This window comes from Corvus moneduloides, chromosome 5 (assembly GCF_009650955.1).
Source record: "Corvus moneduloides isolate bCorMon1 chromosome 5, bCorMon1.pri, whole genome shotgun sequence".
NCBI classification, from domain to species: Eukaryota; Metazoa; Chordata; class Aves; order Passeriformes; family Corvidae; genus Corvus; species Corvus moneduloides.
In genome coordinates, this window is record NC_045480.1 from 44,860,139 (window position 1) to 44,930,894 (window position 70,756).

General features: G+C 46.7%; 2 protein-coding genes across 3 annotated transcripts; one reads left to right on the forward strand and one right to left on the reverse strand.

The window, feature by feature from the left end:
• Window positions 1-26,672: 26,672 nt before the first annotated feature.
• Window positions 26,673-28,955, forward strand: LOC116444736 (basic salivary proline-rich protein 1-like). The gene is made up of 4 exons (XM_032110409.1): window positions 26,673-26,865; window positions 26,969-27,192; window positions 27,800-28,398; window positions 28,829-28,955. The coding sequence occupies exons 1-4, from the start codon at window positions 26,673-26,675 to the stop codon at window positions 28,953-28,955; spliced, it is 1,143 nt and encodes a 380-aa protein (XP_031966300.1).
• Window positions 28,956-32,063: 3,108 nt separating this feature from the next.
• PITX2 (paired like homeodomain 2) lies at window positions 32,064-46,368 on the reverse strand. Of its 2 annotated transcripts, XM_032110025.1 has the most exons (5): window positions 46,264-46,368; window positions 43,933-43,988; window positions 36,103-36,366; window positions 35,198-35,403; window positions 32,064-33,371 (listed from the first exon to the last, which is right to left on the reverse strand). In XM_032110025.1, the coding sequence occupies exons 2-5, from the start codon at window positions 43,976-43,978 to the stop codon at window positions 32,808-32,810; spliced, it is 1,080 nt and encodes a 359-aa protein (XP_031965916.1). In that variant the 5' UTR covers window positions 43,979-43,988; window positions 46,264-46,368; the 3' UTR covers window positions 32,064-32,807. The 2 variants fall into 2 exon arrangements, with proteins under 2 accessions (XP_031965916.1, XP_031965917.1); XM_032110026.1 differs by lacking the exon at window positions 36,103-36,366.
• Window positions 46,369-70,756: the final 24,388 nt, after the last annotated feature.

The window sequence follows — 70,756 nt, forward strand, 5'->3', positions numbered from 1 at the left end:
CACCTTCTCACTGGTCTCCTGAGCAGAGGCCATAACCAGCTAGAACCAGTGTCTGCCCAGATGTCCTGGGAGCAGGATCACAGAGCACCTCAGAGTAGGTAGCCCTGTGAGATTTCATGCACAGCTGTCAGGAAACTCTGCAGCTGGATCAGAGGACAGAAGCATGGAAAAGCACTTCTCTTACCTTCATCCTGCAATGCTATTCAGAGGGAAGAGGAGATGACTCTAAGGTACAGAAATTTCGTACAGACTATGTGCCCGACTCTGGGCCTCGATACAGCACAGAGGACTCCAGAACAACTTATGTAGTCCCAGATGGAAACACTTTACCCCACTTCCACACTTCATTCAAAGCTGGTACTGTTTTGGCCCTCTCTCTAGACGCCTAAATAGCCGTGACAAGACCAGACAAATCCAGTGACAAAGTCAGTTGTCCTGTTGTACTGCTTTTGGCTGGGATAGTGTTAATTTTTTTCACAGTCGCTGGTGTGGGCTATGTTTTTTATTTGTGCTGGAAACTGTGTTGATAAAACAGGGATGTTTTCATTACTGCTGAGCAGTGCTTACACAGTGTCAGGGCCTTTTCTGCCTCTCACACCACCCCACGAGCAAGCAAACTGAGTGTGCACAAACTGGGAGGGGACACAGCTGAGACAGCTGATCCCAACTCACCCAAGGGATATTCCATACCATACTGCATCATGCTCAGTATATGGAGCTGGGTGAAGGAGAAGAAGGAAGGGAGGGAGGGATGTTCAGAGTGATGGCCATTTGTGTTTGCAAGTAACCATTACATGTGATGGAGCCCTGCTTTCATAGAGATGGCTGAACACCATACCAGCTCATCAGAAGTGGTGAAGGAATTCCTTGTTTTGCTTTACTTGCATCCACAGCTTTTACTTTAATTATTAAACTATCTCAACCCATGAGTTTTCTTGGTTTTACATGCTCAGTTCTCTCCCCTATCCCACCAAGAGAGAGTGAGTGAGTAGCTGTGTGAGGCTGAGATGCCAGCTGGGGTTAAAACATAAGAACTGTCAAAGGAAAATGTCTGCAAACAAAACATGGCAGGATTTTGCCTAACAGGGGTTACAACTTGCTACAGACACCAGCTGCTCTTCAAGGTGAGGAGGTGACAAAGAGCCAGGCAATTTCTTCCGGTTTTTCTTGTTGCTCAGATTCACACACAGAGGACAGTGAAAGTGAAGCAGCTGCCCACACCCAAAACTACCAGCAGCACATGGTAGTCTTGTCTTTGGGCAGCTGCCAACTCAGTACAACATATGACAACTCACCTTCACTATTTTACACTTTTGATGAACTGAAGGAGTAGAAGCCAAACAAAAACTCTCTTGGTTTCAAGGTCACAAACAGGTTTGGTAGCATCACACAGTAATGCTATCAGCACATTGTATCACTGAGACCATCAACAGCACAAATTTCTGTGCACTGTCAGTATGTTTTGATTGAAGGTTTTCAACTTCAGCTGGCCATGTTGTGCAACACTGCAAAACCAATATGAAGATGTTCAGGCACACAGCTCAGTCGTTTTCCCTTTCCAAGATGATTTAATGAAATTTTGGCAAAAAAGAACTGATTTTATTATTCATACATTTCTAACACAAGTCACTGTAGAAAGAGAAGTATGACTACTATGGGAATGGTACAAGATTAAGAAGTTACTTTAAGATATTTTTATCCCTTGTTACATGTAGCCCCTACTACCATCAAGTGGGACCAGGCCGGCCAACGTTGTCAGCTACAGTAGTAGGCTTTCATCAAGGAAAACATAGGAAATAATGAAGATTTTCTATGATGCTGGAAAGCTACAGTGAAAGCAGCCTTCATCCAAATCACACAGACAATACCACTGTTTCAGACAAGACACATATTGGTAGCATTGTGTATCCCTGTAGTAGAAAGAATAAAAAAGCTTAGTCAGAGACAGAGAACAGAAACATACCACTGAAGCACAGAGAGAAAGAGAAGCCAAGGACAAGCCTGAACTACTGAGCTCATGATCCTGGGTGAATGAGGGAGACAGGAGATTTAAAGAGTGAACCAAGCAATTGCCACCTGTCATTTGATTCTCATTCTGTTCAGGAAGTTGTGATCAAGTGCAGCTTTTGTGCCTGAGCCACACTGGATCAGAGAGAGTTTTGACTAGTGCTTGGATACTTTTGATGTTACAGAAAGGTTAGCTGGATTTCTACACTGATCTTAAGTGGGTAGAGGAGCATGGAAGTAAGTCCAAAAGCCCCAGAAGGCAGCTGCTTTTATGATAGGGTAAAGGTTCTGTCAATTTTAAATAATGTTCTCTAGATTATGCGGTGCTCTTTCTACCTTTATATGGCTCATGGAGAATGTACTGTATGGCATGTGCCTCTTTCAGTCTGTTTGTCCGAGAAGGATAACAAATCTGCTACATGCTAAATCTTTCAGTCAGGAACTAGTGCATTTATAAATGGTCTGCGATAAGCTTAAGAATGCCAATTTGAAACTGAATCCAAAGAAATGTGAACTGTTTTAAAAAGAGATAATTTTCCCTTGGTCATTCGATCAGCAAGGAAGGAATTTCTACTGATAAAGCCGAGTGAGGCAGTGCAGAGCCAGCTGGCCCCTTAGATCCACACAGCTTTTTGAGGCTCTGCAGTTCCTATTGTACCACACCAAAAGCTATTGCACGCAGTGAGGCAGAGAAATGTCTTGAGTAATCGAAGTGCAATGTGGTGGAGTTAGAGGGGCCACTTACAACTTTTGCAGTGTTGCCTTACACCAGCTCTGCAAATCTATCTCATATCAGCTACAGCGGTGCGTCCTACAGAGCCTGAGCCCATGGGTCCCAGGAGGCTGTCAGCCTGATAGGCACATGAAAATGCTTTATCTTGATAACTCAGGTAAAGAAACAACTGAAGACATTGTCTTACTGCACAGAGCAAAAAAATGAATAGCACCAATGGGAGCACCAAGGCGTCTACAATTCCCCAACTGAGCCAGTTTCTAAACCAGCAGTTAGGATCACTATGAGTATGCAGGCATAAAAAAAAGATCCCCACCTTACACATAAGGTATGTCTGTTGAAATAGAACGTGACTGGGAAGTATCCCTGCAGTCCTCTCACAGTAACCAGTGCCATTTCTTGGCATTTTGTGTGATGGCATCTTCCAGCAGCTTTTGGGACTCAAGGTGAGAGGGAAAAAACTAGCCTGTGCTGGGCACAGGAAAGCCTAGATGAGCAGGGTCTGAAGGATAGGACCTTATCCTCTTGTTAGCAACAATGATACCATACTGCCAGATTAAAACTTTGTCTTGTGTTATATGTATCCAGTTATGAAAATTAGTCAAACGAGGTTGAGTTTGCTTTCCCAAGTGTTTGCACAGAATCCAGTTGACCCAGAGGTATTCCATTAGAAGTCAGTTGTCCTGGAGGTATTTCAACTTCACATCCACACCTATGGCAGTTGAATGTATGCCTGTATGTGGAAAACTGATACAGAAAGATACAGGTATATGAGACTAAGGAAATATTCTCTAACTCACAGGGACTACAGTGATTCACAAGGCTGCCCAGATACCTGAATTTTTCCAAGATGTGCTTCAGAAAAAAAACCCTACAAATATATTTATAAAGCATCTGAAACGTATATGGTTCAGGTAAGTCTGAGAATTTCTGGCTTCCCCATGTACATTCTGAAGAGTCATGAGGGAAGAGAAAATCCTGAAAATATGACCACAATATAGTATCTAAGAAATACCATTAGTAAGTAGCACTCGCTAGTTGTTTCAGTAATCCGTCACTTGCAGAAAACCTTTCCATATCAACCCTCTCTTCCTCACAAATTGATGTCCAGAGACTGATACCAAGCTGACATCTGCTTGCTGATGGCTTAGTGATGCTGAAACAACATGTATGGATGGTCTCAAGAACCAGGTAGTCAGGGAAAGGAAGACATTCAGGCATGAGAGAGGACTGGAGCCTAACTCTTCAAAAGGAAGGCTGGAGGTACATGGTCATTATTTTAGCAAAAAGCAAAAGTTAATTTGAAACAGATGTTGCAGTTATAAATGTTACATCCACCACACAATCTTCACCCAGCTTAAACCCTGAATGTTCATTTTCCTTTGGAGATGGATGAGATGGCCAGCTGAGTTCTAAATATCCTCCCCAATATTTTCTTTAACTGCTTGCAGTGAACAAGGGACTGGTCACTGATATGATTTCTTCCAAGGAGTGCAAGGCCAGATGTGGCTGATGAGGTTCTGCTGTTCCATAGTTCCCATTCTGTTTTTCCTACTGTCAAATGCATTTGTACGCCACAGGTCAGCAAAGAAGCCTCTCCAACCAGGAACTGCAAACCCCTGAGCTACAGAGCTTATATCTGTAGCAGCTCTGCAACTTAGGGCTGGTTTTTATGTTTTTCTCAGAGGAATCCTGAAACCAAAAAACTGCAGGATGCACTCCAGAGGGTAGCTAACATAGCTATTAGCCAGAGCAAAAGTTGCGGAATTTCATGCCAAAAAAGGCGTTAAGCTGTGGGTCAAGTTCTCATAAGCCAAAGGTGTTACTGTGGCAGCCTAAGAGAAAGATTTTCCAGGTGTCTGGTGGGCAGCCAAAAACTGATTGGATTCATTTATTTTAGCAAATAGTCACTTTCAGCAAACTGATATTATAGCCCACCCAGGTTCCTTAAGCAAATTCAGCTGGAGAAAACACTACGGACCTGAAGTTACATAAACCCTGATGAAAAGTCATCATCCCTGCTTTTTCTTGGGCTGGAGCACTTGCAAAGAAAGCAAACAGATCAAGGCTCAGTTCTGCCTCCTCCAAAGAAATGCACGTGAACTCTTCCACATGACTCTACTGGGCCTGGTCTTTCAAGTTTTCCCATGGTACTTAAATAATAGCCAGAATCAAAAGTAGTTAGTAACTTCCTAGTTTGTTTCTTCACATGAGCACGTGAGAACACTGGATTGCCAGACTTTTTTAGTAGTATTTTATTACAGAGTATTTTTATCATTACTTTAAGTAAAGATGGATATCCTCAACAGAGGCTGCTAATAAGCTTAGATCTGTATCAATATGCCCTAAGTAATTAGAAATGCAGAGGAGCACCATTCCATAGTACAGTGGTTTGAGTAATAGCCTGAAAGGGCAGACTTGGTTTAAAATTCTCTCCAGCAGAAATAATAATTCATGAAGTCTTCCACTTTCCACACAAGATCTCCAGCTACTGCATGTAAGGGGCATTCCTCTCCTCCAGTGCTCTTGTAAATGCAACCCTTCTTTTACTCTACCACCTCAAGGACTCCAAACCAAAATGCTCAGTCCTGTGAAAGGCAATGTTTCTGTGTCAGGCAAGACAAGTTTTCTGCTGAGGAAATGAAAAGCTGAAGTCAAAACTTCATTCAAGCTGCACAGACACACCCTCCTTCTCCTTGTTCAGGAGAAAAACAAAAAAATGTGCTCCTCCAGTGAATGCCCCAAAATAACTTGGCTGTTCAGCTCCCTGGCCCAACTGCAACAGAGGAAAGACAAGCTCCAGCTATGAAAGACAACCAGTGCAAACTAGGAGGTGAACCAGAGCCAACTGCCCCCTCAGGTATCACCTTAACCACAAAGCAGCACACAGTTGAGCAATTTGAGAAGGGCTGACGCAAGCTGGGGCTGGTTTTAATGAATATTGAGTCAGTCACCAAGTATTACAAAAAAGAACAGCCAGCAGAGCCAACAACACATAGTTAACATTGAAGTGCCACAACCAAAGGCAAGGTCAGCCATGGCTAAAATCAGATTGTAGGAAGGGGAAATCAGGTACCACACCAAAGGCCACATCTTAGCTGGCACTAGCATGGCCCAGTCAGAAAGTCAGGGCTAGGCCTAAGAATGGCATTCATGCAAGCAAGGTGCTACACTAACACGCCAAGACGGCGCCTTCTGCTCTGCACCTCGGACAGACCCCTCCTCATATCCCCTACTCATGGCTGCAGATGCACAGCTAGGAGAAAACTGAGCAGAGCAAGAAAGGTTTCGGCATCTTTGCATTTTGAATGAATGGAGAACAATTCATTTGGCCAAAACTGCTCATTCTGCTCTAATGGATGGGTGGGTTTACTCAGGAAAAAGACATTTTTGGGGTACCTTCTGGCCTGCCCAGGTGAACTGGAAACAGTGCGCAGGACAGGGAAACAGAGAGGAAGTTAAATTACCAAAGCAAGCTGACACCCATGTCCTAGTGACACACACAGCTTGTGTTTTGTTTATTTAAACACACTTGGCTTAGGGATTAACAGTTCTGCAGAAAATATTTAAGAGTTCTTTGCAAAATATTGAAGGTATTTTTATTCTTTAGTTAGAACTCCTTGCATAGGAGATTAATGCAACCTGCCCAAGACAAATCAGGTGGGGAAAATTAGGGAGAGAAAAAAAGAAAGCTTCAGAAAACGTATCAGTGAAGAATCATTAAGTTTTTACTATGGGAAATACGTTATTCCAAAAACATATGTTAAAGCAAAACATAAATTTCCTACTATAATTAAGAGTTATTGCTCAAATACTTCTTAAAATTTAATACAAAAATTTCGATCTATTTTCTGTGTTCTCTAGAAAAACAATGAGTATTGATGGTCTGGGAAACATGGTTTGTCCTTGTATTGGGTTGTAATAGCTATAGTGATTTTATGGTTAAACAAATCTTGAGCAATGGAAGTAAATAGGATAATAATGAAGATGCATCATGGAGATGAACTTATTTTCCTCTTAAAGAAAGAAAAAAAAATCTACTTTATGGGAGATAGAGGACGTGTAGTGATTTTCCCCAGTTTTACTTCTTCACAGTGTATTAAGAGCAGCCTCTAGTGACAGTTGGTAGCCATTACATTTAATTATACTGGCTTTAACGCAGCGTGAAGGAACAGAAACACCTCCTTGACTATTTAAAATTAATTATTATATAATAATATATAAATAATATTTATATATTAAATATATTGTGTGATCTATAAATATATAATTGTTTATAACTATTTATAATTATAATTAATATATTTATATATTTATAATACATCGTCAAAAAATAAACAAACCAGCCCCAACATGGTCTTAGAGACCAGCCATTAGGCACACAGGGGCTTCTAAGTAACATGGCATAAAACTACTTAACCTAGAATAAATGGCAATCATTAAGGCTAAAATTTATAGGTATAAAAAAATAACAACCAACCCACATATTAAGCTTCTGTGTTACTTCGTAAAGTTACATTTAACCATAGAATGGCCTGGGTTGGAAGAGGCCTTAAAGATCATCTAGTTCAACCCCTTTGCTGCAGCCAGAGACACCTTCCACTAGACCAGGTTGCTCAAAGGCCCATCCAACGTGGCCTTGAACACCTGCAGAGATGGGGCACCCACAGCTTCTCTGGGCAGCCTGTGTCAGTGCCTCACCACCCTCACAATAGAGAATTTCTTCCTAATATCCAATCTAAAACCTACCCTCCTTCTGAATAAAGCCATCCCCCCTTGTCCTATCCCTACATGCCTTCATATAACGTTCCTCTCCAGCTCCCTGGCAGGCTCCCCTTAGGTACTGGAAGGTGCTATAAGGTCTCCCCAGAGCCTTCTCTTCTCCAGGCTGTATGACTCTTTCAGTCTTACTTCACAGGTGAGGTTCTCCAGCCCTCTGAGCATCTTTGTGACCCCACTCCAGTTTTAGTCCAACAGTTCCATGCCCTTCTTATACTGGGGACCCCAGAGCTGAACCCAGTACTCCTGGTGGGGTCCTGTGAGAGCAGAGTAGAAGGGTAGAATCCCTTCTCTCACCCCGCTGGCCACACTGCTTTGGATGCAATCCAGGACACCGTTTGGCTTTCTGGGCTGCAAACACACATTCTTGGGTCATGTTTAGCTTCTCATCCACCAACATCCCCAAGTCCTTCTCCTCAGGGCTGCTCTCAATCCATTCTCTGTTCAGCCTGTATTTGTGCTTGGGATTGCCCTGACCCAGGGCAGGACCCTGGCATTTGTCCTTGCTGAACTTCATGACACTTCATGACCCAAGACCACCTGTCAAGGTCCCACTGCATGACATCCTTTCCCCTCCAGTATGTTGACCACACCTCACAGCTTAGTGTTACTGGCAGACTGCCTGAGAGCGCATACAATCCCACTGTCCATGCTGCCAACGAAGATGTTAAACAGTGCTGGTCCTAATCCCAACCTCTGAGGAACGCCACTCACCATTAGAAATTGCTGAGAATGCAAGTTACGTTTCAAAAAGCAGTGGGCACTGCCATGATGAACCAAAAGGCCAAACATTCAGAACACAAAACAGTCACAACGAGCTTGCACACACATCTGTATACAGAAGGTGTGCTGCATTCCGGCATGATGGCTATTTTACCTCAAGCAGTTGTTTGCAACTAGAAAAAAACCCTTCCTAGTAAAACCAGGCATGTGTCATTTGCAATCATAAATGCCCATAAACTCCCTAGCATCATTCTGAGCTAGGTATTTTTTAGCTTTTTTCACCAATAGCAACTGAGACATTAGGAAGATATTTCATCTTCTTGCAAACTTGACCTTTTTGGACACGCACACACACACACTTGTGCTTTGAGGGATTGTGGAAACAAGCGCCTGCCTGTGATCATGTGGGGTGCTTGTGCTCAGCAAACTGCTGAGGGGTCATGGCAGGACCCAAACAAGCTCTGGCTGCTTGAGGTACGGCAGGGAATGGCAAAACCAGTTCCTCCCAGAGGCAGTGTCCCCCCACAGTCCTGCCAGTAGCCCACAACAATGCCCTTAGCATTTCCAAAACAGGCTTGTGTTTGTTTTTTTAATCCACTGCTTTGGGAAGTCATATGTTCTTTTATTCCTCAATGAAAAGAGGTTAGGAAATATTTGTTTAAGAAGCCTGAGCACCTGCCTTTAAGTAATTTCTTCATTTACAGAAGGAGGACTCATCTACCACTGCTTGTGGCGGCTGCTCTCCTGCAGACATGGCTCTGCCCAAACCTCTGAAGAATTGTTCTGGCCAGTCAAGCTTTGCTTATAGAAAATGAACCCAGGCTCACAGTCATGACAGTGTCTGTAACACTTTTGCAGCTTTACAAAGGGAGGCTGAAGAGGCAGGGGGAGTTCAGGAATGTTGTCCCAGGCGGGACAGCAGCAAGGCATCAGGCTGTCCTCTCAGCACGTCAGAGCAGCACCTGGCACAGCCAGTGCAGCCCCTCTCCTCAGCCAGCCGGGCGGGCGGGCAGGCTGGAAGGAGAAGCTGCCAGAGGGATGGGCTCCCTCGCATGGCTGGCTTCCCATGGGCTGTGGAGAACAAAAGGCGCACCCAGTGGGAGGCACTGCTCACCCTGGTGGGCGCGAGGGTTTGGAACATCACGTCTGGTATTCAGGCACATCTGCTGCCTCCCTTCACACCTACCTCCTCCGATGGGGTGGCCTTGCTCTTATGCAGTCTGAGGGGACTGAGGCCTCTTGTAGACACTCATCTCATACCAGTCGAGCTGCTGGTTCACTGTTTTGAAGCATAAAGCCTCTCTTGAGAATGCAGGTAGAGGCTTGGCCCTACCACTGGGCTCTGGGCCACAGCTGAGTGGGGTTCTGTGGCCTGGCATCCCCTGCAGCTGCACCCCTCCAGCACCTGGGGTGGCTCTGGCTTCACCTCCTGTCCCTGGCTCTCCCAAGGTCACCATCCTGAGGGAGATACATCTCTCTTAGGGGTCCATGAGCTTGCCAAGCGTTTATGTCTCCACGTAGCAGGCAGGGCCATGGGAGGGAGAAGGAAAGGCCCTGCCACCATCCTGCGTGATCTGCAGCGCACAGTCCCCCTGCAGGAGGCTGGGCAACACCCAAACCTCGGGCAGGTCGAGCCCCCCACACCGCTGGTGCACCCGGGAGGCCAGGGGCGGGTGGCCAGCTGCTCTCCTTACAGCCACTCATCGGATGCTAATCCAATCATCCCGCTAATGAAATCAGGCTGTGCCGCTAATGAAATCACCCTGCAGCAGGCAGCCGGGCTTCACAGCGCAGCCGGGCTTCACAGCGCAGCCGCTCTCAGCATCGTGCCGGATGTGCTGGTGGGCACCCTCTGCCGAGAGCCCCCCAGAGCTACTCCGGCAGCACGGGCTCCAAGCCTCTGCCACAGCGGGCCCCGTCCTGCCAGCAGGCAGAAGGGAGCAGAGAGCAGGATGGCTCAGAACAAGATACCAGTTCTTGGTTTTCAAAGTTCCCGGTTTTCCAGTTCCCTGCCAGCATGGGAGCTGCTGTCCACATGTCCTGGGAGGGGACACGGCCTCGGCCGAGCCCTCCTCTGGCGATGGCCTCCCCAGACCATGTGGCACGGATGTTCAGGGAGGGAGCTGGTGTCTGCAGCACTCGTGGTGACTGCACAGCCAGCTTTGGGATAATGCTGCTAATTAATATCTCCCACAAATTAGCAGAGAAGCATCCCACCGCCCTGGACCTGGCCTCTCTGGGACTTATTCCCAAGTCTTTCTTGAGTATTTATCAAAATGAGAAAGGGCGCTCTTTTCCTTATGAAGTGATTTACATCTGATACTATCATGCCAACAGGCTAGAAGGGGATAAAAAGAATGCTAACACCATTTTTTAAATGTCTTTTTTTCTCAGGAGACTTTTGAAGATGCCACAAAATATGTCATATCAATGTTTCTTTTTTACTTTAAAAGCCGCAGGATGGAGGGGAGCAAATTGAAGCATTCAGCTCATGTTTGGAGCGAGGTCTACCTTAAATTGGATGGTTTTTTTTTTTTTTCTTCTAGCAACTTGGAGCTGAAAGAAATGAAGGAGATGGTGATAACAGTATTGTTTGTATGAAACTTACTCCTAACAAAGACTTTAGCATTCTGCAAGCTAGTGTGCTCCTCAAAAGGTCTGCTAGTTAATTGGTACGTTGTTTAAGGGAAGATTTTAATGGTGTAGGAGGCATAAGCCTTTGTAAATAATATTATCTTAAATGCAGAAGGCCTTATCGTGCGCTCCTTGCTCAGGCAAGTCTCCTCTTGAGATCATCTGGAGTTTTGTGTAAGGAGCACAGAATCAAGTCCATAATGACCCAGCTGCTTAATCGAGTGGTACAGAGGGACACAGTCAAGCAGTTTTCAGGCACATCTGCTAGACATCAGTACTGCCGTGATCTCACTAGAGGGAGCAATTTATTTTGAAATATTAGTCAATATTAGCTCAGCACTTAGCTGGGCCACTAGTGGGTCAAAATTAAGAAGACTTTTCTCAAGCAAATACACATTTTAAGATACAAAGACAAACAAGGGGAATAGAGAAATGAAAAGACAGTGATAGCTAAAAATCCCAGCTTCTGAAACAATGAGTTGTAAAGAGAAAAAGGATTTTATGCAACATATGGAGATGACTTTTATAATGTTTTTCCTGCTGAAACATCTACAGTGGAGGTTCTGTTCCTGTTTCCAGTAGAAATTCCTGTTTTCAGGAATTACAGATCATTTTGGTTGGCTCTTGATGTGAGATTTTAAAACATGGATAAGCTATTCCCTTTTCTTATCATAGGCTGTAAAAGGAAATAAATTCCCAGATGCATCGAGATTCTGAGAAGCATTGCTAGCGCTCAGGCTCTGTCAACATTTCAATCTGAAACTATTATTTAATGTTGAGTTATAAACACCTTTCTGTAAACATTTATTTAGTGCCTGACAAGACCTGCTCTCTAAAGGGGTGGGGGATGGTGTTTTTCAAAAAAACCAGGGGTTTAAAACATTTTTAATGATATCTTTAAAGGCTGTGTTCTAAATCTGTCATGGTTCAATACTGTCCTTATTCAAATTCTATATTGGGGTAAGTTTGTTCTGGACTCATACAGTGCCTGGCACAGTAAGGTTCTCAGAGACCCAAGGCACTGCAGCGAAAGCAAATAATACGGATTTAATACTGACTGTGTTTATGCAGTCTGACCCTGAGTACTGCTTAGCTCCTGGGTACTGGTGTCTGGCTCAGCTACGTCTTGACTCCGTGTTGGGGTGAAATGTGGGAATGCGATCCCTCTGCTTTGCCCCCTGCCCAGTCTGGAGGGAGGAAAGGCAGTCTGTGAACTAGCAGGGAGCCAGAGCGACCTCCCTGAGGTGCGGTAATATGGAGCACCGCTGTCCCACAGGCAAGACACAGCCACTGGGATATAATCCCTCCTCACAAAGCCCAAATGATCAGCTTGTGCTGATCTGTGTGAGCAGAAGCTGGGTCTTTGTTTCATGCACTCAGCAGTCTCTGTATGTAAGATCACTGAGTCTGTTTGCTTTGGTGGGTTTTGGATACAGCCTTTAAAAGCCCTAAACTTGCCATCTGGTCCACTAAAGAGGAGCCTTCTTTCTGTGGAGCACCAACTGCGTGATACAATTTGCAGGATGAGAGCTGAAAAGTTCTGTGTGTTAGTAAGTGAAATAACATCACTGCCACCTCCCAGATGTATTTGACCGAAATTATTGTTATGAGCAGAAATTACAAGCATCACAGTTAGTTGGAGATGGTGTTGGCTCTGTGCCTTATTGCAACAAAAATCAGTTGTTATTTTCCAGATCTGACACACACAAAGGAAGGCTTACGCCCATACCCTCACTGCATTTCGGGAGACTGGATGGAGGTATGTGCTCCACGCTCCCCCAGGCTCCGGCCGCGTGCTGGTACAGAGAGCACAGTGTTATGCTTAAGGAAGCCGTGCTGGTGATACAGCAGGATCCGCCTGGATCTAGGTGCCATTTATCAGGGTGAGAAACTGACCCCAAGGAAGGGGAGAGGAAAAGGAGGGCTGTGCAATTTTCATCTCTATCACAACCTGCACAAAAAGCCTCGCTTTTACTGCTGCTGACATTTTACTGTTGTGAAAATCAAATCTCAATTTTCAGTGGAAAATTTTAAAAGGATGGTAAGTACAAGTGAGTGCAGATTTAAGGCTACCTTCAAAAGTGATTGAATAGTGGAAGAAAATAACTTTCTATAGTTTTAATCTCTGCCAATCCACAAGGTTGGAGATTTTTTGTTGCAGACTGAAATTTTCTGGTAATACTTTATATTAAAAAATCCAGTCCTGGTTTGTTCTACTTGCTTTAGTCTACAGGTGAATAGAGATTTAGTAGATGTGCTGTCAGGCAAGGAGGAAGCAAAATCTGACAGACCAACAGAACGGGCCTAATAACCAGTTCATACAGAAAGTCTTTTGTTAACATTGATGTAACTCCTTTGCTAAGAGACCAGGCAAAAATCTGCTTGGTTCTTTCAACAAAGCACTGAAGCACAAATCAAACCTTAACTATGTGAATATCACTGAGCTTTTGTATGTATACCTAGTGTTAGAAATTTCAAAATATTTGCATATTCATTTAATTGCTGAGGGATCTCCCACTGCATCAAGAAAAATTCCAGAAAAATTCTGAATGCTTAAAGAAGATTTTAAAATATTAAACAAACATTGCTTTCACATGCCTGCCTTCCAGCTTACAATAATTTCTGGTGGCATCTGCCAATGTGTGTGTATATATATATATATATATATAGATGTTTCTGTTCTCTTAGAATTATTGCAGTGCCTATCTTTATTGCACTGGGTCAGATAGTATTGATGTAATTGAATGGTAAGTAGCACATAGGAGACCATGTAATATCTAAAAATTCCTTTAGCATCTTGGCTCAACTGAGGCAGCAGCAATAGCCTGCATTCTGGAATGTTTGATTTCTATTATTGAAAATCCTGAGTGGCCTAAAACCCAATCTAAACAAGCAAGTATGTAATGTGCACTAAAGTGTACATAATCTTTTAATATTTGATAAATCCGTAATATTTAGTTGTCCATTTCACAAGAAACTTCTTTATGGACCCAGGCTCCTTTGGACTAGCAGCAGTGTTAACAGGACCAAGTTAGCTCTTAACACAACCAATATATGATTTTTTTTTTGTTGTTTACCATTAAAATGTATTGCCAGAGTAATAGAGATTGAGATTCTTAGAATTACAGGCATTTTAGGAAAACTTCAGAGGGCTCTGTATTGCTATTATTTTAAAATGTTTGGTACTACATGTAAAGCCAAACATGTTATATGTAAAAAAATAAATAGAGATGCTGCATTTTTTTGCAATCCTCAACTTAGGCACAAATTTCTTCCTTTCCCACATTTGATTGGAGGAAGGGGGGTTAAGCCTCTGCATCCAACAAACTACACCTAGTTCACATGAGTAGATTGCAGTACAAAATCCACAAAGGCATCCAGTAATCAATTCTTTGGAGGAAAGTGGGTTCATCTATTTTTGCTACAAGGAAAAGTTTTTCTTTGCAAAAAGCCCTTTGCCCTTTGCCATGTGAATTAGCAGTACACTGCTGTTAGTCTAAGTGGATTAAAAAAGGGTAGAGACTCCTGGTCCATGAAAGCCTGCTCTATAGCTAGATTTTGTACAAGTGTAACTGTGTCAGCTGTGTGTGAGAGACCTGGTGAGGGGGAAGCACAAGGGGGGTCTTTTAACTTCATCTACAGCTCCTGGTATCAATGCACTTACAGTGGCAGGAAGGTGCTTGCAATTCATTCCTTTTCCTGGTGAAGAATAACAACATCGGCATGGGGTCTTTATGTTGGTATAATGGCAGTCACGATATGGGGCAGAGGGGAATGGCTGTGTTTGTGCTCTTATGCCCGAGTGGTGGAAGAGACACAGCTTCTGTGTGCAGACACAGCCGAAGTAATGCGCTTCCCAAGGAAGACAACGGCGCCGTTCTGCGGCTGTAAAGCTCTGGGCTTAAGAATTTTGCTTGTGAGCATATCGAGGAGCTTGGCATGCTGACTAGATAAATGTTTAAAAATAAGTCTAGTGCCCAAGCTGACAAGCTTGTGCCTTTTTGAATATAATAATCTGAAGAAGAAAATGGGTTTATCTGGAAGTTTGTTTCATTTGACTGAGGCTCTCATCAGGGATGTAACGCGTACTTGCCATTTTTGTTACTCACCTGAATATTTTTGGTATCTCGAAACAAGGAAGATAAAGAGGGTTGTATTCTATTAATCAACCTTCTCTTTGTTCTCAAGCTACCTCTGTTCCCTCTATCCCTATTCCAATCATACCTCCCTTGCCAAATCTTTAGAAAAAAGGTAATCACTGCTATATTCTTTCAGGGACTCCAGCACTTACTGGTACAACATGTAATTCTTGTGTCTAATTTGCGTTTTTGTCATCTGACAGGGAGCTAGTAAAAAAAAAATCACATTAAAATGGAATTTTATAAATAACAGATGTGAGCACTTTTTTTTGTGAAAAATGTTTGGGTTTTTAAATGTTCAAAGTTTTTAAGGAAAAAAACCAATCTAATTCTGTCTGCCTTTTGTGATTTTCCTTCTTTTTCTTTTGTTCCTGTCTCTATTTTCCTGAGCTTAGAGGGCAAATAAAATTTTCCTGGGCAAGACAAAGAGGAAGAGTATTGTCTTTGGTTTTATTGTGGTGAAGTAAGCACAGAGAGGGTAAAGTCAAAAATTATCCACAAAATTGGGATACCAGAGAGGTTACATTGTATTCTTCGGGTACTCACCATTACATGGTACAAATTTCACTGGCATTATTCACCAGTAACATGTCTAGAAATTATTTTCACTGGACGAAATAGGGTTTGAAGGAGGATTTTGCAGAAAATTGTGTTGTTTGGTGTTACCTTAGGGCAAACACTTTTGATAGCCTCCTCTTCTGCATGCCCTTCTCACCTGTGTAGCAAGCCCTGTTTTCTTCTCGTGAGGTAAGAAGAGAAAGACAGGTGGCCCAGTTTGCCACACAGAGAGAAGAGAAAATGGGGTGGGCTGGAACTGGGTTCCTGTGTGCAGAATTGTGGGGATGGAAGCATGTTATTCCCAGACCAACTGATAGTGACAGTCCTGCGTCCTCTCCAACCACAGCTGCTGCCACCTCAGCCCTGAGCCCTTCCTGGGTGGAAACAGCAGCCACCTGGCTTTGCGTGGCTGTGGCAGAGGTGATACAGGCAGTGGGGCCCACTCAGGCTGAGCTCTTTTCCCAGCATGTTCTTCACCATGATGATGGAAATTCTTCTCTAACCAAAATCACTGTTGTTGCCTTCCTTATCCGCACCAATTGCCTGCTTACAAACTCCAGAATGGATACAACCCATCACAGTTCTTCCTAATGCCACAGTGCCCTTGTCTGTGCTGTTTCTCATGGTCTCTGGCTGTGAGTGTTCTGATTCAAACAATGTTTAGTTCCCCACCATCTCTACAGAGAAAGTGCTCAGCCCTCCCTAAATTTCAGCCTGGCCTGGATAATTTAATTCTTTTGTCAAGTTCTGCTTTAAAAAAAGTGGTGATTCCAGCTGTCACTTGACCACAAATTCTCTTTAAGATCTTCCTTAAGTGGAGCCTGGGCTGGATAGCTGGGGTTCAGGACAGCCTGCGGGTCTGTTTGACAGATGCCTGGGTGGTTCCAAGAAGTGAAGCAAGCAGCAGTCCCTGTCTTGCCATCAGTGCAGGGAGCTGGCTGGGATGTACTGCAGCAGCTTAGCTTTGTAACACATCTGGGCCTGTTTCCTACAGCAGCCAGAGTTTGATGCAAGCTGGTGGGGTACCACACATGTAAGCTTCAGATAATTTAGCTGCCCAGCTCTAAGAAGTTTTTCTAGAGTACATCCAAACTAGAATTTCAGAAATTTGGCTGATAATATTTAGGAAAGGAAAGGGCATGTTCCTCACACCAGAGTAACCTTTTCAGCAAATTAACATCCCTGCTCCTAAGCATACACAAGCTATTGCTTTGCAGCAGGATGAGAGTGTTTTTCTCCCTTTGGAAAATGAGCCAAATGATATATTAGTTTCATTATCCCTGGAAACACTGGATGAGCCATTTGTGTTGAATCTTTAACCAAAAGATATAAATCAGCAACCAAAGATAGACAACCATCATGGATTTATTTAGTATGAAGGAAAGTATGGAAAATTTTAAGTGCCTAAAATAGTCATTTACATGAGGCAACTTTACCTTCTAATGGATGCCATGCAGTGCCATATTTCCCAATAACAGCATTTACTAGTACAGGCATCAGGGTTTCACCTTTTGCTAAAGCACTTCCTCAAGGAACATATTTCACAAGTAGTGTGTTAAAAATTATCTCACTTTTCTTAACACATTAACAGTGAATTTAAATATGCTTCGTAAGGGGATCTTCCCCAGCTGCTCAGATTCCATTATCCAAACAACCTCCTGTGTGCTGTCTTCCTCTCCCCTACACAGGCAAATTAAGCTGTCCCTATCCTATTCCCATCTTTCCCTTGCAGCTACAGCTGCAAGAAACCAACTGAGTTGCAGGTAAAAATATCACTGGTTCCTCTGGTGGATTGAAGGTGTCTAAGAGAATAAAGTCCAGTCTGGGTCTTCAAGATGGACCAGCAACATCCTCTCCCTCACGGGTCTTCAAAGCAGCTACAACCAGCAGTATCCTAGGAGCGCAGTTTCCATGCAGTACTTCTTTTTGGTGGCAACATCTAGTCTACTGAACATGATCCCATAGGATTTGCAGCTCACTGGGGAGACAGAAACTTCTCCCAGAATCTTCACAAGCAGATCCCTGGAAGGGTCAAGGATCTGGATCTATGCCAAAAGAAGTAGAATCTTTCTGTGAATGCAAAGTTATTGTTGCCTTTCGCATATAGATGCATTGAGGTGGGGAGCTTAAGCAACATACCCAGAGTTACAAAGCAACCAAGTGGTAGAGCAGAAACAGACATCTGGCATCCTGACTCCTATTTGTCTCTGGTTTCTATTCTCTCTTTCACTGGTGCTTTCAAATCTGTAGTTACCATTGCTGTAATACACTTAGAAATGAATACAAATAAGTATTTTTTTCTAGTGGGCAATAAAGATGAGTTGATTTTGCACAGTTGTAAAATTCTGTTACGTATAAAGGATACTTTATTTTATAATAGCTATTAGAATGTTTGTTTGTGGGATTTTCTTGGGCTGGAAACTTCAGACGGAGCATTGCTTTGAGCTAATCATTTAGCAAAGGACAAAGATGCCTTAGATTGCTGACTCGTCCTATAGTTAATGGTTCTCTCAGGCTTTTCTCTGTCAAATGTGGCAACTATGACATCAAATGTTATCTCTGTAAACACATGCCAACTCAAAATAGCACATGGGGGGGGAAGGACAAAGAGTTCCTTATCCTATATTTTAGGCAAGATTATGGTCACCAGCATGTTCCTCTCAGCACAGAAAAAAATATACTTCAGTTCACCTACACTTCACAAAATTTAATTTTCAAAAATAAATGACTGATGCAACAAACCATTTCACTTTCAAATTAGCCACATTGGGGAATTATATTCTAAGTGCATAAAGTATGGAATTCTTACTTCTGGAATGTCAGAATTTGAGTTATATCACCTGCAGTGGGACACTATAGGTATGAGGATAGCTACAGCTATTGTAGACCTTTCTCTAAAGATTTCCCAGGGCAGTAGACTGGCACTTCAGACAACCAGACTGTTTTGTTGATCTGCCACTGATCTGCCATGTGACCTTGAGCAAGTCTTTTCACTTTCCTCTAGCTCTGTTTCTCCTCCTACAATTTGCCTTATCTATTTAAATGGCAGCCTTTCTGAGCAGGGAATTTCTCACCTTGTGCTAGCTAGCAGTGCTTAGCTGAATGTGAACCCGTCTTCCTTGGGATTATTGTATTGCAAAGCCAGCAAGTAACTACCAATTAAAAGCACTAACATAAAATACTAATAAGCTATTTTTCCAGAGGGAATGTTAGTACAGTCAGAGAAACAGTGATTCCTCCTTCTCACTGGTCCACTACTTCAGTTCTGCTGCTCTTCATATCTAGAAGCTGAAGCAGCGACACAGCATCACCAATGCTGCCACTTTATGGTCAAAGTTTTTGGAGGTAAGCCTCAAAACCATGGAGATGTGGGGTGTAGCAGCGTGAAGCGGAGCTGGCCAAGCTGTGGCTGCTGAGCTGCACTTGGCTTAGGAGCCAGTCAAATCCACTCCCATGCTGGGTTTTATCAAGGAGGATGAGAGGTGCTCCTAATCCTGGCCGTGAGTGAAAGTGAGCTTGCAGAGCTGCCAAGGCTCTGGCTGCAGTGCTGGACCTCAGCCACCCGTGCTGACAGCCCTGGGTTGGCAGTGTGTATTGTCCCAGGGGCTGGGTACCTCTGGTGATGGCTAGCTCCAGGGCTCACAGGCAACACAGCCATGCTGAGCCACACAGACCAAAGTCTGCAAAGCTCTCTCCCTTTAACCTGCACACACAGCGTGGAGCAGCAGGGGACAAATAACCCAGGTGGTTCACAGCCCACCAAGACCTCTGTGCCTGAGGAGGTAATTTAGAGGCAGCTGAATGACATTACTGCTTCACCTGGGCAATGGTGCAACTCTCCAGAATTAATAAGCAAGAGCCTCGCATAGCTTAATTTATGTGTGTGACACCTGTTCACATTGAAAATAGTATAAAATAAAAACCACCCTAAACTGACTTTTCTTCATTTCTCATGGCTTACTGTCCATAGACATCTCCAAGCAAGCAATCTGTACAGCCTGTGGAGTTGCATCCCACCAGACTTTTGGTTAGGGATTTTGACTGATAGACCAGTAGTGCAGGAAAGCTCTGTCTTCCCCCAGAACCAATGGCATTAAACCCTGTTTAAAGTGGAGGGGTTTTCTGGGGTTGAACCATAATTTTTGGATGGAAGATATTTTTTGGTGGTGATATAATATGTGCTACAGCCCATGTTGATTTTGGTGAAGCAGCTTATTATCCTAACTAGGAGTCGTTTGTAAATTTGTCCAGAAATACCTAATATATTTTACGAGCTAGGTGCAAGTTGTCAGCCTGCAGCACATCCACAGTAGAGCCATTTCCTTGGCATTCTTCCCATAAATTAGACAAATGCCCAGACTATCTAAGGCAGCAGTTCACTTCATAGAACAGGATTTCTTAACACAGGTCCCAGGAGAAATGGTCCTGCCTAACTCATCTGCACAATTTGGGAAGCTGAGGCTTTCTCCCAAAAGGTTTGTATGACACATGCTCATCATCCTGACAGCTTCCTTTTCCCAGCCAACCAGTCACTTTCCCCTTCCATCTGCAAGCTGGGAAAAACAAGCATAGGGAAGTGCAGCCTGTGCCTTTCTCTCGCGCACACACACATGGCAAATCCCAGAGCTTTCTGCCTGGAATCCCCCTGAGTCAGTAAACAGCTGGATTTGTATCCCAGTCAGGAGGCAGCTCTCAGAGGAACATCTGGCTCCAGTCTCTATCTTGTCTGCTGTTCCTTCACACATCTACTTCCTTAAAAAGAGCTTACTGGGGTGAGCAGGAAGGAAAACTGGCTCCAGGTCCTTTTGGCTACTTAAAGAGGACCACCCTGTTGCACTGTCAAACAAAAGTTATATATTTCCTACAAAAAATACAATACTTAAGTAAGGGAGACAATTAGATGTAGTTGCCTATTGCAATGCTGCTCCAACATCTTTGGGATGACTCGGAAGTTTATGTGTGCAAGAATGCTGACTGCTGCTTACCTTCCCCTCAGTTTGTTCTTCCAGGCTGTTAGAGAAAGGGCTCTGCACAGAAAGGAGTGAGCAAAACTTTTGGGTGTTTGGGGGAATGGCATTAAATATTAAGCAGGGATGTCAGTCTGCTCAGAATTCCAGATGACATCCTTGTTTTGCAAACTGCCCCAAAAGAGGTTAGTGGCAGTATTTTTAGAGGCTCATATTGCTTAGTGTGAATTGCTTAGCAGTTGAGCGTCTTCTCCGACAATTTCCAAATAGGCACAAGCCTAATGAGAAAGGAGAAGAACAAAGAACACTGCTGTGGGGCAATAGATTTGAGGGAAAAAATTGTGATTTTGTGGTCAGTCAAATATGGAATGTGCTGATGGTTCCTTAAGATTTTCTAATGGAAAAATCATAAGCTGCAAATAGTTAAATCAGAGTCTCTATTTCTCAGCAAACATCTTAAATTACACATTAAAAATCTCTTAAACACTTTAGCTTAAGGGAGGCCCTGTCTAGCTCTAGATCCTTTGCCTTTTGGGAATTTTGCAGCAGACCACCCACTGGGAAAATGAAGTTGGCATCTCTACCACTGTGGCACTTTTTCTGGAGACGAGCCCTGAAAACACTGTGCTCTTTTCCCTGGGAGGACCAAATGAAAAGGTCTGACTTGGTCAACCTGATTTGACAAAGCAGAGATGTATAAATCATTCATGGCATAGTAGCTAAACTATTAGGTACTCTATTTACGTGTATTTGGACAAACGTCCTGCTTCACCCCACTACTTACATGTAATGTAATCAGCTCACACTTGTCTACAATTTCACAGAGAGACATGCTATATGCTGTAGATGCCTTATCTCAGCTAATGAGCTAGTTGTACTAATTATTATAAATCTGTCCCAGCCTATTAAAGTCTTTCCTTAATGATATTGCAGTGAGGTGGCTGCTTCATTCTGAGTCAGTTTTTCCTGTTGCCATGCTTGTCTTTTTGATTGAAACCTTTTGTGGTTCCTTAGTGAAGGTAGCCAATTTCCAGTTTATAGGCAAACAAGCCACTTTGTCTCCAGACAGTTTTATGAAGATTAGGTTTTTCACCAGAATAAAAGATATGGAGTCGGAACAACAATCTTATCAATTAAAAACCAGTAACAAGAACAACAAAAATAAAAAGTAAAAAATAATAAAAAAATGCTAACAACACAAAAATTAAAGTGTGCATTATGCATAGGAACTACCCATTTCTAGATAAAAATTAGGGATTTAATTTGTTGTCCATATGCTGAAATGCTCTTCCTTACCAAGTTAATGGAGCTTTTCACAAACACCAATGCACTTTTATCTTTACACCATATGGGAGACAATTGTTGCTCTAGTTAGGCAATTGTTCCTCAAAGGGCAGGTGAAAAAGAATGTCTGCATGGCATATGAACTACACGGGACCTTTCGGGTGCACACACCAAGGACCCGATGAAAACACACTGTAATTCCCTCGAAGCTTGCTTGCATGCCTGATTTCCTTCCTCTGGTTGAATCCATAGGATTATTCAACACGTTTTTGACTGCTTAAAGCATTACACCAATCTAGATGACCAGGATTTGCACTTGGATCTGAAGGTCTTGAAGCATCCCAGATCCTTCAGTTTAAACACCATCTTAGTGGCTTGACCTTGTCCATGGGCCTGAAACATGAACTAGTGCTGGTGTCCTGCATTTCACCGAGTTCAGCATATGTACAGCCTATTTGTAACCTAGTTGGCTAGGCTCAGCTTCACAACCTGCCAGATTTTGGGATGGGCCCATAACGCCATGGCCAAGGGCCCTCTGTGTAGAAGGGTCCAGGAGACACGGTGAGTCTGTCTGACCCTCTTTGCTAAAGGCAAAAGGTCATTCTGAACTTACATGCGTAGTATCCAGCAATTGTCTCACCCTCTTGGTGCTGGGGGCCCAAACCCAACTCAGCCCCCAGCTCCCTCAGGGTTTTACTGTTTGCTCACAGAGGGAGTTGGTAAGAAGAGTTCACTTCCAGAGGAAGGAGGCATCCCATCCATAAACACATCACAGGGGAATTTGGGAGAGTGGGAAGAAGCTGAAAGTGGGGTTACTACTGTGCCTCCAGTCAACAGCAACTGTTGCAGGCTCTTGGCTACAGTCTAAAACATCAAGAGCCCCTTGGGGTACTGTGTCTCCAGCACCAGTCACTACACCAGATTGCATGGCAGCAGTTTAATCCCAGAGGCCGCGGAGCCAGCATTGCGTGTCTAATGTCATGCCTTTCAGAGTTCAGCAGTGTTGGACTATAGCGTTATGTGGAGACGAGTGTCGGGTGCTGTCTTGAGTTTCTTGCCAAGATATCAAGAACTGCTTTTTGCAATTTTATACTTTTCGCTCATTTGGCTAAAGCCCATGTTTCTAACCTCAAATCACTCATCTCCTAATGGACAGAGGGAGGCTTTTCTTTGTACCTCTGGGAGACCTCAGTGCACTGAGAAGAATTCCTCGAGCAGGTACCTTCTCAAGCACCCTGCAGTTCCCTCCAGTGGAAAAAATGGCAGGACAGGACTGGAGCATTACTCCTTGAGGGCTGTTCTAGGCTGTGCTTTTTCCTCTGTAACAGCCTGACATTCCTAATCCTCAGGATGGCATTCTGCCCACAACACTCCACACGCTCGGCTGGTATATACATGTAAACTAAATTTTGCAGTGAAATTAATCAGAGGCCATGAAGAATAACAAAGAATAAATTATGAGTATCTTCATTACCTTTATAGAATCTACATTATGACTACCAACTTAGCTGTCCCATTTTCCCTCTGCAGGCTTATTTCAATTAGATTTCTTTTAAGAAAGTGAAAATGTGCAACTAAAATAAAGCAGTAAAACAAATTTGCTTGGGTTACATCACCAAAGAATTAGGTTCAAAATTATCACTCTTGTAACATACCACCCCTGAGCTGATCTAGAGAGCATTCAGATTTTTTCTTAATATGCCAGCACATTGGTTTCAGTGGCGTTGTATTTGATGGAGGTTTCTTCTTGTGACAGTCACTGCACAGGACATCTCACAGGAACCAGAAATAAGATGTCTTTTCTTCTTCTCAAGCTGTTTCATCTTTTCTTCTTATTCTTTCTTCGGCTTCATTTCTCCAGCCAGAAGAGAGAAATAAGGGAACAACTCCATGATTTTTAATGTAATGTGTTTCTAGCGTGCATCTGCATGGTGTCTGCTCATGCCTGCAACCTCTACACAGGGTCAGCATGGTCTCCATAGCCTGGACAGCCTGGTCTCTTCCTTCCCCCATGAAAAGCCTTCACAGAGCTCCTTTAGCGGGTTTTCTCTGATTTTAATTCATCTATTTCCCTAAACATGAAACATACCCTGGTTCCAAACAGCTGATCGATTGCTGTGGCCAGAGATTAAGTATTTTCTGGTTGGGAATGTTTTCATTCTGGGCACTGTAGAACCTCCAGTTATTCTCCTTGCCCAGCCATGCAAGATTAAATGAGCCTGTCTAAGGCCATGAAAAGGGAAGCTGTTCCCAGTCCTTCTTTTCCAGCCTGGGAGCCTGGTCCTGGTTCAGCATGTTCTGTGGGCACATGCTCCATTCCTGCTGTCTTCCAGTCTGCGTCGAGTAGTACTCATCCTGTTCAAATGCCATCGGAAGCCAATGGGATTTATGTATATGCATACATGCCCCATTGGATCGACAAGCATGTCACAGCTTCTGCTCCTCCCAGCATAAGGAGTAAAACACTACACTGACCAGTGCAGGCCCATAGCATTTCCATGTAAACAATGCTTGCCTGGGTCCCCAAGCTGTGTTATTCATGTCCCCAGAATTGCCAGCTCTACCAGAGGGAATTTGAGTGGTCTCAAATAGCAGTGCCTGGCCATCACAAGAATTAAGTACTCCATTGTCATGGAAAGAATTGTTAGAGCTGTGCTCCAGTTTCAGAAGCCTTTTTGTTCAGAAGACAGAATAATGCAACATGTCCTGTGCCCTAGATAATTCAAAGGAAACAGCCCGTAAGTTTCTGAGAACCTACAACTGTCAGTTAATGAGCAATGAGACCACTCTTAGAGGTAATTAATATCCCTTTTTGTTGTGAAAAAAAACCAAACCAAAATAAAACAAAACCACCCTTGTCAGTAGGAGCCAATTTTTCTGCTCTGCATCAGGGGGTGAAGTTTTAAGCAGCATCTCAGGTGCATGGTCCAGGACTAAAAAAATGACCTGTGCTATGAAACATCCCTCCCCAAGCCCTTTACTTGGACTCACTGAGCCATAGCTGTTGACATGTGAGAATGGCTGTTGCCCTGATCGTGTCACGCCAACATTATTTGTCAGGGATGTTGCCGGTCACCCACTGATTACAAGCTAAAGTCTCTGACCTCCTGGCTCAGCCAGCAGTTACAAGTACATCAAGTAGGACAAAGGTGTCCCTTAACATCCAAATAAACCATAAGAATAAAGCTCAGCTGCCTGTTGGTGTTAACAAAACACATGGAGTATTTTTATCTCTGGAAAGCTATTTCCTATTTGTAATACTACTTGAAACCCCTTCCAAGTTTTCATTTGATGTTTCTCGCATTCATATATTTTATGTATCTTATTTTCATTTTCCAAACATGGTTATTAAAAAATGTTCTCAGGGTGATGGGCCTTGTGGTAGGAATTTCTGTTTTGGGGAAAGAATGCCAGAGTTGGAGATTTTTGCCAGAAGGATGTGAAAGCTGAAGGAAATAACAATGACTGGGGCTAGAGATTTGTCACAGGGAGTTAGAACATGAAAATTTACAGTCTGGCCATGAGAGAGTCCAGGCTAAAGCCATGAATTTATAGGAAGCTTTGCCAAAAGCTGGATACTATTATTTTACTCAAACTCTGTTTTGCTTTGCATGAAAATTTTTTTTTAAAAAAATTGAGAAATGCCAGAGACTTTGGCTCCGCATATAGAAGAAAGAGGTCAGAAAAGCCACCTCCTTCTCCACTGCTCTTCCAGCTGAGGAGTGGGAAGCACGCATGACCTTCCCTGGAGAAATCATGGGAATTCAACCACCCCAAACCTCGTAGGGAGGGTTTCTGCTTGCTTGGGAACTGCCCTTGCACTGAGCACTGCCAGCTCAGGCTCTTCTGTCTTCAAAGGAGCACCAAACGGGCTGGGACCCACTCATAATGACACATCGTCCTCCAGCCTGGCAAGAAATTCCTTCATTCCTTAGTTCTGCATCAACCAAAGCAGATGCAAGAGTTTGTAGCTTGGAAGGTTGAAAACTACATTGTCACAGGCTTGTAGATTCCTCCTCCTCTCCAGATAATGCATCCTTGAAAGTGCCCATCAAGGTTTTTCGTAACGGAAAGGCTTTATACTCCTTTATGCTTTTGTTGTCCCAGTGACATTAGTTGTTGGTGGGCTTGGTTTTTATCAGTTGAATGAAACAAAAAAGTTCTCTTCACTTTTATCTTAAAAGTACGAGATCTGGATCTGCTGGAAAATTACTTGTGAGATCTCTGGATCTCTTTCTTGCACAGAAGTAGCCACTTATATTTATTGCTTTCCATATGGCCGCAATCCAGCAAATCACTCAGGCATGTGAATAACTTTCAGCATGGAAGTAGTCCCTCGTGAGGCGGTGGGACTACCACCACACTAAATATGCACATCAAGTGATGAACTCGGCTCCACCCTCGTGTTTTCCCGAGTGCTGCCATTTCTCCATATACACACCCAGCAGGCCAGGGTTGTTCCTCGGGTTCCTTTCCGATTGCGTAAATCTCAGCAGCAGATTTGAATTGTGGGCTACGCTCTCACTGACCCTTGCCCGTGTCTGCCCACCGAGGCTATGCAGTACTGCGCTCCAATCAGATTAGATATTCTTCCTCTTTTCCCTTTAATCCCGAGAAAAATACGTAACGAATTTGCAGGGGGGAGCCTTGATGAGTTTTATAGAGCCTTGCTGCAGCGTATGAGTAGCTCTTCTTATCGCAGGCACAGACACAGACCCCTCGAAGGGCGGGAGCAGCAGGGACAGCTGCGAGCCGCCCCACCTAGGCTGGCCCCGGGCGGTGGGGGCTCTGCCGCCCTGGAGGGTTGAGGGCCGGGCCTGTCCCGCTTGTTCTTCTCCTCGCCGTAGTATGGAGAGAGCGAGGCGGCCCCAGCGCCCCGACGGTTGCGACCCTCGGGGCTCCCCCGAGAGCTCACCTCACGGGGGGCTGAGACTGCATCCCAGGGCTTGTGGACCCAGGGTTAGGACCGCAGACAGCCAGTGGGATTTCGAGGGAGAGAAAAGGGGGGAGAGGAGGGAATGGCAAATACTACGTAGCAACGGTAAGACGTGAAGCCGAGAGCACTAAGTGCATACCAGGATTTATAGGTGGACTTTACAGGACGTTTTACTACAGCCTGGGAGATGATTCATTTTTATACATAGCCTATTACACCGCGGGGCCGCTCCAGCCGGTTAATGTTCAACGCGGGCCGGGCTTAGCGGTGGGCGCAAGTCCGCGGCCGCGGAAGGGGCTGCGGCCATCGGCCTCGCTCTATGCCGGGCCCCGCCGCAGCCCCTCAGCCCCTGGAGCTGAGGTCAAACGCCAGGAGACACTGGAAGGCGATCACGCCCCCCCATTCCTATCAGGCGTGGGTTTCACCGTCCCGGTGTGTGCATGGCCAGTCCCAAAGCGTCCGGAGCATCCCTCCCATCTGCGGGCGGCGGCTACAGAGCGCAGCCCACACAGCACTCTGTATGTGTGTGCGCATGTGTGTCTGTGCGTGTTCGTGTAAAGTACACGTGTGTGTGCAATCGACACGCGTGCGTGTATTACACATGTATGTGTGCATATATGCGCGGGAGTGAACCTGAGGCGCTTCCCCGCTGCACTCCGGCTTGGTGGGGACACTCAGGGCCGGGGCCGGGTCTCTCCCACACTCTTGCACACTCTTTGCACACTTGCGCACACACAGGGCTCAGACGGCTTCTTCCTGGGAGCCGCGCCCCGCCGCCGGGGCAGGGGGCTGACTCCAAAGGGCGCTCAGGTCTTCCTCACCGCCGGAGCGAGGCACTCGCGGCCTCCGGCTCCCGGGTGTGCTACTGGGGAGTTTGTGGCTTTTTTTTTTTTTTTTTTTTTTTTAATCCTTTTATTTTTTTCTTTTCTCCTGGTTTCGGGTTGGCCATCAGCCGCATCCATACCCCGCTCCCGACGGGAGGCTCTAGCCGCGCAAATCGCGCCGCTAGCCCAAAACTCCCGGGGATATGGCTTTGTAGAGTCGCGGCCGCGCAGGGCCTGCCGAGCCGCCCCCTCCCAGCGTGGGGTCCGGCCCAGGCTCTTGCCGAGGCGGTGCCGCGGGAGGATACGTGTCCCCAGCTCGGTCACGCTGCCTCCTTCCCGTGGGGCTGAGGACGGTGAGGCCCCGCTCTCCCGCTGCCACCGCCGGGTGCGTCGCTAGAGCTGCCGGGCACGGGCTGGCGGCGGCCGTGCGAGGTCGCGGGGCCGGGGTCAGGCCGGTGGCCCCCCCGCGCAGTCACAGCCCGCCCTCCGAGAAGGCAGGCGCGGCTCGGATCCCTCTGTGGCTGCGGCAGCGTTTGCCCTGCCCCGCCTGGCTCCGCGGCGGCGGCAGCGACCCGCGCTGCCCCCTGCACTTCGGGGCAGGCGGGGGGTGGTCACAGCCGCAAGGGCGAAAGCGACCAAACAAGCCACCCTCGTCCCCGAAATCACGGATCGACCAGAGGGACGTTCGTCGAGCACCTCCAGAGGGCTGGCTCCCTGCGCAGGGGCGCGGAGCACCGGTTCCGTCCTGCCCGCTCCAGTCCCGCGGATCTGCCTGGCACGAGTGGTGCCGAGGTCCCGAAAAGCGGCCTCAAATGTCTTTATTTTTTCATTCAAAACCTCCAACAAAATAAAACACACAAACAAAACAAAACAAAACAAACCCCCGAAAATCAAAAAATATTCCCTTACCGCTTAAAATTTTCAAGTTAGAGTTTATTTTATTTCCCCTCTCTTAGAAGTAGATGCAGAAGGCTGGAGAAATTAATTCCAAAAGGGGTTCGCATTTAGAAAACTTCAGATTTAGCAATCAATTAGTCCGGCATTGTATGGATCTCCGAAGGTGTAAATCCTTCCAAGTTTCTGGATTATTGACTGTTACGCTCTATCGGGTGCCCAATATCCAGACCTACATATGTAATACGCGTACCAAAGCAGGCATTTAGCAAGGTAAATTATAGGCCCCGAAAAAGCGTGTTAGCGCCAGTGCTGTGAGCCGGGCCCCTGTCCTCCCTCCTTGTCTAAAGCCGGGATGTGAGACCCCCCCTCCACGCCACTCGCACACCCCCCGCAACCCTGTCCGCGCCGGCGGGGGAAGGCGGGCTGCAAACCTGCAAGTGCCGTCGCCCCCGCTCCACAACGGAGCATTATTGAAAGAAAAAAAAATGCCTCCGAAAGCAGTTTTATTGAAGAAAAAAAAAAAAAAACAAACCAACAACAAACCCTTCCCCGGGCTCAGATGTCAACTATTTTCCCAAGGAAGTTACTTCCCTCCAAAAATGCTAATGAATGTCTAAGGAAAAAAAAGTTCTTTTTTTTATAGGTAGAAACAACTGTACAGGTATGTAAAGATCGGTATCTCGCTGGTTTGGGAAGGCACACGCGGATGAGCACTCACGTACTAAAAACAAAGCAAGTAAAGGACAACGGGAAGCACAGACAATAATCAAAAGGAGATACATCCATATCTGAGCGTCATTTTGACCTTTGCGAGGCGAGGCACTCCGATCTGACGGCCAGGGACTCGCGCACGCCGCCGGGGTTCAAAGTGCGGGAAGGCACCGTCCGAAAACAAAAGAACGGAGCCGCACCGGGACACGGGCCCGGGGCCAGTGCGGGGACAGGGAGCCCGGGAACCCCCGGCCCCGGCTGGAAGGGGCGCGCTCCCGGCGCCGCTCCGCGGCCGCGGCCGCAGCACAGATCGGGGGGTGGTGGGGGCTGCGCGGGCCGGCAGGACTGTGGATTGGGATGTGGATTGGGATGTGGATTGGGAGGCAGACGGCGCTGCCCGCTCGCACGCCCCGCGCGGGGGGTTGCGCAGCAGGCAGCCTGAATCGGCCTTTCCGAGGGTCGAGGGGTGTGCGAGGGGGTGTGAGCCCCTTGTTTAACCATTCTCCCCCCCACTTCTGCAAATAGATATTTTGCAAATTCCCCATTTCGTTGTGGCTCTTTCTCCCCCTCTTTGCGGCCTCCATTGTTCCAGGTTCACACTGCCACCGCCGATAAGGAGAAGGAAAGCCCCCGGAAAAAAAAAAAAAAAATGAAAGAAAAAAACCCCACCACGACCCAAGATTTTGATTTACGACCTAATCAAAACATTATATCTTTGGTCAAGTGGCGCAGAAAAATGATGACCCTCAAGGCTTCAGCTAGGGGGAGAAAGAGAAATTCAGATTACTCTCGGAGTGATTTATGTCCTCTCTGAGCGGTCACGTTGATTTTTCATCGTTTGAGCCATTACACAGTAGACTGAAAAACTCTGATCCAATTTTTTTTTTTTTTTTTGGTCCGGAATCGGTATATATTATTCTTCTAAATGTATATGCATATACTATGTATTATATATCTAATATTTCTCCACGCACACACATATTCTAAATATATATATATACCGACATTTTATATGTATATATATATATTTATATTTATAAGAGAGGACTATAAATAACCAAAGCTACCGAGAAGAAACGAGAGCCGAAAAAAGCGTGTAAAATACCGTGCCGAAACCCGCAGCGATCCGCTCGCTGATTTCCAAGCCCGTCCCGCCGAGAGGGTTTGGGCAGAAAAGCTCTCTCGTTTCTCCGGCTCCCCCGATCCCCGAGGGGGGCTCCCGGGCTGCCAGCCCTTCGCCGCCGTCACCCTCAGACCTTTCGCCCGCAGCCCAGTGAGGAAGAGGAGGAGAAGGAGGAAAAAGGGGACATTTTTGGCAGCTCCTGGCACTCACCGGGTGAGGTGTTGACACGGTGCGAAAAAACCGAGGGGAGCGGCGTTGGGTCGGGGAGGCGGCGAGGCCGGACAAGAGGGGGGGCGGCCTCCCGCCTCCCCCCGTCCCAAGCACGGAGGTTCTTTCTCTCCATCGACCCCCTGGCAAGAACACACGGAGGAAAAGAAAGCAGAAAGACGCGTAAAATACTAAAATAATTTTAAAGCCCCCAACCTCGCAACAAAATGAGAAAGATGAAAAAAAAATCTAATAAAAATGTGATGAGGAAGGAAAAAAAGGGGGGAAAGAAAATAAAAATAAGGGGTGTTAAAAGGAAATAAAAAATGAGGGGGGGGGAAGTGGAGGTTGGGGTTTGCCCACACTGCAAGTGGACCCACGGGAGAATACCCTGATTTCGCGTGGGGGAAGCATTTTCCTCGTGGGAAAGCGCGGGGCGCTGACCTCTCCCCTCTCCCTCTCTTCTCTACTCGTCTAACCGCTGGGGGGGAAGGAACCCCCTCCGCCGTGTCCGCCCACCCCCGGGCTACCTCGGTAGCTCCTCCCGACCTCACAAAGGCGCGCAACGAGCGCGCAAAGGCCGCTCAAGGAGCAAGCTCGCCCTCACCGCGTAGAATTTCCTCCCTGCTGTCCCCTGCGCCCCTCGCCACTTTACGCGCCCGCGGAATTTCTTCGTGTCTCGATATTCCCGCCGGATCCTGCGGCTGCCCACCCTCTCGGCAGCCCCTCCTCGCCCGCCCGGGGTGTGAGCCGATGGGAGGGCCGAGCAGCAATTCATCTTGATTTGTTTCAATTGTCTGGCAATGGCAAAGTTATAATCCTGTATAATTTCACGAACAAGCAGGTTGAGAATGAATGGGTCAATATTATTTAAAACAAAACACACGAGAGCACGACCTTTCCCTTCAACGACGTGTTGCAGCACGAAGTCGCAGGAAACTCGGGCTAACCTCTCACCCCCCGCGCTCCACGGGGTTGCGGTTATTTGGGCTGCTCTTTGTTTCTCTTCATGTCTGAAAGGGGGATTTGGAAATAGAAATGTAATATTACATGAAGGATCTCCCCGCTAAAGGGAAAGAAGGTGAGCGCAGGGGGCGGCAAAGGGGACAGATTATTTTGAACAGGAGCAGTTTGTTTGCAAGCTGGCTTCTTAAAATTCCCTTTTTTTTTTTTTCCTCTCCCACTCCCTTTTCTTTAATGTAATAAAAGCTTCCTTCACAGCAGGACAAATTTATGCTCGAGATGCAGCAACTTTGTGGCTGGTAATTCTCGAGTTCAATGATGGCAAATAATCCATTTTCTCGGGGCTGCGCAGAGGAAAAAATGGACCCAAGAGATCCAAGTCCCATGTTTCTCTAGTATGCAACGTTAGTACGAGGGATATTTTTTTTTAATGCGGAAAAAAAATGCCAGCATTTATTTGTATTGCAAAAGTACTACCCCGAGTTGCCAGAGAATGAGATCCAGTGTCAACTATCAGTCAATCATGGCAGACTAGTTGCTGCTGCACAGCTTGGCTCAGTAAATAAAAAATCCAGACAGAACTGTATGCTGTATATTTTACTCCCATGAAATAAAACACATTTTTTTTTCATGTTTGCTGAAAAGTAAAACAATAATATTGTACGAAATGTTATACACAGGGCATGTTTTACATTGCAATATCAGAAACATCATTGCATCCACCAGAGGTACTATTCTAAAACTGATATTCACACAATTTTTTAATAATTATATGTTAGAAACATACAGTGTCGCATTTAGTATATACATTCCCTTGCTCGCAAGCGAAAAAATCCTAATCGCTTCTGTGTAACATGCTTTATTTTAAAGCCTAACCTTTTAAAAACACTGTTGTGATATTACTAACAACTGCTTTTATAAAATTAATTTGACATTTCGATATATATACATCCTTTCAGTCATTTTTATGTTAACAATGCTAAACTTAAAAAATAACAAGCTTATAGTAACATTAAAATGTCATATCATATCCAGTCAAACATTTGTCCATATATATATATATATATGTCCTTGTAACTGTTGAAATACTCTTAGTGAAAGAAAGATCTCAGAATCTGTAGGAGGTCCTTTGAAAACAAAGGAACTATCTTATTTCAGTGGTTTCCTCTTTTTTTTTCCTCCTCTCTCTCTTTCTCTTCCTCTCTGCCTCTGATTTTTCCTCCTTTCTTTTTCTCTCTAGTGCCCATTACTTTCTAGTGAAATTCTCAGTCTCTGCGGGAAATGGGGAGGGATTCCCACGCAGTGTTTCCTACTTGGATATTTCACACGGGTCTGTCCACCGCATACTGGCAAGCGCTCAGGTTGGAAGCGGGGTTCTGCACACTGGCATAGCCAAAACTGGAGTGCTGCTTGGCTTTAAGTCTCAGACTCGCCAAGCTCGAGTTACATGTGTCCCTATAAACATACGGAGGTGTTGGAGGAGCATAAGGACAGGCTGGCGTTGGCACTGCAGAATTTAGGGAGGGATTGCTCAAGTTGTTCAAGTTATTCAGGCTGTTGAGGCTGGAGCCGGGCACCCCGGTGACTGCAGAAGGTACCATGCTTGAAGACATACTCATGGAGGATATGGAGTTTGGAGGGGAGAACATGCTCTGAGAAGACAGAGGGTTGACATTCATGGAGTTGAAAAAAGGAAAGCTTTTGGTGGAGAGGGAGGCGGAGGTCAGGCCCTTGGCTGCCCAGTTGTTGTACGAGTAGCCGGGGTACATGTCATCGTAGGGCTGCATGAGGCCGTTAAACTGCGGACCGAAGCCGTTTTTGCAGAGCTCGGCTTGCTGGTTCCTTTCTCTCTTTCTCCATTTGGCTCTGCGGTTCTTGAACCAAACCTTTGGAAACGGGGGGAGAGGGAGGGAGGGAGATGAGAGTTAGTCAGGAACCACCACCGCCGCCGCAGCCCTTTGCAGGTTCTCGGGGCAACAGCCGAGCCTGTCCCTATAGAAGTTATATATAAAAAGGTATACGAATGTGTATATATATATTAATATATCTCCACATATATAGGTTCACCTCCTCCTCTGTGGAACCCTGCGCTGGGCCGGGGCAGGGATGCGCTGCCGGACAGCCGAGCATCCTCGGGGCCGCCCGGGTTTAGCAAGGCAGATTCATGGCCGCATCATTCCACTCTTACCACAGCCCCCCCGTCCCCCCTCCCAATCCCCCTGAAGCCCTCCACATAATTTGTGATGCTCTAATTCGCGCCACAGAGGCCAACGCTTCCTTCTTATTCTCTCTCTTCTCTCCTGCCCCCCGCCCCTTCATTTCTCTCTTGGGGTTTCCCCCCCCCCACCTCCTTCTCTCTTGGCTTTTTCCGTACTGAAGCCATCCAGGAAAAATACAAAAGTGCAAAACCGAGAGTAAAACGCCTGGAAACCCGCGGAATATTTAAGGCGATGGTACGGGAAAGGAGGGGGAAGCCAGCAACTAATAAATCGTCGCTTCAGTTTGTTAAAGCTGCAAGTTCCTCTAGCGTGAAAGCTTCCAGAACCGAAAACCACTTTCTAAACAAACTTGTTCGACTGCTCTTTGGGGGGGGGGGGGGGGGGGGGGGAAGGAGAGGAAAAAAAAAGAAGGAAAAAATCACCATTTAACAACGTGCTAAATGAGATCTAAGGGACCCTCCCCACAGACAATGGGAAAAACGTGCCCTTTCCCAATCCACATCTGGGTGTCTGACCCGTCGGGCAGCCGCCAGCAGCCGCCTTACCGTGTGTATTGAAACCACCGCGGCCCCGGGGTGTTTGTGGTAATCTCCACCCTGGTCGAGTCGGGCGGGGGCCGCCCGGGCACCACGGGGACGGGCCCCGTCTGGAGGCACTGCGCGGACCCATACAAAAACTTCCGCGGAAGCCGCGCCACCACCAACAGCGCTTCGTGCTCCCGGAGGACACCGGCCTCGGCCGGGCCCCGCTCCCGCCGCCTGGCTGCCCCGGCGCCAGCACCGCCGGCCTGGGGCTGAGAGCCGGCCCCGCTCACTGCCGCCCCCGGTTCTCACTGTCTCGCTTTCCTCAAGCGACCTCGGGGAGAGGATTTATGTGGGATTTCCGAAAATCTGGAGGTTCGGCCCACTTATAGGCTTCTTTTTGTGTGCGTGCGTTGGGGTTTGTCGTTTTTCTTTTCTCCCCCCAGCGCGGCGTTTGCAGGCGAGCAGGACCCGGCCGTGGTATCTCTGCAGCGCCGCGATGGTCCCATAAATCTCAGAGGGGGGTAGAGGGTGGAGAGAGACGCTCGTCGAATTGTGAAACCCAAAGAAATAGAAAATGCAAGGAAGGGCACGTTGGGAGTGCTTCGGAGTGAAGCAAAGGCTCTTGTGTATTTTACATCTTTTTCTCATTAGAGACAGCGCAGGTTGCAGCCTGTTCCAAGTTGCTTTCTTGGCTTATGTTTTCATTAGCGTTTCGATCAAAAGGAGCGGGACGCATTGCACGGTGAGGGCGAAACGTGCAGCAAACCATATTTCAGAGACACACAGAGAGATCCCAATCTGTCTCGCTTTGACAGAAATGTCCTGCTCTGCCCTGCTTTTGTGCAAAGGCTCTGAAGTTTACATACATGCCGAAATCGAAAGCAGCTGCAAATATTTCAGCCCTCCTTCCCTTTCCCAACCCTCCCTGACCCCCGCTGCTCTGAGCCGGGGTGCCGTGTCAGGACTTACCCTAACCCTGGCCTCGGTGAGGTTGGTCCAGACGGCGATCTCCTCCCGGGTGGACATGTCCGGATAGCGATTCCGCTGGAAGGTGGCCTCCAGCTCCTGCAACTGCTGGCTGGTGAAGTGAGTCCGCTGCCGCCGCTGCCTCTTCTTCTTGGAGGGGTCCTCGGGCCCCGCATCCTCATTCTTGCTCTGTTGGCTCTTATCCTTCTCTGTAAGTGGGGGAAACAAAAAAAAAAAACAAAGCGGAAAACGAGGGCGCCTCAGCCTCCTCTCCAGCGGCCGGGCGAAAGCTTGTCCCCAGTGCTACTGGATCCCACAGACTGCCCCGAACGCGACTCGATGCTGTAATGATTAACCCGCGCCGGCCTCCCGCCGCCGCGGCCCCTCCGCGCCCCGCGGACACCCACGGGCGGCTCCTCCCGGTGGAGCAGCCACCGCCGGGACAGCGGGACGGAGCCGCCTCTCCGTATGCGAGCTTTCTGCCTATGTGCATGCATACTACTCTACCGTCTGCATACACGTAATTCGTTTTATTTGCTTATCTACACCCATATTATTCGCCCGCCTGTAAAAATATTCTTTGTCCGTATATACCCCTATTTGTCCGTCTGTGTCGATATTACTCTCCCATCAACCCCCACGTTATTTGCCGATCTGTATCCATGTAACTCGCATACCAGTATACATGCTGTTCTCCTCTCCTTACACATGTCATTATCTTCCTATACGCCGACACACAGACACCGCACGCGAAAAACCACGAAACGCATCTCGGCCCGGGTGCGGGATGCTCCCGGGCAGAGGGGCGGCGGAGCATCGCGGTCCCCGAGGCTGCCAGCCGGGCCGGAGCAGGACAGGGCGGCGGGGCGCCCGTCGGGCTGGGGTCCCTGCCTCTCACCCCCTCTTACCTGCGGCCTCGGGGCTGGAGGTGTCGGAGATGGTGTGCACCTCCAGCCGGTGCTTGGCGGACTCCAGGGAGGAGCGCGCCTGCCCCGGCGCCAGCGCCGTCGCCATGGTCAGCGCGGGCTGGTGGTGATGGCAGGATGATGAAGAGGAGGAGGAGGAGGAAGGTGAGGAGGAGCACAGCTTATTCCCGGCTCCGAGGCGCTCCAGGCTTAACGGGTCCTTCATGCAGTTCATCGGCAAAAGGACGCCAAAGTCTACGTGCGCGCCTGGGGGGTCGATAGGAGAAGGTGTGCGTGTGTCTATAGGTGTCGGTACGTGTAGGAGGGTCCGCGCAGCGCCCCCTCCGCGGACGCGGAGCAGCCCCGCCGCTCCGGGGGTCAGGGCTGCCGGCCGGGAAGCCGCGCCGGGGCGGGCGACGTTCGACTAGAGCCCGGGCGGCACGGCGAGCCTCGAAGCCCCCGCCGCCTGGGGGGGCGCGGCGGCGGCGACAGGAGAGCGGGCGAGTCCGGTCCTGTAAGAGCCGTCACGGCGACACGGCTGCTCCCCGGCCGGCGGCCCCCGGCCCGCCGCGGGGCTCCGCGGGGCGGGGGCGGCGAGGCGCGGCGGCGCTCCGCGGGGCGCTCCTCTCCGCTGCCCGCGCATGGACCCGCGCTGCGGCCGGCCCCGCACCGCATCAGCTCAGCCGCTTCCCTCTTGGCCTGACATCTTAAACCGGCGGCGGCCTTCCCCGCGCCGCACGTCACCCACCCCGCCCCGCACCGCCCCCGCACCGCCCCTTCACCGCCCGCCCCGCCCCGCCTGCGCCCCGCCCCGCCCGCGCGGCCCTGCGCGCCCCGCGCCGCCCCCCGCTCTCTCCCGGTGATGGGCACACCCGCCCCCCTCCCAAAACCTCCGCCCGGTGTGCCCCGCGGCGGTACTCGCGCCCAGAGAGCCCGGCCTCCGCCGCCGGCTCACGGGGCACCCCGTCGGAGCGGCTCCGAGCGCGTCCGCTCCGCGCCTCGCCGCACTCCCGGACCTGCGGGGGTGAGGAGCGGGGAGCTCGGCACACCCAGAGCCGCTGCAGCAGGGTGGAGGAAAGCCCGTTTCCCTCCTTATGGAGGGGGTGGAAAATAAATGGGACGGGGGCGCGGCCGGTTAGACGGCGGACCTTGTGCTGATAACAGCGACAATTAAACACAAACGACAACAACCTCCCCTCTGAGACACAGCTATGGAAAGCTTCACACCGCGCTCGGAGGTTCACGATCTTTTGTAGCCCCCGCACTCGCCGGCTTCCTGCTCTTCCTCTGACCGCACTGAAGGCGGAGAACACGGGGGAAAATTCCTCTCCTCGGTTCTGCCATTCCCGCCCCTTCCCTGTAACCGGCTTCCCAAAAGCTAGCCCCCAAGGAGGCTTTTCCACCCTGGTTTTGCAACTTACTCGCACAGTAATCTGCGGGACCATTCCCCCCTCTCGGTATGCACCCGGAAGAACCGTCCCGCGCCCCGGGGCGCCCGGAGCAGCCCACGATCCCGCGCCCACGCAAGCCGTTCACAGAGTTTGGCCGAGTCCCACACCGGGCCGGGCGCCGGCATACAAACCTCTCACACCCCTCTCCGAGGTCTGGGGACAGTACTTGACCCCTCGCCCGGCAGTAGAGGGACGGGCTACACTGTCCCGCAGTCCCCGCTCGTGGGACCGCTTATAGCCCCGGAATGAGGCTGCTGCGGTCCCGTGGTTAGCAGGAGAAAGGAGGAGCGGGGCTGTTTCACACGCGTCTAAGGCGGGGACAGGTTGTCCTCCCCTGCTGGTCAGGTCCTCCTGGGGCAGAGGAGCTGTCCCCGAGCCCTAACCCGCAAAGCCGACACTTCCCCGGGGGAGTCGTGGCCGTGGTAGGGATGGGGATTCCGAAGGAGCCCAGGAGCAGAAAATGCAGGTTTACGTCTCTATCTTCAATTTATCTGGCTGGTCACTGGTACTGAAAAGTTACCGAAAGCTTCCTCTTGATGTGGCCTTACACATGCGCATCCCAGCGCCCAAACTTTTCTGTATCCCGTTCCCATCCCGTCCGCCACAACCCCCCCACCCCTCCCTCCCTCAAGGGTCTTCCTTAGTCGCTGATTCTCGTTCGAGGTACGTATCATCCATCGCAATCTTAGTTATCGCTAAACTATACATATTACTTTCGCAGCCTGTTAGTAAAGAAGGTTAAATTAATTTACATTCTGCTCATTATCTGGTGTTTAAATGACGTGTTTTTATCCCTGAGATTTGGCAAAGAATCTCTTTCCTCAGACCCCACAGCGTTTCGATGGAGACAATGCTCTTACATTTGTAGTGGATTTTAATCTGATAAGACTCTAATTTGCTTAAGTCTTTTAAATAGGGGGTTTTAAATGATTCTAGCCGTTTTCTTATTGAATTTCCTCTAATTCCCCCAAGATCATAAAGTATATGTGTAAAGTAAATATTTCCTCCCTTTGCACCGGCAGCAGATGACCTATAACTAAGTCAATATGATTCCAGCTCCATTCTGCACAATTTGTTTACCAATCATATCCCAGTTTCTTCTTAACCTCTCGCTACCTCTGTGGTCCTGCACCTAGAACCACCCCCCCCGGCCTTTCCCCACGGCGGGGCCGTGCCAAGACCGCGGGCAGGGGGCTGCCCTAGCCCCGGCCGAGCGGGCGCAGCCTCGCCCTCTCTGCGACGGACACCTGGGAGGGGGCGCTGCCCCTCTCCAGCCCCCACGTCGGGGTTATAACAAGTGTGCAAAGCCCTGGGGAGGGGGAGCCAGAGGGAGAGGTGATATGGTGGTATCTCCTCCTATCCGTTTTTTTTTCAGACAGGGCAATGCATCCCTGTCGTAGATGACACCCAACACCACTTTTTTTTTTTTTTTTTTCCTTCATTTTTCTTCAGTCATTTTGGGGCAATGCTGGTTTCTTCTGCCGCGACTCGAAACGGAAAGTCCTTCCCGCGTGCGGGGCGCAGAGTGCTTGTTACGCGCTTTATGCCTACGCAGGGCGAGCGCCGGTGCCCGCCGGTGCCCGCCAGCCGCAGCCTCGCCGTCTTGGGACATTTGACGGGGGCAGGCCGTTCCCGGCGCGCTTCCCCAGGGAACGGGGAGAGGAGGAGAGGGGCCCGGCCACCGCACCGCCCTCTTCACACCTTCCCTAGTTCCAGCCCCGCGTCCCACAATCACAGGCAGGGACAGACCCTCCAGCCGCCCCCGCGCCCCGAAAAGGAGTGCACAACACTGGCCCGGGCCCCGGCAGCCCAAAGGGAGAGGCTGTCGGCATTTCCTTACGTGCCTTTGATTAAAACTCCCCCAGCCCGGGCAAGAGGGGAGCTACCACACAGCATTAGTTGTCATGGTGACCATAAATCACGTAAATCCAAAAATACCCACCTATAATCTGAGATGAAGCTTTTATTTCCCAAGTGAAATAATATTTTAAAAGCTGTCAGCCAACCGAAAAACAACCTAATTGTAGTCACCCAGGTAATATATTAGCGGTAAAGGTTTCAATTAAAATGTCAAGTGTTTTAAAATTTTTTTCTTTCTTTTTTTTTTTTTTTTTTTTTTTATGGTGGAAGCTCCCATCGCCTCTCGGGTTCGGGTCCTGACCACGAAGCCATCCCCGCCAGCTCACCCGTGTACCGGCTGTCCACGCCTGCAGCGTGTGGCTGCTATCTCCAAATAAAACCCCCAAAATATTTTGGGAATTGCTCTCTTCCCCTTTCGCCCTGCACTGCAGGGCCCGTCGGGGATGCGCCCCGGTGGGCTGGGAGGCATCCGCTGCCTGCGAAAAATGGGGCATCGGGGCTGCTCCCTCTCCGCTTCACCTTTTTAATTTCGTGGGAGTTTTGGTGTGGTTTTTTCCCCGTTTGTTTGTTTGTTTGTTTGGGGTTTTTGTACGTGTGTGTGTGCGTCTTTTTTTTTTTTTTTTCCTTCACAGTTTTTTGAGCTCACCCGGGATGCCCGGAGTCCGCCCCGGTGCGGGAGGCGGGAGGGCCGAGAGTAGGACCGGGAGCTGAGCGGCTCGGCTGGGGGTGCCGGAGGGTGGCCAGACCTACTGCGGGTATTTATTTTCCCACTTTTCCTTTATCTCCTCACGAGATCTTTGTTTCTAGGCGTAATACTCTCCTAAATGGATAAATTGGTTCTTATGTAGAGCCTCCAACTAGTCCTGTTGTCTTTTACCTTTGGCTTGTTGTCTTTCGCCTATCTTGGATTACCGGGTATTCTCCTCGATGAAGAGCCATTAATTACCCATTCAGTCAATATTAGGAAGACTACAGAGCTTTTTACATAGGATTAAGAAGACATCAGATTGTTCCGTTAGTATATTCCTACTCACGAATAAGCTTTCGTTATACATTTAGTTTTCCCTGGAGTGAGGCTAACAACTGCTGCATATATTATTCTCAGACGACAACCGCGGAGGGGGAAAATTCTATAAGCGAAGAGCAATAAATAACTTCTAATTTGCGCTTGGCGGGGGGCGCGGGACGAGGCGCGCACTTTCCGCGGCGCCCCGCAGGGCCAGCGCACCAGCGGAGTGCTTGAGCCCCGGATAGCGGACATCCCGGCTCCACGTCTCGGGTCACAATTCCGGGGACAAATTTGGCCACGCTATGTGGAGGGGAGGGTGTCGCTCGGCTCTGCCTGGCGGCCCAGCGGCGGCAGCGACGCTCCGGCTCCGCCTCGGCCCGCCCGCTCTGGCTCCCTCCCGCGGGGGCAGAGGCTGCGCGCCCACCTCGTCCCGGGCTCAAAAAAGGCACCGGCGACCTTTGCTTTGCACGCTGCAGTGCCTTCAAAGGGTCTGAATGGAAAGCTGAATCAGCGTTAGGTTTTAAAGTTTTTGTTTTTGAAAAAGAAATGTTCAGTTACGGAATATTCAGACCAATTTTTTTTTTTTTTTTTTTTTTTTTTTTTTTTTTTTTTGGCGGTAGAGTTGAAACAATCCATTTGGAATGCTGAATGGTGATATAAAACGGAATGTAATTTCAACATTTTATGCTGGAAGCTGCTGTTTCAGCAGATTCACTCAGATTATCGATTACAAGGAAGGACTCCCTAAGCAGAATTCACAGACCTAAAAAATCGTATAGATTACATATATCTATATACACGTACACACAAATAGCTTAAGCATCCTTTCCCCGCATAAAAATTATTCGGATAAACCCACCACTGACAACCATTTACGTGTGCCGTGAGTCTGCTGAAGCATGTGCTGAAGTTTTCCTGATTTTGTGGGACTGGTCACCCATCAGCAATATTCCCGTCTCTCTGAAGAAACCTGACACCCTCCGGGCTGCGTTTGACACTCTAGGCTGCAATAATATTTTCATACTTTCCCATTTTCCTTTCCTCGGCGTGGCCACGGACTCGTATCTTCTGGAATAACCCTCCCCCTCCGCGCCCCATTCCCCGCGGGAACCCGGCATGCCGTGTCATTTTGGAGGGTCTCCTACTGAATTTCGTTTCCTCCTTTCGTAGAACCATAGATTTGACCAAACAGTCGCATGTTTTGTTATTAATGCCAGTGGCTCTAGTTAGCGATCATTCTCCTCGTGGCCACCGACGGTGCCTATCTCGCGAAATTACCTCACCGCCTCCGTAATTTCCAAAGCCGAACTGCGACAGAGGGGGTTCCACAATCACCCCTGCTTCCTTCCCCGCCTCCCCCGCCAGCCAGCCCCAAGGATCAGACTTTTTGCAAAGTAAATCCCAAAAGCATGACGTCCTTACGGTCAGATAAGACAAAAATCAACGCGTACCGCGCGATTTTAAGCAAATCAAAGCCAAGACCCAAAAATCCCTCCGGTATCACGAGAAAACACCCGTGATTTCTACGATTTACAGCAAGCCGCCCGAACAGTTCAGGGCGTCTCGGGACTTGCCATTATCCGTCGCACAGAGGCAGGGACTGAGGCAGCACACAGGGTTGGTCCCCACATCTGCAGGGATATATTCCCATATCTGCAGGGATATATCCGTATCCGAGGTCGTCGCGCTTTCCCTTCTCCGTAAATGGGAACATTTTAATGGTCAGGCAACACCGCGTTGCTTCTTGGACTCGGACGTATATTTTAATTAATGGCATTAAAGGTGTTTAGATAGCAATTTCCCCTGCAGCCCGGCGAGTAAAAAACAGACCGGCTGGTATGGTAACAAGGCAGGAAATTTTGCGTGTACTACAATAATCCAGGTTCATAATTGATGTTTAAGAAAATAACCATTTGTTTCTCGGCAGAGGAAGTTAAAGTTACCATGTCAGGGAGCATATGTGGATATTACTTTTATAAATACTTAGTCGAATAAAGCTGACTTGGAAGGGGCTCACAAATTTATTATATCAGAAAGGTCCCCACTTTCCCATTAGATCGTGCTAAGGGCTTTGATTAAGACCACCTGTTCATCAGGAAGAAAAGGCAGGGGAGGGTAAAAAGGCCTTTCTTATTTGCAAACCATATATAAAGCAATGTCACCCTTCCTTTCCACATTATTTAACACTTATTACTGGCCGAGGGAAAAAGTGCCAGACTCTGGTAAAGCCTATTTGTGCACAATTTAATATCGTGTATGTTTCCGGGATTAAAAATTATCGGCTCGTAATACTTTGGCGTTTGGAATTACCCCGGATTTTGCTCGCTAACCTTCCCTTAGCCTAAGCGTTTCTTCTTCTAGGGGTTTTGATGTCCAGCTAGCAAATCCTGTTTAAAGTCCCCGGGGGCGGGTGGACTCGGGAAGGGGACGTGGCCTCTCCTGAAATCATTGGATGTTATTTGAGAAATAGCGAGCTGTTTGGCCAAACAGGGTTAATACAGTATTCTTACAAGGAAGTGTTTAACCACGAGACCAGGAATACGTGCATTATTAATTCACTCTAGTTTCCTGTATTATTAATTCAGGTTAATGTATTTTATTTAAACAAAATTACGTTTATCTTGGATTAAACAGTCTCTCGAAATACAGAGCGCTTGTTTTCTTCTTTGTAATATGTTTGCATTGCTGTTTTTCTTTACCACCCCTCGGGTTCGCCTGTCAGACCCCCTGAAATGGGCAAGGGAAGAGAGGCAGGAGTTCGCTCTGCCTGCAGACGCGGCGCTGTGGGGGTGCCTACCTCTGGGGGCGGGAGAGGGCTGGCGGCTTGTTTACGGGCGAGGGGGTGGTGTCAAAAAATAGAAAATAAAAATAAATACGAGAGCGACGCTGCGGATGTCTAAACGGCGCGCTGACAGCGATGCTTTTTTGGGGGACACGCGCTGGCGGCGGGAGTTGATGCGCGGCTGCAGCCGCGGGGGTGCGCGCACCCCTTTTGCCCTTTCCCTTCCCTCTCCCGCGGCCGCGCACCTCCAGGCGCAGGCGGCACCCGGCGCCCAGCGCGCAGCCGGCGGGCAGCAGAGGGCGCCCTGGCGCCGCGCAGGCGGGCCCGACCAGGCGCTGCCGCCGCCGCCCCGCAGCGCTCCCGCGGAGCGGCGCGGAGGGGCCGCCGCGTGTCACCGGCACCGGGGGGCGGCCGCTCGGACACCGTGCTGCCGGCGGGCTCCGTGCCGCCCTCCGGCGCCTCGCTGATCTCCCCCTTTGGATGTCCGCCTTCCCAGAAAAAAGTCGCTCGACGGCGGCGGGCTACACCCCTGGGGACGGGGACACGGGCCAGGGGGGACAGGGAAGAGGTAACTGGGTGGGTGGGTGGTCAGCGCCCGACGCTGCGCAGCCCTTCGCGGAGGCGGCGCCGCTTTCCGGGGGCCGGCCCGCCTGGCTCCACACCCGCGCACCGCTCCGCACGGCAGCGGGGCAGCTGTGCCTCCGGCCCGGCGCGCTGGTGGTGTCTCTTACCTAGCTGAACACAGGCGGAGACAAGTTTGCGGCAGTTGGACTCCATTACCCGTTATCTGCAAAAGATGAAGGCACCGGAGTTTTAAAACAATTATTTTGGGATTGAAAAATACATGCCAAAACCCGAAACCTAGCTGCCCCGGGAGCTACGTCGCAATGATGCGGGCTGGATCCCGCACCTTTCTCCAGTGATATACGCAGAGTGTCCCCTCTCCCTGCGTCAGCCTCGGGTCCCACATAAATCACACCACAGGACAGGCGCAAACACCCGTGGCTGTTTCCCAGCCCGTCGGACCGTCCGGCCTCCCTCCACCTCCAGATATTTGGGGACATGTAGGAGAGTCCCCTAACCTCGTCACCGTGCTCTGCCGCGGGACAGGCGGATCCCGGCGGCAGGGGTGCCGTAGGGCAGCGGGTACCAGCAGCCGCTCCCCCACCGCGGCGGAAGTTGCGCGGCAGCGGCTGCGCCTCCGTGCTCCCCGGCCGCCACCGCCGCCTCCTTCTATCTGAGAGGTCGGGCAGTAAAATCACAGGATTAGTGCCTGATTGAGATGTCTGTTCGTGAGATATTACAAAATTCATTATCACAGCTCTCTACTAACTCGATATGAAGTAACACAGATGGGATTTTATTAGTCCAGGCTTCAAATGTTTACTTATGATAATTTCAGGGGAAATTTGCATGTCACCATCATTTCGGTAATCTTTCTTCTTCTTTTTCGCTTCTTTTTTAATGTCTGGACCGAGCGCATTATTAGCTGGTGCTTAGAAATCCGGCAGCCTGGAGCCGAGGCATGTTTGGGATGAGCAGCGCCAGACGCAGCACCTACCGAGAAGGCCCCCGGCCCTGCCACCCTCTGCCGAGCAGGCAGGATAAGGCCGTGAAAAAAGGGGAGAAAAGGGGGGGGAAATAAAAAAAAAAAGGAAAAGAGGGGGGGTTTAAAGGAAAGAGGAAGGTGCAGTTATCGGGATTCCTCGGGGTCATATCGTGACATGGCGATTTATATTCCCAGCTGAACGACGCCAGAGAGGAACTCTGCTCCCTCCAGCAGCCGGGCCTAGCACAGAGCAGTGCCTAAATTAATCGGGAAGGTGATTAAGAGAACCTTAATTCTTCGCCGATGGTCCTTATTTCGGGATCGGTCTCCGTCAAGATTAGTCCTACGTGACAAATGCCCTCCCTCGCGGCCTGCCTCTACGGCTGATTTATCTCACGAGTGGGTACACACAGCTCCCCCCACATACACGCACCGCCACCGACGGGAAGTTTTTCCTCTCTATTGAAATGCCGGTCTCCTCGGAGAAAAGTGCCTCTCTCGGACGAATTATTATTCCTTCCTCGCCCGTATTGCTCCTTTCCCTTTCTCCTCTCCGTATCCTCTTAATTTTTGTTGCAAGGCACTTCGCAGCACGGGGCCAAGGGGAGCGTTTTCCCATTGTCTCCAGCCCGGCGACTCAAACGAAAGCAACTTCACTTGTTTTTCCACTTCCCTTTCTCCGAGTACCCAGATTTAAATACCTCCGAACCTCTGCGCGGCCCACAGCCCCAGCAAACGCACCAGCCGTGAGACCTTCCCTTTCTCCACGGCCGGGCCCTCTCAGCAGCAACCTGCTCGGAGCAACTGCAGAGCGCGGACAGGAAAGAGGTGTCACACGGGATTAATTTTTTTTTTTTTTCCTTATGGGTATCTATCACTCTTCCTTCGGGAAAAAAAAAAAAAACCACAATCCCCAAAAAACTGGAGTCGCCTGGCAAGGATCTCAGCACCGCCTGAAATGCTGTGGTCCGTGATTTTGGCGGGAGGCTTTCCGCCAGAGGCCCGCGGCCGCTAGCTCTCAAACGAAAGGGGGTTCCGTGCGGGGCCTACCCTCCGCTGTGCCCGCGGGGCAGCCGTGCCCCGCCGCTCTCTCGCTGGCGGTGCTGGTGGGTCCCAGCCGCAGACCCCGCCGCCGGCACGGCAGACCCTCCCGCATCGCTTTTGGGCGGCCCGAGCCCGTGCCGGCGCCGCTGCCGCCCCCCCGCCCGGGTCCGCGTCTCCGCGGCAGGAAGGCGCTGCCTGCGCGGCCGGTTCCTCGGCGCCCGCCCCGCCGGGGGAGGTGGGGACCAGCACGGCGGGCAAGCGGCGCGGGGGCAGCGCTCGCGTCCCTCGCTGACAGCCCTGCGGGACGGGCCGCAGCCGCCCGGGAGGACATCAGCAACCCGAGCCCGCAGGACCCTGCCCAGCCGGCCCGCGATACCACCGCTCGTCCCGGGGTGCGCAGAGCCTGGACCTGCCGGGTTCGTAGCCCCGCGCCCGTCCCGCCGATACCCCCCGAGCCTTCCGCACTCACCGGGGCCGGTTGCGCTGCTCGCCCCGCTGCTCTCGCTGCTGGTGCCTGTGGCTGGCGGGGGCGGCGGGGCCGCGCCGGGCTCCTGCGCTGGCTGCGGGGCCGCGGAGCCGCCGCTGGCTCCCTCCTTCCCCGGCCCTCCCGCGCCCCCGCCCCGCCCCGCCCGCCTCCCCGGGCCCTGACGTCACACAGGCTCCGCCGAGCGCTCCCCGCCGCCCCGGGGCCGGGCCGGGCCGGGGCGGGCGGCTCCGCGGCTCTCCGCGGGCACGGGCGCAGCGGCGGCGGTGGCAGCCCCCGTCCGCGAAGGGGGCAGGGGGCAGGAGGAAGGACAAAAGTCGGCGGAGGCGGCGCGGCGGCGGGCTAGGTAGCCAGAGGAAAATCGAGGTGAGCGAGGACGGCTGTGGCCTCTCCGCGCCCGCGCAGGGCGCGCCCTGCTCCGCCCGGCTGGGGAGGGGGGCACAAGTAACTGTGGCCGAAGTTTCCTGGGCCGGGCCGGCGGCTGTCCTTGCACCAGGTGTGAAGAGGGATCGGCAAGCCATTGGGAGAGGTCTCGGTTTCCTGTTTTAACCCACTTTTTTTTTTTTTTTCAATTTTTTCTTACTTCTTATATATATATATATATATTTGATTTTTTTTTTATTTTTAAATTCGGGGTGTTCTTGTTCGTGCCTGTATCGGTAGTGCAGTGCCGGGATAACTGAAATCCTGCCGCTCCTTTCTATTACTCGCCGTACACCATTTACGCACGATAGCGAGAAAACGCTACTCTCTCTTCCTTTTCCCCAAAGCACACCGAGCTGCCTCCAGGGGAAAATTTATTTTCGATTTTGCGGCGTGTTCCGTGTTTAAGAAAATGTCGAAGTCGGATTTCTCTATTCAGATCAAACTAAAGCTATCGCTTTTTCTCGCAGCATTTCCGCGGCTTTGTTTATAGAGGAAACACGCAAAAATAAAATAGGCGCTTTACTAACTCGGAGGCTATACCTGATCTCTTTGTGGCTATTTTTAAATTATTTCAGCCTGGAGTGAGTTTTAGTTATTTATAGCCGTGAGCAGGGGGCTAGCCAGTCATTGCTGGAGGGGAAAGCGAACCCTTGGAAGAGGCCAAGTTTTCCTCGGGTCGTTAAGTCAGCGGCTCCTGGGGAAGCCCAGCCGCAGCCGGCAGCATCGCCGCTCCACGGCGTGCTCAGAAAAGCCCTTTGATTGTGACGCCGCAGCGGTTGCCGCGCCAAGCGGAGGGGGTGACTTTCTTTCGCAAGAAATGAAATCGTGTGGGAAAATCTAGGGAGAAATAAATTAGCTAACTGCGTCCTTGGCTACCTGAGTTTCCATCCCTGGGAGCGCTCTGCCAGGTGAAATCCAGTTTCTCCTCGCATCCGAAGAAAAAGCGGGAGTGAGAGGATCCCGGAGTTCCTACCTCTCACTTTTGTTTACCCGGGAAAAGCAAAGTGCTTGCGCCGGTGTGCATCTTCGCCACACCCCCAGCCCCGTTGTGTGTTGGGCAGGGAAGGCTGGGACGCCCGCCTTGGCAGCGCGGCCGCGGAGCGGGGCCGCCCGCCGTTCATCGACCGCCTCCGCGCCGGACGGCAGCGGTCTCCGTCCGTCCCGGAGAGGCTAAAGTGAGCAGCTGGTGGGAAATGCAAATGGCTCCTGGAGAAACATAAGATACTGGATGATTTTCATTCCCTCCTCGAGTGTGTGGAAGGAGCTGGACATACGTTTCACGCTCCTAATCCTTCTTTTACATTTTTAGTCATACTCCTATTAAACAACTAATTAATGCCTAGAATCACCAGGGAATACATTAGACATGCTGCCGTGGAAGAGGGGTTCCAGGGTGTCTGGAAACTATGGAGCCGACTTAATACGAGGATTTCAATTTTTTTTTCCCCTTCTGTCAAAGCAATAAATGTAATAATAGATTTCAGGGCGAGCAAAGGCCGCGACGGCTGTATTTATAGTCTATCTCCTCCCTTTCGCCAGCGCACTGACAACAGCTTTAAAACCCCCGAGGAGGCTCGGGAGCCATTCCCCGGCGGGCTGAGGAGGCAGTGGCGGGGGGCTTGCAGCTGCCCCGGCCCGGCTGGGTCACGAAGAGCAGCGCGGACAGCCCTCCGTCCTGGCCCCCAGCAGGCAAGCCGGCTTTCCGAACCGCTTGGAAAGAGGCTCGGAGTTATTTATCGCCCCGACACACGGAAAAGCTGTTTTCTTAAAACCTATCGCGACTATCCGTTTGCAGACACCTGGCGCAGCCAGCAGTGCTCCCGACTGCGGCGGGTGCCGTGGGGCTTTTCCCCGGGTGATCCCGGGTCACAGAGTGGGTGAGGCAAAGGAGAACCCGGTCAGCTTCCCCGCTGTCCAGGGACGAAGGAAGGAAGGGGGGAAAAAAAGGCATAAAACCTCCCCCAAACAAAAAAAAACCCCAAACCCAAAAAAGCCCAAACCAACCAACAAACAAACAAAATCCCAAAGCCTATGTAGCGGTGACTGGGCGCACAGTCCAGCCGTGTTTCGGGCAGCCCTCAGCGTCTGGCACAGGCCGCCAGCGCTGGGGGACCGGCGGAAAAAGGAGTCATCCTCCAAAGTGCGCGGTGGGGCAATTCACGACCATTTACTTTCTTCATTCCCGGATTATGATCTCAACCCTCGCAAGCAAACCCTCCCGTCTCCCCCCAGCCTCTCCTCCCACCTCTCTGAGCTCCTTATCTGTCAGCAAACGAGTATGTAAATACCTATAGCTGGCTATGTTTAACACACTCAAACATTATTGATTTGTTGGGCTGCTAGAATATTTTCTTCCTGTCCAGATCTGGTTTCAAATTGCTCATTCAGGCTGTTCGTCTCGATGTTACAATACAGTAATTGTTAAAAAATTAAGCATTTCACATGGACCCATTGATTTGCATATAAATTAAAATTATTACGCCTCGCGAATTCCAGTGTTTTATAATCATTTCGAAATTAGCGCTTAACCACTTGATCTGAAAGAAAATATAAATGTCTGTATTGACTTACTAATGAATTGCCTAATTAAAACGTCCCGAGGACGTAGTTCGTTAGGAAGATTGTTAAATCGGAGCACATTTGGGATAGGGATGACGGTGCGAACCGGAGCGAAGCAACCTCTGTTAACACAGGGTAATATAAGCAGTGATTCCCATATTTATTATTCTTTGCTTTGATCCCTTACCCCTCTTCTATTATTTCTTTTCAAAAAATTATTTATTTACTCCCTCTCTCTTTCTTTCTCTCCTTCTCTTTTTTATTTATTTATTTTTTAATAATGAAGTAAAAAGAAGAAGAAGCGCAAGTATCTGCCTCTGTGCTCCGAGCCTGTGGTTGCCGCTTCCCGGGCGGGCGCGGATGTCCTCGGCCGGGGCCGCTCTCGGCTCGCACCTTCCCGGCAGCGACCGTCTGCTGGAAGCAGGGAAGAGCAATCAGAACCGGCGAGGCCCGTCCCGCCGAAGAGATGCTAACACGGCACTTACCTTCCTCATGAAACTAGGGATAAAAAGGTAGCTCTTCCTAGGAGACGCAGTCCAAAGGAATGCGAGAAGTTCAGGGAAAAAAAAAAAAAAAAAGGAAAAAAAAAAGAGAAAAAAAAGGGGAAAAAAAAAGAAAAAAGAAAGAAAAAAGAAAAAAAAAGACCGGCGGTGCGAAAATCTGTAGCCTCGGGGGCTAGCCAGCAACCCCTTTCATTTCAAACACTTATTGATTTGCTGTTGTCATCTTTGGCGACGCAGAAGGACACTTAAAAGAATTTCTGATGGGGCTCTGATCTGAGAAACGAGGTGACCTGACCGGGCTCTCACCAAATTCTTAATTACCACATCAACTGCCTTAAAATAATAATAAAAAAAAACCTAAAAAAAAAAACCACCACGGAAAAAAAGGGGGTGGGGGGGAAGAGCAGGGGGGAAAAAAGGGGGAGGAATATTTGACAGCACTAGAGTTTGCTTATCCGAACTTTTTTAACCACTCAGAAACTCTCCTTGTCTCCTGCTCCCACCGCTGTAGCCACAGCCTTGCATCCAGGTGCCCCCATCCCCTCCCGCCTCAGCTTCTGCTCCCTGCAGCCCCCCGCTCTCGGTCCACCGGCGCAGCGACCCGACCAGCCCGCGGGCGCGGAGCAGCCGCGGGGCGCTGCGGAGGGGCCAGCGCCGTGAAACCGCGCTTCCTCCCGGCGGCCAAGGCTGCGCGCATCCCCGAAGCTCCCTTTTCTTCACCCAGACCGAGCGCAGGTCTGGGAAGCAGCCCGCCGTGGGCCAGGGACGGGAGCATGGGAAGGGAGTTGCTAAAGAAAACACTTCAAATGCAGCAGATCTCGGAGGAGAAGGGGAGAGAGGTCAGGACAAGGGGTGTGTGTGTGAGTGTGTGTGTGCATTTGCGTGTGTTACACTCGGCCAGACATGCAAGCCTGCGACTTGTCTGCAGCCAGCTGTTTGAGTGTCATCAAAACTAGATGTATACACTTCGAGCAGGAGAGCAAAAAGGAAAATTCAGATGAAGAAATGAACATGAATAACATATTGTCGAAGGCACTGAGAGGCAAACAGTGTTTGGTGTTGCTTGTACACAGGCGTACAATGCTGACAGATGACAGCATGCTCTTGGCTGAAGAGAAATACACTGCCTTTGTCCCACATGGTGTACACACATATGCACATTCCTTCTTCCTACTCTGGCTGCTGTTTCTGCAGGACAAAGCAAAACCCATCCTTTATATGCATCATTATCCCCCACCCCCTTTTCTCTTTCTATTTCTCCCCCACCTCCCCTCCTCCCCACCACTCCTCCCATGTGTGGCTGTTCTTTATTTTAGTATCAGAAAGCTGAGGGATGGGATTAGCAGTTATTTTGGCATCTCTGATTCTGTCCACCTCACAGCAGTGGCTGGACCCAGGCTGTGAAAGCCCAGCAGGCTGTTGCTTAGCATTTTGTACCCTTGTTAGCTTTGAAGGGGCATTGTCCTTTCCAAACAAATGCCAGTCCCACCAGATCACATCTACTCATCAAGTAAGGCTGGTGACGTCCCTGTTTTCTGTGTCTGCCATCCCTTCCCCATTTCTAGTGGGTCACCAGCTCGAGTATGGCAATCAGGACTGTCTAATTACACCTGAGTCTTACGCTCTCTGTTGAGCCTCAGCTCCTCAAAATTCTGGTTTGTAGAATGGCACCACCCATCAGTAGGAATTAGCCTAGAATTCGTTCTCAAACCTCATTGTATGACTTCAGTCACTTGTGACAGAAATTCTCAGCTCATAGCTTGCTCACATCCTGCATCCAGTACAGTGTACTTAACACGTCTGTCTTCTCCCTACAAGCCTGACGCTTTGCAATACTGTCATTGAACTTCCTTCTCAGCAGTGTCACGTTGTAGCAAAGGGAATGAATGAAACCACCCCTTGTTATCTTACAGGAACTGGATTCAAATCTGAAAGATTTGGGAGTTTAGTAGACAAACCCTAAAAGAGGTGCCGCTTGGATTTTTTTTGACACAACTCTCTATGTTGCTTTGAAAACCTTTTCCAAAGCTTATAAAAACCCAGGATCTCTGTATAGTTGCTTAATTTATTTTCATCCATACTTGGTAAAATTAGACCTTCTGGTAAGTGCTGCAGGTGTAAGCTGAAGAGGATGTCACATTTTTCAAAAAACAGGTACTACACTACAACAGTGCTGCCAGTGTTGGAGTGTCACGGTCTCCCTGTCACTTTCATCTGGAAAGCAGACAAGGTGTCACACCTCCTGTCCGCCACAGCATGGAGGGACCCATCCCTCATGCCATGAGTGCTGGCAGTGTTTGTGCTCACCCTCTTCAGGGAGCCTCCGTCATGCTCATCAAGTGACTGCTTCTCCTGTGTCTCACTTGCCTTTGTTGCTTCCACTCCATGTCTCAAGCTGCAAAATGCTCCACTTAAAATGTGTGATCTCTGGCTGTGGCCTTTGAGTGTTTCTGAAGGAGAAGGGGGAGAAATGATGCCAGAATGACCCTAAATTATTGGTATGTTGCGGTTTTGTTACAAAACAGTACTCTTTCTTACTTTGGGCCCAACACAATTGTGATGAAGCTTATTGAAGCAGATGAAGTAAATGTGCATTACTTGGACTTTGCTCTCCTCTCACACATGATTTCACGATCATTCAGTGTGATGATGTGCAATCGATCCATTCCTAGGTCTTGGTATCTTTGCTGAGCTACACATGGCTGGAAAGGTAGATGCACACTCAAAGTATCTGTCTGTGCCTGATCTCATATCATTCCTTACAGCAAACCTTTCTATCTCCTTTCTGCCTTCTCTGTCTGGGCTGTCCCTGTCCTGGCGCGGGTCCCCCACACCCTCAGCCCCTCACCACATTTGCCCCCCCTCGCCACAGAGGCCCCCGGAGCACATCTTCTATCCTGGCTGATGGTATTTTTTTGGTAAGAATGTTTGGGAAGGGGTGTTGTGTGTGCTTTGAAGTTCTGATGTGAGTTTTTGGGATGTACAGTCAGGTTTTGGTAGGTGGCAGGACTGTTGCACTACCTGGCCTTTGGAGATGGCCGGAGCTGGCTATGACGGGTCCTGGGCGGCTCATGGCTGCCTGAGGGGCGGCTGCACAGCAGCCTCACTGCAGTCACTGCTATGCCTCCTCCCCCATGGCTGGGACATGTACAAACCCACTCAGGAGTGCAGGGTATCACAAACCCCCTTCCCTGCTGGCAGTGGGGTGAGGAGAAGGAGGGAAAATCCCACCCAGCCTAGGAAGGCCTAGCTCTTGTGTCGGAAGGGACACCTGTCACTGCCTTCCTCTGTGGCGTGAGGTGACGGGATGTGGCCAGAGTCAAGACAGGTTTCAGGGCCTGAGGATCTGGCTGAAAGCATGGGAAACAGAGCTTAATTTAACAGTTTAATTGGGACAGCCTGGTAAGCCCTGTCGCTGTGAGGGAAGGCTCCAGCCCCAATGCCCCTCACCCACCGGGAAGGACTTGCTGCCCCGGTGCCAACACCTCAGCAGCACTCCCACCAACCCAAGGTGGCTGCTGGGCAATCAGAAGGGCAGGTCAGGCTGTGTCCCACCCTTTGGAAAGTCTCCATGCTTTAGGAAGGTTAAAGTATTAAGTAGCATTTGGGGAAATTGCTTGAGGAAGGGCAAAGGTGGCGGCACCCGGTGGGTCGTTCTCTGTCTGGGAGTGTGGCCAAGCTCTCTTACTCACTGTAATACACTGTGTCCAAGTGCTGGCTCCTTATTAGACACTGCATTTAAAAAGTATTTCACTTGGAAATGTAATGCTAAATTTTCTTCACCAGCTGAGGGCTGCTGCCATACTTTATTTTTATTTTCCCCTTCCCTAATTTTATATGGAGCTATTCTGACATTCTCCATCAGAGAAGATGTTGAATGCTTTCAGAAAAATATTTGTTCTGATGGAATTTATGATGTGATCTGCTCTTCAAATTTATGGTTAGCTTGATGTGGTAGGTTAGGTAAAACGGCTCCTGATGACATTGCGGCAATCACATAAAGCCACATATTTAAGCATGTTTGGACAGCTTACCAAAAAGTGTTTGGAAACAGAATGTGGGTATAATAAAATAAAGAATAGAGTTGGAAAGATTGCCAGGTTAAAAAGCCCCACAGAGTCCAAATCCTAAGCTAAAAGACAAGTTTATAGGTACACTGTAGGAATGTCTTAATATTCCCCAGGTAGAAGAAACACTCACTTTGAGGTAAAACTTGAAGAGAAAACGCAAAATGTTCTTACTACTAATTTTGGGGAAAATTTTCATTTTGGGAATGAGTGTGTTCAAATCACTCCAGTAGACAAAAAAGCAGAAGAGGAGAACCTGCCAGCCACATTTCTCTGCTTTCAGGAATCTAGCTTACTAGGAGAGGAGTGTGTCTGCCGGTTCTGTCGGTGTTGTTCCACCTTGCTGAACACAGAGGCAGCTTGGTGCAGCAAGAGGCAATCTTCTTCCCAGCTGCTTGCACTGGTGGTGTTGATAGAATCTCCTGAGGACAGCATGCCACATAAACCCGTTCTCCATTCAGCTGGGTCATCCCTTCACCTTTGATTCTAACTAGGGGTGCTCCATGAACCATCATGGAACACATTTGTGGAGTTGCTCATGATAACTACAGCCATGACTGAACTCTTTACACACCTGCCTATCTCACTTTTTTCCCTGTCTGCTCTCTACTGGTCCTGTTTTGAAGGCTTTGATCATCCTGGGCAGGGTTTACTCATGCCACTGTTTCTGGGGATGAGAGTCGTGCTGCCTTTCTCTGTTCAGCATCATGCTATTTAAAAGAATGTAGTCTCCATGTAAACTTCAGGGAGAAAAGAAAGAGACCTTTTAAATTTGGCAGACTGCTGGAGACCGAAGGAGATTTTTCTGCAGCTGATTTATCTGTCTCTGCCTGCTACTGAGCAGCTATAGCACATTTTGGTTATTGTTTTCTCTCCCGATTTCTGAGACCAAACATTTTCACACAGCCTATTTGTCTTCAGCTGATTTTTCTTTTTGCCTCAGAGCACTAGGAACACGAGGGGCCATGAAGACTTTGTGGCAATTACCTTCTCATGAAAGGAAAGCCCAAATTAAAGCAGGGAGGCTCAGAAAACACAGCATTATAAGAACAGCCAGGAAGTTATTTCTGTCTTCTCAGATTTTAAAAGCTACTGAATATACCTGTGATTATAAGAGAGCTGTAGGTCAACAAAAATTGCTGTTAGTGCTTTCATTATAATCTCAATTGTTGGGAGTTTACTTAGCACAAACATTTGCTTTGTGGTGAAAGTATGGCATGTAAGCCTTTTGATCTGCAAGCAGTAAAAAAAAAAAAAAAAAAAACCACCAAATTTTTTGCTTTGTTTTCATTCCCTCCAAACACACTTTTATAAACTGCGTTACAGCATGAGCGATCTGATGTTTGAGCTGTAAAACATGGCAAGAATATAGATGACATTGGCCACTCCCCCTTTGCTTGGTTTGGGAGAAAAATCTTTTTAAAGGGGATGATAAGATCTCTTTTGAGTGTGCTCAGTAGCAGACTGCACTCCTCTGCAAAAAGATGAGAAGCCTGAAATATGGGCTTGGGCTTTGGCTCATATATAGCCCTGTGAGTGATAGGCAGAGACACTCTCTCTGCAGCTCTGAGAGCTGCAAAATGGCAGAGAAAGGCTCAAAATACAGTGAACATGAAGATTTTAAGATTCTTGAGTTCACACAGGGCAAGGGACCAGTGAAAAGTCCTGAGCTGATTTTCTTTTTTTTCCTTTTTTTTTTCCCCAGTTATAAAGGCTCCTCTTCTCCCGCAGAAAAGGAAAGCAGCCCACTTGTTGCTTCTCTAGGCCTTTCCAAAGAAATCAGCAATGCAATGCTGAACAGCTGGGCTCCTTCTTGGCACTTTACAGACGGGGGGGGAGGGGGCGGGGGGGGTGAGAGAAAAAGATTTCCAGATACTTAAGCAGGAGTTGCAGCTGCTGCTGTGGCAGCAGTTTTCTCGTGAACAAGCAGGTAAGGATTTTTGTAGTGCCCGGGCAGGCTGAAGTTTCACGATGGGCACAGAAACGGGCACGATGGGCAGCAGCACCATTGCCTGTCAAACTCCGTCCCTGCCTGGTACCTGGAAAGGCCGGTCAGTGTCAGTTCACACGGAGTGGAGGCTGCGGCTGCCCAGACAGTATCAAATGACAGGCTGTTTCTTTACAAAACCTGTCTGTGGGTTTTCCTAATCTGCTGAAGCACAATGAAACACATCACGTTCCACTTTCGGGCTGTTTGTCACGCCTGCTGAGCCATGGTACAAGCAATAAGTAATCCCGTATTTGCAGGTGATATGATAATATAAAAGGAAGGGGTCTTCACATCATTTAGGCATTCCTGAAGGGTGCTTTTTTTGTCCTTGGAAGGATGAACTACAGAGTTGATTGTGCTCTTCCTATTCCATCACTCTGCGAGAGGACTCAGTTTTTTGAGACTTTTTCCTTGTTTCTCTGGTCTCTCTCTCCTACACCAGCTTTCCAGATTTTTGGTCTTGCACGTTTTCTCCAGATTTCCATTCTAGAAATGTTTACACACAGTTTATACAAGTATTAGAATTCAGCCTTACGCATTTTCCTAGAGATACAGAAAACTCATCCTAACGCACAACCTTACCTTGCCCCGTATGCTACATATCACTGAAAAAGATACTTTTTTGTTAACATGTAAATTTTTAGGAGAGAAAAAATTTTATCTTTCTCTTCTTTTAATAGGTTACTGGCTTATTAAAGGGTGACTTTTTTCCTTGAATTTCTGTGCTTCAGCACAGAAAAGTACTGCCTTCCTACTTAAAATTTAACATTGTTATAGGCAACCAAAAATATTGGTCTTAGGAGGGGCAGCATGAGGAAAGCTTGAGTGCAAGAGGAAAACACAGAGTAACGATCAACAGCACCATTTCCATAACTGCTAACACCTGTTAACTCCAGTCAGGTGTTGGCACTTTAAATACCAACCCTAGGAGGGCTATTTTTGCTGGGGTTGAGGGACCATTCACCTTGGGAAGCTGAAGATTTAGGGAATCTTTGCTCCATTCCTAAAATCCATTGCGGAGGAAGAGTTGGTTTCAGCAATTCCATCTGCTTTCCTTCCGCACTACCCCCTCTCGCCTTCCTATCCTCAAGGCTAGTGTAAGTGTGTATATATATTTACCAGAAAAATTTGATACTCCTGGCTCTTTTGATGGATTTGATGTTTGCTGGATTTTTTTTTCTCTTCTGCTGAGGTAATGTTTAGTTACACAGACTTCTAAATAATTCCTGATAAAGAGTAGAACTGGGGTTTGAGCTCATATCCAGAAAAAGTCTTTAAAGCTAAGTAGCTCAGTTCAAGAAGGTATGCTGTGAATACCTTAAATCCACAGAGCTGATGTTTTAGCCTAAATTCTCCATTTCTTGGGTGGCTTAATTATATGGGTGGTCAAGTTAGTTTGCATCTTCTAGAAAATGCATTGTGCAAACTGGAGGGGACCAGCCTATCCTTGCTGGTGGAATGCCAGCTGTTTTCTGACTGGTTAATATGACAGAATGGGAGTTAGGAAGCACATATATGCTTAAGGAGTGAATTAGACAGACCTAAGATCAAGAAGATTCTAACAGTGGCTGATGTGGTTGATAAAAGCCTGTGGACTGGTCTTATTAGCAAATATTTCCACTAAGCATAAAACTTCTGTTTTTCTATAGTCTCACATTTTCCTTCAGTCCTAGATTTGGTGATTTCTCTGTCTAGCTGAGATGTTGGGTTTCCTGGTTTATGCTATCCTTTCCTTAGCTCTTTAGCTGGCATAAGATTTTCTCGGACTGGGAGCGTTCAAATATCTGTTTCTGCTCATTGGTACAACTCATCGGTCTTGTGTTTTTTTGTGTTGGTTTTTCTTCTTTTTTTTCCTCCTATGAAAGGAAGGCAAATTAGGTCTCCTTTTCTTTCCTCCCCTTTCTGGCTTTATAATTGGTTTCTTTGATACTGTACTGGGCATGTTTAGCTTGCTACATTTCTGACTTAATAGTGTTAATATCTTGAATATGTGTAAATGCATACACAAGGGAATTGTGCTCTACTTTTATAAGCAAGTAACAGAAAAAATTAGTTAGCTTGATCTTTCTTATTTTATTACTATCTTAAATATGTCAAACTCTTCACTGTTTCCTTATTAAAGGTTAGACAGACTCAGTTTTAGCAGTAACATAAGAGATGGTGTTTTTTTGACAAAGTAAAGCTGAATTTTAATGCATTAGGGACCTTTATGTTAGCAGGTTAGTATTTAAAAGATTCTTAGCAAACCTTGGATTTCTACATCACCAAGCTGTCATATTATACAATAGGTTTTGTTTCAAGTATATAAAAATGGTTTTTTGCGATTAAAGCATATCTGTGTGTTCTTGCTGAATAAAAGAAACTGGTTGTACTAATTCAACACACACTGTTTGAAAATAATTTTTTTTGTGTGTAGGCTAGAATACCAATGGGGTATCAGAAGGCTGCTGCATCTTTGAGAGTTTATTAAATGTACTTGTAATGTAGATGTTAGACTGTACCCTTCAGTTTTGTAAAAAGTCTGACCTGAGGGAAGGGAGGGAAATGTAATAATAAGAGTAGGCTTAGAAGCGTCAAAATTAATGCTCAGGTGCTTAACTTCTGATATATCTGGTATAATCTGTAGATGTGCTAAATGCTTGGCATTCTTATTAGTGTCAATGAAATAAAGATACTGTGGAGTGAAAGGGTTATAAAACTTACTCTTCTTGATCATCTAGTTATGACAACAATGCTACTTTTAATTTTTCTTAGCTGATTGCTACACGAGAAAGTGTTGAAGTAAGAGTCTAGTGTTTTCTCCTATCTGCAAAACAGAAATACCACACTTTTTTGGTAGTCTGCAGCTGTGAACCCTGTAACTAGTGAAGAACACAAATGATTTAACTGTAACTAGAACACTGAGGTTTTTTCCCCCCCTTCTTCTTCACCCCTCCTCCCCCACACCCACTTACCTTGTGTTCTTGTCTATAGGATTGCTATTAGGAAGAATAAATGGGATTTTGGGTTTCTGCTAATGTTTATGACCTAGCAGTATGCTGACTTCTCTATCGTTGTTTGAAATCTTAGATGGTTTCTGGTGTACCAAGGCTATTTTAAGACTGAGATGCTTTGGTTCACGTGCAAATAGAAGCTGTCAACTGTTCAGCAGAACCAGGATACTTTCAGCTCCCCAGCTGAAGGCTGCCATGTACTTTCAGCATGTCCTTGTCTGTCTGAAAAAGTTCATAGCTGGTTAGTTGAATGACATGGAGGGACTTTTTTCTCTCATTATGCAGCTGGTGCTAACTAGTGACTCAGTAGTGGAAGAAAATGATGAGATTCAAGAAGGAACAAAATACTAATTTAAGGCCCCCAAAAAGGCCAGATTGGGAGGTTTCTGTAAATTGCAATTCAAAACCAGAGGACAAACTCCTGTTTCATTTTCTGAATTGAAATTCTCTTTTGGTATCAAATTAAAAATATAACAGTCAAGTGGCCCCTTGCTCCATCTCCATAGTACTTAAATATTTGATTGGACACTGTTTTAGAGATAGTTTTCTTTGTTCCGAAATTGTTCTACTCCTACTAAAGGCAAGCTTTTTTTGTACAGGCTCAAAGAGGATTCCCAAAATTGCCAGTTGTCTGTGAAAGGTTGTCTTTTTTTTGGTTTTTCTTTTTTTTGAGGGGGGGTGTCCCAAGTAACATACCGATGGATGTTGTATTCCTGCTGAGTATTTTCTGTCATTTTACAAGTGTGTTTTTAAATTAAGCATCTGCTAGAAAGTAATGGTAGTTAATAACTTAGTTTCTTGGCCAGGACAAAGTTTAGTTTCCTTTTGTTATTAGTTTTGTGTCATCACAGAAAGTAGACTAATGTTATTTTGAGTTTGTCTTAGGTTTTTTTTTTCCAGACATATTGGGCTGAATAGCTCAACATAACAAATTATTCTATGTGCTTTAGTTTCAAACTTTTCATGTAGAATCCAAGTTTTAGCATCAGGATTCAATTAAATGATAGTTTGATTTGACTGAAAAATTAATGGTCCAGAACTGAAACTTTGTAGTATTTTTTAAAGTTCTTATTTTCAGTACTCCTGTTTTGAATAAAAATCTGGACTCAGCCCAGTAACATAAAGCTACATGTTCTCTCATCAGCTAAACATACATAATGGTTAAATTTAACAGTGATTGTTTTCTCATTGCTTCTTTTGGCTGCATAGGTATCTTTCTGCATTCATAAAATTAATTCCCTGGCCATAAGTGCCACTATACTGGCTTGCTGTGAAAAAGTTTCTTGCTACTGTCTGTTGTCCTTTTCAGGAAATAATGATTTACCAAGTACAAATCATATTCTATAATTATATGTCATCTTCAATGACAGCTTGAACATTCAACTCCTGTTTACGCTTGAATTGGACATATTGATTTTTCATTTTAATGATAAACAGATTGGTATGTAATACATTTGACAATACATCTGCTTAAAATGTGTTAAGATCGCTGAATGAAAAGAAGGGTTTGCAATGCAGGCTAGTGGAGGCACTCAAGCCAAAAGTAGAATGAGGATGCATGCTACTCTAGGTAATTCCCAGCGAAAGAGTTCAGTCTCTTTAATCTGGTATCACAGCAGGCATATTTATAATTGACTTTTATGGCTTGCTTTTAATCTGTCTTCTGGCCAGGAGAGATTCTGCAGCCAAGAATACTGGGAGTATTTAAAAAAAAGTTATTGTGGCTTTTTTGAAAAATGTTTTTGGGTTTGAATTTTGATTTGTTCTCACAGAATATACTACAAATAAAAACAGAATTTGGCCTAACTACAGAGTTTAACCTCTTGTTACCTGTGCATTCAGTCCTAAATAGTTTCATCTTTGGTGTTCTATATATCTGTGTGTATGTACCTTAACGTGTTAGGGGAACATGTACTGACTGTACTAAAAACACCTTCTACTAAACTGTTGCTTTTGGATAAAGATGAAAGTTTCCAGGAATACTCCAATTGGAATACTCCAATTGTAATGGTTTACTTAACCCACTAAAGTTTCTTTAGAACTTAAACCATTACCTTAATTTTGAGTTCTTAAACTTTTCCTGTGGACTTGCATGTAAAACAGAGTGCTTGACTTTATTATACAGTATCTAAATGTTATGTAAAAGCCAGTTATCCAGTTTTAGTTTTAGCAGGCACTGTGATGTAAATACTTGTTTCCAAGTAGAGTATTCCTATCAGATACCTGGTATTACACAAAAACATGGAAGTATATATATATATACACACACATAGGGACACTGTGTGTGCACTCAAAAGCACGTGATTGGTAAATGTTTGAAATGCTGTGGATAGAGCAGATTTAACCAGAAAACGACTGACATCTTTTGACAAAAAACCCACGCATACTGTAATGGTGGATTTGGTTGTGAACGCAGCAGTGTCTCATGTGAAAATATACTGAAAGAATGTCTAAGTATTTATAATAAAAACTTCATGGTTTGTAGTTTGCAATGCATGGAATTGAGAGCTTTGGATAATCTTGCTATTTGGACTTCTGTGCTTCCTGTAACAGAACATCTTGAGGCCCTTCTTGATCAGTAAGGCCATCACACATGTTCTGTCCCGAATGTCTTTGTCCATAGTGACTTTTAAGGCTATTTCTTTCCTCAGACTTTCATAATTTGAAACTTGAAGATCAGTGGTTCATAGTCCTGCACCACAGAAGAATGTATTTTGTATTTTTAGACAAAGCATGAACAGTTCCAGAGCAACAGCAGTTATTTTATGGTTCAAAGTGAAGTGAATCTGAATGGTTTCTCTTTACAGAGCCTTTCCTAGGCTGTCTTTGGGAGGATGTGTGTGTGTTCAGGCTTGGTTTTTAACATGAAGATGAAGCAATGATTCCTCTAAGAGCTCTAAGGGTACCATATTTCTGTGGTTAGTTTGTTGGTGGTGTTTATTCTGTTTGAACCCCATGCTCTTCACTTTGTGACTTACTAGTACTTTTCTGTACTTCCATGTTTTATTTGATCTCATTTCCTTGTATTTTCAGGATGCTGCTTTTATTGGTACTGCTGTATTTAATGATACAAACAATAAATCCATATTCAGGTTCTGTGGTCTTTGAGCATGGCCTGTCATGACTTTTTACTTGCATTTCTGAAGATTCAGAGAATATAAGACACTATAGATTCAGTATGTTGCTGTGCTTTATTCGGCTGCTATGGTGTGGAAGTAAAGTATCCATGCTTGTCTGAAAAAGAAAAATAAATGTAAATTGAGCATTGACTAATTGTGGTCAGCTAATAGGGAAGGTGTAGAGGATACTTCAAGAAATGTGGAGATCTACAGATGGTTGATTTTACAACAGAAGGGCATTTTTCAGTTAAAGAAGGAACCTCACACCTAAAAAAAAAAACCCAAAAAACACCTGTTAAAGAGAAGTATAAAGAAGCAAGGAGCTGCTTGTTATACTTGATCATATACAGTGGTGTTATATTGTATCTCGCAAACAAATGTACCTTTCCTGCCAGTCGGGTGTCTGAATTGGGATGGTGAGGATAAAAAAAGGACAAGCTTTCAGGCATATAAGCCTTTCTTCATGCTTGACTAGATGCAGCACACAATTACTACAGGTTCTATAGGCACATGGGTCTGGTACAGTACACTTGTACAGCAGTGGTATAGGCTTTTTCATCTAAAATGTGCATTTAAGTGTATCGAACAACAGAGATGGTATCTTAAATTTGTTCTTAGTAAAATATGTCAGCTTATCTTAATTTTCTCATTAGTGAGATATATGATAAATTACTGGAGACTTAGCTACTGTGGCATTATTTATGTTAACTGATACAGCATAATAGTGTGATGATGAAAGGACCTGGGAGAGGAAGAGGGAAAGCAGACCTTGGACAGCTATCTACTGAAATGAAAGGAATCTTGACACCCACTCTGTTTTAAGTTGTTCTCAATTGCAAAAGAGGCATTTTGATTATATTACTAGAAATTAATGCATACCCCACCCCCCCAAAAAACCCTAAACAAAGCCTTCAACACCCCCCCTCCCCTCCCCCAAAACAACCTACCATAGCAAAGCCTGGGGCTATGTCATCACTTGACTAGGCAGTTGAGTAGCTGTTTTGACTTGGATTTGCATCTAGTTCTAAATAGCAAAATTTAGAGTTGCCATTTCAGATAGAGATTCTTACTTTTTTTTCCTTCTGTGACAACGTCCTGATATCTGAAAAAGGCTAAGAGCTCTTTGGTGAGTCGGTGCCTGGCTATTGGTACATAGCTCATCAAGGCAGAGATCTAAATGCCAACTGTGAATAGTAAAGAGTCTGTACATTCTATTAAAATACCCTTGCTAGCTACAAATAAAAGGGTAGGAGATGAGCCACCTGGCAATGTCCCAAGTACATCTCAGGTCATGGAAGCCTCCTGGCAGAGACAGAAAGAAAGAGAATTCATGTCATATGTGATTGTTGTTGAGGTGAGGGGTGAAGTATGTGTGCATTACTTGGGGGGAGTGTTGCTGTTTAGAGCACAGCTCCAGAAACAGTGGAAAAAGATTATTTGGTTTATGACTTGTGTTTGGCACATAGCAATGAGTAGGAATCCTCTTGGCAGACCCCCTGCTCCTCTTCAGAACCACAAAAATAATAGAAATAGGCTGTAGGAAAAGGAAAGATGGATGTTTGTAAAGGGCACTTGAAACTGGCAAAAGTTAAACAACATCAAATAGTTGAGCTGAGCCCTCCCTTCTCCTCCTGGTCTCCTGCTGATTTTAATATGATTTGGTTGTTACTTGAGTTGTTCCTATAGTCAGATTACATGTGGGTATTTATAATTATCCCTGCTATTTCTTTTTTTTTGTGGATTTTTTGGTCACACTTGTATGCATTTTGTCTCTTCAGTTATGTTGTAAACCCTGAATGGTGGGGTGTGGGAAAGATTAGCTTTCTCTCCACTATGACATGGGTCTAATCTCTGGAAGGTGTCTTTTCGCTGTGCTTAAAACACGAGAGCAGGAATGAGGATGACTGGTTTTTAGGTACTCATGTTCTTCTCAACCATAGCTGCTTCTCTTCCTACTAGACTTTCAGAGCCAGTGAAACCCTAATTCTAGTCTGGTTGGCAGTCTCCTAGGGTGCCATACTGTGGAGTGGGCAAACACTTCTGTTGTTTAATTTGTGGCTGGGCACAATGAAATCAAAGTGGTGCCTGTTACTGTGATGCTGGATTGGAGAGCTGCTGGACCCTGGTGCATTTGAAATATGAGTCCAAACATTGCTGCTTGTATCTTTTCCTGCTTAAAGATGCCTGCCCACGTGTCTTTTTGCTCCCACTGCCTAATTCAGCAGCTGTGAGCTGCAGGCAGTAGCACATGTGCATTGGCTAAAATAACCAGCCAGCCTCTCCCTTTGCTCTTGCCAGAGTCTCATGTTGTTGAAAAGAGTTTTTAGGATCAGATCCGTCTTCTCAATTTACATTATTCCTTTGCCCAAGACCAGCAGGAAGGCCTCATCAGGGTGGCCTGTCCTTTTATTCTTTTCTAGACCAAGTTCAAAAAATAGTAATTTGGGGAATTTAGTACAGTAGCTAAGTGGTTCTTATTTTAAATCTAAAGTAGTATTACATATCAGGAAAATGTCTCTTAGAAACAGGCTTTAGGGGTTTTTTGTAGTTTTTTTTAAGAACTCATTTTTATTTTTACTCTTTTAAACATCTTAAAATACTGTTTGAGTTTCTACATGCCTTTCACTTTACTGTAGGAAGCAAGGGCTTTTGTTCTTCAGTTTCCCAGTGCAGACTTACAGGCCAGGTAGGTAGAAATGCAGGTTGCTTGCTATTCTCTTCAAACTGATCCCATGTATGTGAATGATATGAATATTAACTTTGTAAATGCAAATATCATCTTTTTAGGGAGAGAGCCTGGACCCTATGCCCAGAGCAAAGTGCACTCTCCTTTACCTGTGGGCACTTGCTTGTATATTCTGGTCTGAACATACTTATGCCAAGATGCATCCTGAATCAAATTTTTATTATTGAATTATAAGACCCTGAAAACTGTTTTTATAATGGATATGTTGAAAGGCCATCAAATTTAGGACCTGGCAGAGCTATAATTTTACAGGCATTAGGCATCTGAAATAACTTTGTCTAAAGATTACACCTGGATTTGTCATCCGTTTTCTAGGAAATACTTGAACTGTGTTTTATGCACACAGAAAGACTTACTTCATAATATAAGGAGCTCTGAGATTTATATTCCAATATTCAACAACACTTTAAAATGTTTTTTTCATTCTCATAATGGAGCTGTCATAAACTATGTATTTTAAACATATCAAATGGAATTTATGAAAAAATTCTACATGGAATCTTGTTTCTGCATATTTGAAGTGGAAAGTGTCCCATGAGGTTAGGTCAGCTTTTTAAAAACCACGTCTATTAAGAGAGAGTCTTGTAGCTTTGCTTATTATCTAAGTAGTTGCCTTAAATTACATTTTCATCTATGAATGCTTGATGTGCGAGGAAGATTCCCTGGGGCTGCATCTTGCACTTTGGGGGGAAACAAATGAAGAACTGCTGTTTCATCAAACAGGCAAAACACTTGCAATATGTTTGGGTGCAGTGGAAGAAATTCTCCTGACAGGCTGGAATGAAGGCAAAGCCTGTAAGGAGGTTGTATTCCAGCAAAAGGATGTGTGTCCAATTCCTGCATCAGCCAGCTGTTGATGTGCACTCCCTTGACATAAGGAACAGCAATGCATCACTGTCAGAACGTCACGCTGGCTTTTAGGGGTCAATTCTATGTTGCTTGAATGTCTTGTAGTGACCAAAGTTCTGTCATGTATAGCAGTAAAAGGGTTTTTTTTTCTTTTCAAATTTTACTTCAAGCAATGCTATACCTCCTGTTTCTGAGGGATAATCTGTTTTCTCTATAATGTGGACAAAGTCTTTTGCAGAAAAGATATTGAAATGCTTCCTTTTGGTTGCTGTAAATGGTATAGAATGGAGAGCATGTTACCTGCCACAGACCTCTGAACAATAACTCAGTAATGTGACTGAATCAGCTACATAATCCCATTGGACTGCATTCTCAAGGGGTGTCAGGAATCAGTGTCTTGGCTAGGTCAGACAATCACAGCGTGGCCTAGGTAGGGTGCCTGTGGCTGTACCACCACAGAGTGTAACACAGACCCTACACTAAATGTAGGCCCAAATGTTTCTGGCTGTGCTGGGATGTTCTGTATCTATTTTCAGACAGATGCTCTCACTGCAGACTTAATTAAGAAGAGCCACTGTATGAACCTTACTTTTCTGTGCAAAGTTCAGTTCAATGTGTGTGCGCTGTGGGGGACTTGGCAGGGGGAGAGATATGGGTAATAAATGCAGGTCCAAATTTCACTTTATTTTCATTTCTCTTTAGTTGGGAAGTTGGGATGATATAGGTGGTTTAAAAACCTCAAACATTAAGGCTACTGTAGAGTTAAATAGTGGTTGCAGAGATTTCCTGTGACTTGGGAGGGCTGCTGTTACAGCAAGGAATATCGAGGGGAAAGCTCTCATTAGTTGAATATTTAAGTGAAGTGTGAGTTGAACCACACATGAATTTAGCAGTGTGAATTATTGTAGTGATAACATAATCCACTGAAGAGACGGGCTTTGCCATCATTCTTGTTGGTGATTAATCACTTACCAAATTAGGAAGAAAGTGTAAGGAGGGTTGGTTATATTGCTACTTCTCCCAGCAAAGCAAATAAGCAGTGGTTGAAGGAGTTACCTACCTGTCTGTGGGAGGTATGTGAGTAGAAAGGAGGGAGGAAATTGGTGACTCTTAATAGGTGATGTATATTCAGTGTATACACTGAATATAAAAAACCCAGCATCTAAAAACTCCCCTGTTAATTTTTCCTCCCTTTTTATCAATAAAAATGTTATTGATCTTGTAATACTTACTGTATCAAGTTAATTCAAAAAATCAATTTATTTAAAGGCTAAAATTTGCATATTTATTTCTTACATGCACATTTTGGGAGCTTTTGTCTGCTCAGTTCTTGCAAATAGGTAAACTTTCCAGCTGTCCAATAAATCATGACCATCTTGCTCTAAAATCATTTACTATCATCAGGGAAGATAATGTTGTCCACTTTCTTAAAGTTCTTCCCTACTTCTATCATTTTTTGTCAAATATCATTCATATCTCCATGTTCTCTTCCTGATGAGGAAAATCCATTTGGAAAGATTTTGGAAAAAATCTTGGTCCTCCTGAGGATTATGACAAAGTTTTCCCTGCAAAGCCACAAATGCAACCCATTCCCACAGAAAGTGGTTAAGCAGACAATGTGGATCACCACCTCATGTTCTTGTGTAGCAGCATACTTGCAGTTTGAGAGAGGACTGGGTTTTGTCATGCATGACCAGCTTGTGGCCTCACCATGGCTGTGTGTTTGGAAGGCTGCAGCTTTGGTGTATACCTGTGATGTGCCAAGTAGCATGGTCTACTCGAGGAAGAACCAGCTGAGCTGAGTCTGGGAGCAGCTTCTTTGTGTCAACAAGGTACTGGACCCCATCGGTGTGGGTCCAGCACTGTGCTGAGGGGGTGCTGTGGTGCTGGAAACCCTTGTATCACACTGTGTATGGAGCATTACTGCTCTCAGAATTTGCTCAAAAGGCCCTGGAAAAGGTTGTTGTGTTGCCTCATGTAGGATCTGCCAAGCTTCTTGTAGGCAGAGAGGTAGGAGTAGCTTTATTATTGTGCTTTTGCAGATAATGGGTATGATAGTTTGTTTTGCTCAGAACTCTGCTGGAGGTCTCTATGACAGAGCTAGGAGATGGGTGTGCTCGAATCTTGGAGTTCCTTACCCATTATGACTTTACCAGTTTAATACGTTTCAGATGTAAATAATCTGTGTTGACTATTTGGCTGATGAATTGTTTCACACCTGCTTTCTCCTGCTTTTTTTTTTTTTTTTTAATGGGTGGAATTATCTGGGGAAAACTGCAGATCAGGTGAAGTTGGAACCTGAATAGCAAGTGCCAAATAAAAATGATGGGGAGTATTAAATATAATACCTTTTTTCAGCCTGTGTAATACTTTAATGTCTCTTCCTGGCTTGGAGAATTTTATCCAACATTTCAAGTGTCCTGTGAGTGTGTTAAAGTATGTTTTGTTTTGAAGCCATAATAACCAATGTTTGCAAAATATGCACCTTAAATTTTATTCCTAAATACAGAGATGGGGAAAGAACAGAATTTAAAAACATGGAGTGCTGATGTTCTCTTAGTATCAACTCTAATGAGCATCTTCTTGTGTGCAGTCTGGCAGCTATCAATTCCAAGCCTAGAAGGGCTCAGAGTCTGCTAAATGCCTGAAATAAAGCCAGCAAACCACTGTGAGCAGCAGGGATGTGGGAACAATCTTAAAACCTCCTGCACCTGCCACATGTGTCCAGTCACTGTAGATCTGAGTATGAAAAGCTTGCTGGATACCTGTGGGAGGGTTAGGCACACTTGTGCTCCTGCTGCACATTACATCTGTCAACATATCATATCTGTTGCTAGATTTACATGGCGTTACTGACAAAACATACTCTGTTTGTGCTGCCTGTCAAAGGCCTCCTATTTATTATTATTGTGCTTTTTTTTTTTTTTTTTCTTTTCCCCTAGACTGCAGAAAAGATGGGCAGACAGCTCTCCAGCTCAGCTACCTGGTAGTGTGAAGTAGCTGTAATGTTGGCTTAACCCATGGCTGAAAGACTCCTCTGTTGACAGAAGGTCACCAGGATGGCACTTCTGCTGCCTGGAAAGGCTTCTGCTTTCCTGTTCTGTCCAAGCATCCTTTCCTGAGCAAAAGTGAGTAGGCTGTAACATTTCAATGTGCTAGGAACTCCTGGCTGCCAGAAGTGGACTCTCAGTCCATATGAACCTAGGTGTGAACTATTGTGCATGGGACTAGCCCAGGGATAAAGGAGAGAAGATGTGAAGGTGATATAAAACTGCTGCTGCTTCAACTTTTCTCCTCTGAGGAGGCATAATAAAAAGACAGCTTAGACTTGAGGCCAAACTCTCTCCAGTGGGGATTTTGCCATATAATTTTATGTATTGGGGATGAGTGGGAAATAATATAAAAGAGGGTGACAGGTTAGGGTGGGGGGCATTTGCATCAACTCCTTGGTATACCTAGTTCAGATGCATAAGGTATTCATTAGTTTCTCTTTTATTATTTAGTTCCAGATTTTTAGATAATCAATCACACCTATCTGATCCAAAGGAATATAGGTTTTAAAGAGAAATGTGTTAATATAAGGCAGTGAAGCCTTCAGATCCTCAGTGCAGAGAGGTTATGCCAGCTGCTGAATGAACAGTAAAAGCACAACTTCTCTGAAAAGATCATCTGAAGTTTGAACATTGGCTGAGTTGAGTGGTGATATGGTTTTGCGGTGCTGAGGTTAGCACTGTGCATCAGTACCTGTAAAACTGCAGTGCTGCTCTGAAGGGTATTTGTCCCTCATGAGAAGGTTAGCAGCTTTGGACTGCCTTTAGGCAGTCCAGCAGTGTACCAGCAGTCCCCTTTCTGACAAGCTGCTTCTCAGCACTTTCCAAGACAAGCATGAATTTTGACAGCTCATGCTATAACACTGCTCTGTGAGGCTTTAAAAGATCAAGTTTACTGAATGTGGAGTTTATTGCCCCAGTGTTGGTAAAAAGTAACCATTGAGTCTTCATAGAAGATAAAACTTAATATTGATATTGGTGACCACATCCCCTGCAAGATGTAAAATTTTTCTGAACATCTTAGGCATTTTTGACCTGTCTTTTGATAATAATCCAAATATTCAGCATCAGTGTTGCCAATCTTGAGTCAAAATTCCGGCTACCATGGCAGCCACTCCTTTAGTATTGTTGGATGAGAGATTGTGGAGATGTGATCAGCCAGGAGAGCCTGTGGTTGTTTGGTGGCAGTGGGGGAAATGTTTAATAAAAGGACAAAAATAATCCTAGTAGGTGTTAGTTCATTTGTCCCTGTTGGAAAATGAAAGATGTAGTTCAACTTCCTCTGTCTACATCTGTCTTCCTCTGTCTATATAAAGGAAGTAATTCCAATAACTTCAAGCATTTAATACATAGATTTTGTGTCTGGTTTAATTTCAAATATAAAAATTTGTGCCAGGTGTTCTGTGGGTTTTTGCCAAAAGTCTTAAAACAGACAGCCAAATGAACTTGGGAGATTAGTGGTTTGTGCCTGAGAGGGAATTTTGAGTGGCAAAAATCGGCAAGTTCAGCTCTTGCAGAAGCTGTGGGCAGTGCTGTAAGCACTGTAAAACAAGTATTATAAACCTGAGCAAAGTCAGAGCTTTGTAAATGCATGCAGACTGTCTGAGGATCTTGGACAGATGTTTCAGATGTTAAAACAGGATAGGCTTTGCCCATCCAAACAATCTGTCACTGTGCGTGTGTTCAATAGGCAAATAAGAGGCAACGCCAGCTTTTTTCATGTAAATCTCCAGGGATTTTCCTCTAGGGTTCAGAGCTCTGGCAAAAAGCTGTCTGCAAGAATAATTAAACATGGGGGGGGGGGGGGGGGGGAGGAACCCTACAAAATTTAAACAAAACATCCAGTGCACAAGCACAGCATACGTGCTTCTTTGAATTCAACATATCAGTGCTTAAAATTAGAAAAAAAAAATCTCTCCTATAAAAAGTTCCTTATAAAATTAGGTATTTTGAGGCAATCTAAAGGAGCACATAGTTTTGTACTGGGAATTGGTCTCTATCCAGTATGCTTTACACGTATTTGTTGAAGGATACAATGCACTTGTATTATTGCACAGATTTCATTCTTGGATGATTTCCCCTTTGGCATACTAGTGGCAGTTTTTCATTGGTTATTCATTTATATTATTGATTAACACCTACTGGACCAATTTATTAGTGCCTCTGAATCCATTTT

What these genes read in the sequence shown, in the direction of transcription:
- LOC116444736 (XM_032110409.1), top strand. Translation starts at nt 26,673, where the DNA reads ATGGAGAGAGCGAGGCGGCCCCAGCGCCCCGACGGTTGCGACCCTCGG. An exon ending in GCGTGGGTTTCACCGTCCCG is followed by an intron (nt 27,193 to 27,799) that starts GTGTGTGCATGG and finishes ATGGCTTTGTAG; the next exon opens with AGTCGCGGCCGCGCAGGGCC. An exon ending in CCCGAAAAGCGGCCTCAAAT is followed by an intron (nt 28,399 to 28,828) that starts GTCTTTATTTTT and finishes CCTTGTCTAAAG; the next exon opens with CCGGGATGTGAGACCCCCCC.
- PITX2 (XM_032110025.1), bottom strand. Translation starts at nt 43,978, where the DNA reads ATGGAGTCCAACTGCCGCAAACTTGTCTCCGCCTGTGTTCAGCTAG. An exon ending in CTCCAGCCCCGAGGCCGCAG is followed by an intron (nt 35,404 to 36,102) that starts GTAAGAGGGGGT and finishes CCCCACTTACAG; the next exon opens with AGAAGGATAAGAGCCAACAG. An exon ending in TCACCGAGGCCAGGGTTAGG is followed by an intron (nt 33,372 to 35,197) that starts GTAAGTCCTGAC and finishes CCGTTTCCAAAG; the next exon opens with GTTTGGTTCAAGAACCGCAG.